Source organism: Pelodiscus sinensis, chromosome 1, assembly GCF_049634645.1.
Source record: "Pelodiscus sinensis isolate JC-2024 chromosome 1, ASM4963464v1, whole genome shotgun sequence".
Classification (NCBI taxonomy): Eukaryota; Metazoa; Chordata; order Testudines; family Trionychidae; genus Pelodiscus; species Pelodiscus sinensis.
Genome location: NC_134711.1, coordinates 269,389,189 through 269,461,277, shown reverse-complemented (window position 1 = coordinate 269,461,277; position 72,089 = coordinate 269,389,189). Strand labels below are relative to the sequence as shown.

General features: G+C 40.8%; 1 long non-coding RNA gene across 2 annotated transcripts; it reads left to right on the top strand.

The window, feature by feature from the left end:
* The first annotated feature begins 45,876 nt into the window (after nucleotides 1-45,876).
* On the top strand, nucleotides 45,877-70,188 carry LOC142827096 (uncharacterized). 2 transcript variants are annotated; one of them, XR_012901513.1, is made up of 4 exons: nucleotides 45,877-46,033; nucleotides 50,312-50,443; nucleotides 51,108-51,197; nucleotides 69,797-70,188. It is a non-coding gene; the product is annotated as an uncharacterized LOC142827096 (long non-coding RNA). The 2 variants fall into 2 exon arrangements; XR_012901511.1 differs by lacking the exon at nucleotides 69,797-70,188 and adding an exon at nucleotides 55,804-57,123.
* The last annotated feature ends 1,901 nt before the right edge of the window (nucleotides 70,189-72,089 follow it).

Below are 72,089 nucleotides of genomic sequence, written 5' to 3'. Positions count from 1 at the left end.
TGAAGGTAAAAAAATCCAGACTTTTGAAGAAATGAAAAACTTGTACATTTCAGGTATCCAAAATAGAGTTCTCACCACACTGGGACATCATAGATTGTAAGCACCTTGGAGCAGGGATTGTTGTTTAGCAGTAAAATGAAAAGCTGGGACTGTGCAGGTAAAACCTTAATATAAATCTTTTAAAATACAGATGTATATGTAGGAAGTAATGAATGCAGAATAAACGTATGTAAAATGCATGAGTACAGAAAAAATAAAGAGAGCATAAATGCTTTGGGAGAGACATGCATAGTTAATGCATTTACAGAGTAGTTTCAGGAACCCAAGGGAGCGAAGGAGTCACACTTCCACACCATTGAGCTGCCTCACATTTTTTTGCTGCCATATGAGCTATTCATTGCACCATTTGCACTAGTCAATGTTTTACTCATTTCAGTGATTATTGCTATCCCTTAAAGAGTGCACTTTTGATACTACAATGGGTGCAATAGAATGACACCCAGAATAACAACAGAGATTTAATTCATAACAGTAGCCAATGAACACAATTATCCAGGTGGGGGAAGCCTATGGAGAATCTCCTTCATCACTTCAGCCATACATTATTCTTCTGCAGAAGAAGAGATTCTGTATCCTTTATGGAATGAGAATGCTCCAAACTGACCTTTATGATGTCAACAGCTTTGAGGCTTGGCCAATTCTTCCATGGACCACAGGACCACAAAGCCCTTTGAGTTCAGCTCATGTGTGTTATAGGAATTGGATCTTGCAGAGCCCCAGGGATACACAGAAACATCAGACTTGGCAGGTTCCATTTATTTTTTTCAATTGTTTATTACTCAGGTAGCTATTTCCAACCTGGAATATGGATGCATTTGTTACATGCGAAGTTTCAAAGATCAACCACTATTTTTGGAGGGGAGGGAAATGTGGAGATAATTTTGGGTAGTGTGAAGAATCTATTTTTGTAAAGGCTTGCACAATTATAAAATGGTCATACGGATTCCCTCACACTTTCTACACCGCAGCACCTTTGCCTGAAATGGAGCACAGAACAAAAACTGTTGTTCCTGAAATGAAAATAGGGTAGGACCAAAACTGTTTTGCAGTTTTAACATGGTATTTCACCAAGCAAATGCTATAATTTCTTTGCCTTGTGTTCAGGCTTATTCTTTTATTTTTACTCACATTGAGTAGTACATTACTCTGCAAGAAATCCCATTCGTTCCAGAGGGACTCCTTGTGGAGAAAGAGTCGCAGAATTAGGGTCCTTCAGGAATAAAAAATCACCTTTTCTCATTTCCAGGTCATAAATATAGATGGAGTAAATTTTGTCTGTGCATATACATCATAAATAGAATTCTGAAGAACCAGTTCATCCGAAAGTATATGTAGCCCTCTGAGAGACATGAAATGCAGAAAAAACAAATGCATTCAAAAGACAGGCTGGATGCTGTGAAAAGCTATATGCTAAAATATACTGTTGAGATGGCTCTGCAAAACAGGGGACTTAGATTTCCATCTACAAAGCATGGCATTACAACTCCTTTCCCTTTCCCTTGGGCAGGTAAGGGGAAAGAGCCTTAACCAGGAAGTGACTGGACTCAGTTGGGCAGGAGTGATAGAAGAGAAACCAGGAGTTTAGTGTCACTGAAGCAGCAGCCACATAGAAGCAAGGAGCTACAGAGAAACTGGAGTCAGGAAGGAATGCAGAGCAGTGTGTGGAACAGACTGGGCTATGCCTAGACTACAGGGTTTTTCCAGAATACCAGAGGTACCCTGCTGCATCCAGGGAACGCCTCTGCTCTTCCGCTTTTTTTGGTGGAAGAGCAGACGCGCTCTTTTGGAAGCCCCTTCTTCCTACTCCTATGAGTAAGAAGGGCTCTTCCGAAAGAGGATTTTTTTCCAAACATTTGGCCCAGTGTAGACGGGCCAAATTTCAGAAAAGCCTCTTCCAAAAAGCTATCGGAAAAAGGTATGTGAATGGCAAAGCACAATTTGCATACCTTTTTCCAATAAAGCCCCATAGTGTAGATATAGTCTGAGATTGCTAGTTATTATGGCCAGATGGAGCTCTGTGTGGGACTTATGAGGAAGCAGTAGGAGTTGTGTAGGGAACCAGTATAGAGGATCCCCAATGAGACACTAGCCCAGAGGCTGAGCAAGCCTGCAGGCATGCTGTGGTGAACAAAAGACCCATCCTCCTGCCACTGAGGCTATGTCTAGACTGCACGCTTTTTTCAACAGAGGCTTTGTTGACAGCTACTGTCGACAGAGCCTCTGTAGAAAAAGAGCATCTAGACTACGATCAGTATTGTCGACAAAGCAAGCCACTTTTTTGAAAGAGAGTCTAGATGCTCTCTTTCTAAAAAGCACAGTTTGCATGCATCAGCACCTTTTTTCAAAAGAGTACTTTTGAAAAAAGGCGTTATTCCTCATAAAATTAGGTCTACCGCTATCGACAAAACTGCTGCGTTCTGTCGACTTACTGTTGACAGAATGCAGCGGCAGTGTAGACGCAGGTTTAGTTTTGTCGACAAAACCCTTTAGTCTAGACACACCCTGGGACTGCACTGGCCACCAAGCACTCCGGTTGTGACACCTTCCAGCATGCCCAGAGCTGGGGTTGGGGGCACTCTGGCCATGCTGCCCACATATTACGGGGGTCTCTCTGGCCATACTACCTGCCCACTGAGCACTGAGGTTGGGGATCTGCTACGGGGGGGAGGGGGGGGGAGGCAGCCATGGGAGCGCTCCAAGCTCCAGTGGAGAAAGGGGCACAGCCTCAGAAGGAGGGAGAGGGGTCAGGGATCACTTCCCCCAAAGGTACTTTCACCCATCACCCATGCACTAGGCCTGAAGACCCATGACTTTCAGTTTGTCTGCCCCATGGACCCAAATGTTGAACTGTAAGGATATGTCTACACAGCAGGGCAATAGTCAAATTATGCTATGCAACTTGAGCTATGTCAATTGCATAGCTTAAGTCGAAATAGCTTAATTCAGCTTTTGGCACTGTCGACACAGCAAGAAGTCAAAGGAAGAACATCTCTTCCTTCGACTTCCCTTGCTCCTCCTAAAATTAGGATTACAGGAGTCGGAGTAAGAAGTCCTCCAGCTCGATATTATTTCAAAATAATGGCTTGCAGTGTAGACACACTTGTTGTTATTTTTGAATAATGTAAGTTATTCCAAAACAACACAGCTGTGTAGACATAGCCTAACTGTTTCAGACTATGTATCTAGATTATTTGCAAACTTTCACTTTCCTGCTAGCCCTACTTTCCCTTAATGAAGTGTCTGAGTAGTTTTGTCTCCTCCTCTCCCTCGCCTCCTTTCTCCCCCCCTCTCCCTCCGGGCTAATGCCTACTATGCTTAACTGCTGCAGCACCTATAGTGCTTGCCTCTAAGTCATGATGCAGTTGCCACACTTCTGGCACCCTTAAGGGTTTGGTGTGCTCCATTACTGAGCAGCAACAATAATTACATTGCACACAAGAGAGCTGCAGAGAGCTGTTTGTGATCAGAGCATTTATAATCTTTGCTCCTTTAACTACCTCTTTATACTGAATCCCATCCCTTCACTATTTCTGGGGCTAGACATCCAACCCAAAGGAAATATCCTAGCGCCTCTGTGGCTCAGTCAGGTGAGGAGAAAGATTAGATCCAGCATGTCCTAAGTGGAGAGAGGAGGGAAGGTCTCATTTCTCTAGCTGTTTATTTATTTTAATGGACGCTGTTTGAAATTGCTCCGAGAGTTGGAATATTAGTTGTAGTCCCAGAAGATATGGCAGAATACAAGCGAGCTCAGCAAAAGCTGCATGATACATTTAATTTATCACATAGGCCCGCAATTTATCACATGTCTAGCCCCCCTAGATGTGGTGCTTACACACAGAGAGAATATGTGTCCATTTTTCTTTTTCCACAACAAGCACTTGATAGCTGTTCTCCAGAGACCCATACCCTTGTATGCAAAATGTATGCTTTCATAATACTAATCTTCCTCTTTGTTCAATGAGATTCTTCACAGGCTGATGCAGTGGGCCTGAAGAGGGTATATTAACACAGCTGTCCAGATGAAGAACTTGAGATCTTTAACAACAGTGATAAATATTTAGGCTCAATTATGCACTTTCCCCTTGTACTTAGAAAGCAATCCTCCCCATCCCAATTCATTCTATTTTCAGACATATATAACCTAGTCTATGTAAAAGTCACTACAGATGCAACCCAATCTCTGGGGAACTAGATTGCTTCTTTTCCTCATCAGGACTAGTTCGTCCTCCAAGTAAAAATTGAAATGTCAATTTTTAGTTCGATTTCATGGAGTAGCATCATAAAAATGGTAACCAATCCAATTGCAAATCACTTGATGAATCTTCTTTGAAGACTTGCCAATAATGCTAATCGTCAAATGGCTGAATCCAGCTCTGTAGAGATGCATTTGTGAAGAATGGCAATCTCTGTGACTTTGACAAAGGAACTGCTGACTTGCATCACTGTTTGTCTTTTGATGTGAAAGAGCAAATCGATTTATAGAGCTTTTGCTTGCAGATGTAGGATATGATTAGTATGCAGAAAGACCTTTCTTCAGTGTCATTTGTTTATTTAGCTGTCTCTGCACTCAGCCCTGATTGTGTATACTTAATTAATGTATACAAAGCTAAAAGAAATAAAATCCACGAACCATGATCGTAGTGTACTGTACTGCATGTCATTTGTCACCATGAAAATGCTATTTATATATTACTGGCTACATGCAAGTGAAATGAATACATTTAATGAAAAAGCTAAATATTCAATATGTTTGCCAGAAATTGTCATTTATAGCTAAAATAAGAATGCATCAATGAAAGCTGCTCAATGTGAATGGATTATTTTTCTTTTTTTCCCCGTGTTTAAATTTTTATTCAGAGCAGTTATTGAATCCTTATAAGAAGTACTTCTGATGTCTTCCTGAGGTCAAAGTACTTTGTAAAACATCCTATGAGACCTGAATCATCCCATTCTTCAAGGCCTTACTATTCTGTTGCTTGGAAATTTTAGCTGAGAAAGAGTTTAAAGAGAAAAGAAAAGACGCTAGAGACCTTCATGTCAATAATGAATGATCAATAGAAGTCACACACTAGAAAATTGACATTCAGTCAGCAATTCTGTGTTATTCACGCACATTTTACATTGTCTGTTCAGGTTATGTTGAGATGTGTGTGGGGGGGGTGAGGTTAGTAGAAAAACAAAAGCAGTAGAAATCATCAGAATAGCAAATAATGGAATACAGAGTGACATCTAGTGACTCCCTGAATTACAAGCATTCATATTATGTTACTTAAACATATCTATATTTACCAGTAATATAACGTAGCCTTTCCAGAAATGGTAACTAAATATTAAGTGCATGTTAACCTTTCTTATTGTACTTTCAGTAGTCACCTGAAAGTTTTCAAAATATAAGCTATGTACATTGTTGCCTCTCTATTACAAATACCACCAAACCAAGAAGCCTTCTACAAAATGTATTACTGACAGTTTAAGACTGAAGCTATCCTTAACTTGTCAGCAGACATTCAACTGTAGCAAAATAACTGTTTCATGTCTACATTCCTAGTGAACAATATTCAGACTTCTAGTACCATGAGTATTGCATCAGAATCACTAGTTAGGGAAGCCCAGTCTAGTCTATTCAGTTTCTTAGACCACATTATCACTGTGGTATTGTAGTCCGAAATCAACAGGATTGTTTGCATGAGGAAGATAAGCATTATTTGATTTCCTGTCTTCATTTGTGCCATTGAACTTCTGGAGGAATTCAAGCCACATAAGTCCAGGAACGAAGAGAGTTATTATTAAAGAGCTGAAACCCAGGACGTGTCATTTAGTTTTTGTGGAGTGGGTAGGTGAGACGGAGTTTCACAGGAAGAAAATGGAAACTGATCTATAGAGTAAGAGCTGCTTAAAAATACAGTTTTAAATAATCTTCCAAATATGATCCTTAAGTATGTACAGTACCTCAAAATTTATTTCAAGAGCATTTAGAAATGCTTTTAAAGTTTAAATTTGATTAACTTGACAAGCAGGAAAAGTTAATATAATCAAAAGCAATTATTTTGTGTTGAAGGAGATGAAGGTAGGAATTAATTTAGTTATCGCTCATGGCATTTGGATAACATTTGGCCCAGATTCATACTCTTTCAACACTGGTCTTTCAGAATTTTCTTTACATGTCATTGCAACTTTATGAGAATTTACCCCAAAAAAGTCTTCATATATCGCTCTCAAGTTGCCTTAATAAAGCTGGCTAATTATCATTAGCTGCATTTTACAGTGAGGAAACTGAGGTATAAAGAAGGAAAGTGACTCTCTTGGGGTATGTCTACACTACAGCACTAATTCGAACTAACTTATTTCGAATTAACTAATTCGAACTAAGCTAATTCAAATTAGCGCATCTAGACTTAAAAACTAGTTCGAATTAGCGCTTTGCTAATTCGAACTAGCATGTCCACACTGAGTGGACCCTGAACCGAGGTTAAGGATGGCCGGAAGCAGTGCCGGCAGGGCATCAGATTAGGACTTAGAGCGTGGAGCTGCTGTCTCAGGCTAGCCAAGGGCTGTGCTTAAAGGGACCCAACCCCCACCCCGGACAGACAGTTCTCAGGGGTTCCCCGCTTGTAAAGCAGTCCTGGCCTGGAGTGCCCTGAATGCCCACACTCAGCACATCACAGCACTCGGCCATCAGCCTGGCTGCACTTGCCGCAGGCTGCCAACCGAAGGGGGGGTCAATCAAGGGGCTTCAGGAGAGCTTCCACCCCGAGGAGCCCGCAGAGCCAGACCAGTCCTCCCCATCAGGGGCTCGTACCCCATTCCTCCCTCACCTCCTTCCACTTACCTCTCCCTAGCCCCCCTTCCTGATGTACAAAATAAAGGACACGTGTGTTAAAAAATAGAAACTCTTTATTGAACAAAACTCGGGGAGACTGGGAAAAGGAGGTGGGAGAGGGGAAGAGAGAGGGTGGGAGAGGAGAGGGCAACTAAAATGATCAGGGGTTTGGAACAGGTCCCATATGAAGAGAGGCTAAAGAGACTGGGACTTTTCAGCTTAGAAAAGAGGAGACTGAGGGGGGATATGATAGAGGTCTCTAAAAGCATCTAAAAGAGGTCTGTTAGTTCGAATTAACTTTGTAGTGTAAACATACCCTTGGTTCCCAGTCTAGTGTTCCAGTCACTAGAAGTATGCTATAATCTAATTAAAAGTTATATGGGAATTAATTTGAATCTAACAGAAAACTAAGTATTGAAAGAAAAAAAAAGAAGGGTACTATAGGTCCAAATTTGCCACTTTCTTAAGTTGGTGCAACTCCATTCATTTTAATACATTTACATCTGCTCTGAATTTGGCTCCTAGACCTTCAGAAGGTAAGAACTCCCCAATGTCAGATTTGTGTTATTCTACTCAGTACAAATATGTCTCAATATTTGTCAGTACAAATATTTCTCAATCACCAGACTGATCAACATGAAACAAAATGTGAGAAATCAAAAACTATTCAGAGAATAGTCGAGTTTGTGAGTATATATCAGTAAATTGAGGTAAATTATATTGCAGAAATGTGACAATTACCATACAATAACCATATGAATAGGATTAACACATTTCAGTGTATGTGCTCCCAGAATAGAAGAACTCATTTCTAAAGACAATAGATTTTTGTTTGTTTTTCATTGTGTCACAGGGGACAGTTAAAGCAATTTCTTTATCTAACCATAACACATTTGATTTGGTGATAATTACAGCATTCTTGCAATGTGTTTTACTCTTAATTACCAATATGTGTTCTTAACCTTAACTCGATTTTATGATTTTCATATATGGACACCAAACAAGAAGCTCAATAAAATATTTCTAATACAAACTACCATTCTTCATTTTTTAATTTAACTTTTATGGCTAAATTCACTGGTACACTGAGGCTGCTTTATGTCTCTCAGGAGCAGGAAAAAAGCACATCAGTCTGGTCAGATAATCTGGGATTGCATCTTTTTCCTTTCACAGGGGCAGCAGAAAGCTGAAAGTACATGACTGCTTTCCACATTTCCCCTTCCTTCTGTTCTGCAGTGTCCTCTGATTCTTGTATCTCTCCCCACTCCCAGCATACCCATACCAAATGACCTCCCCTATTAACCCTGCCATTTCCCTGTACACAGCAATCCCCATTTCTATCAACTTCTGCACTCCTTATATTCCTGAATGTGCACTTACACACATCCTAGTTTCCTACCCTCCCGCTCTATTGGGCAGAACCACTGCAATGAGGAGCTTCTGAAAAGGAGTGTTTAGGATTGGTGACCATTTTGGGGATTATTTTTTATAACTGAAAATGTATCTACCAGCAGAGATTGGTGTTCGATTCACAGACAAATATAGTTATGGTGATACTCAGTATGGCCATATCTAATTTTTAGGCTCCCTATACAACAAATGAGAAGAGACAGGCAACTTAGCATGAGATTCACAAAAGCCAGAATGTCACCATGCTGTTCATTTCACATAGCCAATGGGAGACACTAAGCCCCATCACTGTCAGAGATAATCACCTAAATCCAGGTGGAAGGAGGCACTTCTCCTCCACTTGAGATTCCTAGCTGCAAATACTCTCTTGGTATTAGATGCCAACCATATTTTTGCAGAAACAAGTGCAGGAGAAAGACCTCCCTCATAACATTTAGCCCAGTAGCTATAATTTTACCTAAGTGGGAGAGATCCCTGGTTCAGGCTTCTCCACCATCTGAAGAGGAGAAAGGTCAGAGTAGATCTCTGTTCAAACCCTCTGAGGTGAGTGCCCTAACCACCTTGATGTAGAATATTGTGATATTGGAACCCACCTCAGTTTCTCCTTTTGAAGCTGTTCCACTGTGAATAAATAATTAAAAAATAATTTGAACAAAAGGAGTAGATCCTGAATTTTCTACATCCAAGGTGAGTACCCTAACCATTGAGTTAAAAGTTGTGAGGTAGGGTCTCCTTCCACAGCTGTTTTGTGTAAGCTTGTCTATAGGGGTTCAATCTAGTAAGAAAAGTTTGAGCACATTTACTGAATGGGGCTCCTAGGTAAACCAGATGAAAGGACATTATCTCCTCCTGCTCTGTACATTGCACTGAGACTTAAGTCTCTAGACACCAACTGTGAGGATGCAGTGAGCAACAAACCTCTATGGCAAAAATTTAGGTGGCAAGCAATGTTAGATGGCAGCTGGATTTTGGGCCAGTTGAGCAGGGGTTTGGAAAGTTCTGTATGATTTTGGATGTAAGCACCTAAAGTGGTAGTTAGGACCCCAAATTCTTTGTAAATCTTACCTTAGGTGTTAGAATTATCTTCTTCAGAGAAGCTCATGAAGAATTGCTTTCTCTCAAAATGGCCACCCCGTCCCAGTGTTCTCAATGGAATTGAAGTCAATTTCCATCCCTTTTACAAAAATTTTTGCCACCTTCCATTCTTTCCTGTCAGATTGAAGCCTGGGAAGATGGTGGCTCATTATACAATCAGGAAATAGAAAGGAACATAAAATCCCATTGAGAAAATTTTAAAAAGTTGCACTTCTCAAAAATTAATCCACAAATCTACATGTAAATTCTCAGTAAATTCATTCTATATTCAATGTAAGTGCTGTGTTTTTGAGAGGATACACTGTATTTGTCTTACCTTGATACTGAATCCCAGCTTTAAATGCAAAACAATACAACTTTAACCACAAAGCCACAACTGGCACCTTCCAATGGATAAAAAGTTGCCCTGGGTTTTCCATGTTGGTTGGATGTATATCTGTATTTGTGAAAGAAGTTATTGAATTTTCATTTATTAATGACCTAAAAGGTTTTGAATGCTATATCTCAAAGACACTAGTTAGTTACCAACCTGTATTTAAAATAAGAAGTATATTTCTGCTTTATTTCTCATCCCTTAGTACTAAAGACAATTGTTGCATTTTTCTTTCTTCCACTCCTTGCTTTTCTTTTCTTTCCCATGTTTAGTTTCCCCTCTTCTCTCCTTCACTACTCACCTTAATATTAGCTCTTCAATCTCCCTTGCTTTTTTTTTCATTTCTTAGTGGGAGTTCTGGCAGTATTAGTCCCATATAGCTGATCTTTCTCTTGCTCTGATCAGAGCACAGACAAAGAAGTAGAATTTCTAGTGAGAGGAAAGTACTCCAACCAGAAAACAGAGTTCTAGAAAACAGCAGCAAACTTAGGTGAAAGCTGAATTGTCCCATGAAATCCAAGAGATTTGAAAGGGCTAACAGTGTCCCTTTAAGTAAAGTTCATTCAAATGTCATAGCTTGCATATTCTCCAAACCTGCTGGTGCATTATTTTCTCAAGAATGATGACCTAATTAAATAGATTTTGGCAGAGACTCAGAAAATCTCCCACTTTTTTTAGTCACTCAGAAAAGGCCTACATAAATCTTTTGTCACTGTGGGAGAAAAATTATTTTTCAATATCTCTTCAATGCACAGTGAACAATAAAACAGGAAAAGCCAACTTCAGTGGACCTGTATTATTTTTAAGTGTTTGACACACATAAACCAGAGCTATGATTTTGAATAGGAGTTAGGTGTTTAATTGCTTTAGGCTGCTTTAAAAAAATTCAACCTAGAAAGAAACATTCTCATCAGATTTGCATAACCAAATGAGATACATACAATACTTTAATCCAATTTATTGGACTTGCAAGAGATCATCTACCTATTCTTGAACTGATTTCCAGTTTGTGTGTTTTTATTATTTAGGTCTTACTCTTCAATTCTGCCCTAACTCTGAACATCATTCACTAGGGTTGTGCAATTAGAATTTTTAGATGATGTTTCCCCCCAATGCTACATATCCAAAACACCACAGGAGCAAATTATCCCATCAAATGTTCTGGAAATAGGAATGGGGAGGGGATTTGGATTCTTGAGTTCTCGTCCTGGTTGTCTTAGTGTATAGCCTTTGGCAAGTCACTTCACCTGTTCGTTTCCCATCCATAAAAAAGGTCCCTCCCAATCCTATATCATTGTTGCAAGGCTAAGGGAACAGTGAGACAATGCTTTAAACATTCTGAACTCTGTTTAAATGGTAAGTATTATTATTGCCAGGATCTGCAACCTGACAGGCAAGGACACTAACCACTAGCCTATGAGCCATTGAAACACTTTCTGTGAACCAATAAATATTTAGTTATTCAGTTATTTAACTGAAGTGTAAGAGCTTCAGTTGGAGAGATTTGGGGATCCTCCTCTCCTGCACATCCACCTTCATCAGAATGGTCTATGGGTTAGGGATTAGGCTACTCACCAGAGAGGAGGTAGATCCCTATTCAAATCCTCTCCCCCCATCAAAGGGGGTGGGGACAGAGATATGTAAACTGAGGGTCTCCCTCTAAGCTAAAAGTAATAAGGGAGAATACCTCTGGCTTTGTTTTGGGCCCTGCCCATGACTTAGGTCAGTGGATCATCTATTTTCCATTGTTTTAGGTCACTAGCAGAGCTCAGAACCTCCCTATAGCCAAGATATAGATGGCAAGATGCTTAGCAATGTTCCCCATTGGCTGGCTTAGACAGCTCCGACACTATTCTGCTGACTTTGCGGCTTGCATTCTAAGGTGCCTATCTTTCCCTATTCGTTGTATAGAAACTACAAGCCTAACTGAGGTTTTTGGGATCAGAGCGTTTCAGTGCTTTTTCTAGATACAGGCAGTCCCCGGGTTACGTACAAGATAGGGACTGTAGGTTTGTTCTTAAGTTGAATTTGTATGTAAGTCGGAACTGGTACATATTGTAGGGAAAACTCTAGCCAAACATTTCTCCAGAGCTTAGTTTTATTCTCCCACACCTCACTTCCCTCAGTCCTTTATTCTCCCTGGTCTGCTGGGGGGGGGGGGGGTGCTAGCTTCGCATCTCCCTGGTCTGCTGGGGAGGGGGTGGCGCTAGCTTCGCGTCTCCCTAGTCTGCTGGGGGGAAGCAGCTAGTGCGGGGTTGCCTCACCCCGTTTGTAAGTAGGGATCCAATGTAAGTCGGATCCATGTAACCCGGGAACTGCCTGTATAATGACACTGCATGCTTAAGTCTCTTTTGAAGATCCCACTCTCAGATACGGAAAGCAACAAAAGACAACAGCTTACTCCTACGTAAACTTTTAGAATATTGTCTTTGCATACCCCTTCTTTTCAAATGTTGGTGTAGAAATAAGATTAGGATTTTTATATCTATTCATGCATTTATCTTCTAGCTATTCTTGTGTGTCATAATCTTAGATTTTAACTCCCATCAAAACAAACAAAGATGTCATGTCAAATTAAAAAGAGAAATGCACATGATAAAAAACCCTTTGAAACAAACAAGGTTCATTCCATATCTGTACAACACAAATGGCATGACTCTTTACGCTGAATCTCTCTCCATACTTTTTCCTCTGTTATGTTGAAAATTGAGTAAGAGCCTCAGCTAGACCCTTTTTTCCTATTATATTTCTAAAGCACCAGGTACCCCCACAACATGGTACTTCAGAAATAATGATTAACATGAACTATAGTAATAATCTATACCTCAGGAGCTAAGGCTGGATTACTGGCCTCCCCCCCACAAGAATAGTCAGATTGATTGGTAGATTAGAGAAGCCATTATCAGAATCCCTGCAAGGAAACGATTATAGACTACTGTATTATAAATGTGAAAAATGTCAGACATCTTTAAGAACAGGGTAGGGAAACACCACCTTCACCCGCCAAGAAATGGAGGAACATAAAATTGACACAGCATGTTGTGTGATTATTCTGGGGGGGGGGGTGAATAAATGACTACTTAGATCTGGTGGATTTCTTTTGACAATTGAATTTAGTAATTGAATGGAACAACTGGTTACCTACCTTAGTGTACTAATCAGTGAGAATTCTAGTACTTAATACAGGGGTGGGCAAATACCAGCCCATGGACCAGATTTGGTCTGCCAGGATTAGTCCCTGGTGGGTCCCCACACTAACATGTTTACCTGTGCCTCCACAAGTACAGGTGATTGCAGCTCCTGTTGGACGCAGATAGCTATTCCTGACCAATGGGAGCTGCGATCACTCATATCTGCGGAGGGGCAGATAAATATAGTAGCCCTCTAGCAGCTGACCCTGGTGAACAGCTGGCATTATAGTGTCCTCTTCTAACTTAATGCACTATCTAATGATCCATTTTCATATAGTTGTTTTATTGGCACACAAGATCAAATAAATAAAATTAACTGCTTATAAGTTGTGCTATCTCCAAGAGACAAAAAGCATTCAACATCCAAAAGCAGAACCATCAAACATAGAGAATGCTGATGGGTGCGATACATTAGAAGAAAATTAATTTTTTGGAAATATTTTTTTTTTAAGATGAGTAGGTTAAATTCAAGTGAGAATAAAACTAAAGAATGTTCATTAGTGAAATACACACTTTTTTCTGCCCTATTCAATATGAATATTCCATTAAAAAAAGATCCCCCATTCTAGAGAATTAATTTCAAATTAGAGATTTTACAAAATATTTCTGTAAATATTTATGAGATAAAATTTGTTCCCACGTACTGAGGATATTCCAATCCTAATAAGAGAAACAATTATTATAACTTTAAAGAAAATATCCTACAGTATTATGGCGACTTCCCTTCTTAGCCTATATTAATTTGTTTCTCTCTGTAATCATATATAATTATATTTTAAGATATCTCTTAGTAGATGTTTTGTGTAATTTCTATGATCCTACACAGAAAACCAAAATAACACATCTAAATAAGACAGCCTTCTTTAGAATTTAAGCCAATAGCTATCTACATAGAAGGCTGAAAAATAGATTTTGTAGTCTCTTCTTTCATTAATATAACTATACTTTCAAATATGCTTTGTTGTTTTGTTTTAATTCACTAAAATTAATCTTATAGATGTAGATGCCAGATTTGCATTAATTAAAACTCCACTGTAGAAGCCAAGCTTAATTGCAATCAAATTTGCTTAATTATGCATGGCGAGAGATTCCCAAATGAGAAAGGTTTTAGTAAGGATTTTTGTTTTTTATATTGACAAAATAAATTGAAATTGTCATTTTTTGTGTTTTATGTAACACTTGTAAATAATTTGTGGAGCACCTTAAGTCTTCTATGTAAAGCAATGTTATTGCTTAAGTAATTATAACAATCTGCATTTTTCATTGTTAATTGTGGGTGTCAGACTCATTAATTTTAATTTACAGTCTGTAATGAAATTAAGAAAATTTTGTGCTGATCTGCTGAAACTTATCTACAGGAAGTTACTTAATAAAACTAAAGTTTAAAAAAAAGTCAGGAATTATATGTGTATGTTGCTGAAAAGTAAAATAAATCAGTTTTCTAAAAAAAATTGCTTTAATTTTAATGTACGTTCAATAATGTAATTTGTGTCAACAATTTCTCTCTCTCGCCTTCCAACAAAAAGTCATTTGAAAAACTTAATTTGCAAGTTCACAACTGAAAAGAATGGTTACCTATTAAAAAACTGGTCATAAGAAACAGGTTTTATGCCAACATATAGTTTCTCACTGAATTCAAACCACAATACTGAGTAACTCCTTACCAACCTGTATGCATTGTTCAATTAGTCTAGAAGGTTTAAATCTGTATGAATATTTAAAAGGCAGATTTAAAAAGTCTTTTTTTAAAGTTAAGGCTACTATAAGTTAGGTGCAAAACAGGATGGATAACTGTTCTTAGAGACAAACTTAAAAAACAACAAATAGTCTAGTAGCACTTTAAAGATTAACAAAACACGTAGATGGTATCATGAACTTTCGTGGGCAGACCCATTTCTTCAGATGACCCGAGTTTTTCCTGTTACAGACTAAGTCAGCTACCCCTCTGAAGCTTTTTTTCTTATAGAGTAGTTATCAATGGTTCATAGTCATGCTGGAAGGAATTCTGCAGAGGTCAGTTTTGGGACTAATTCTGTTCAATATCTTCAAGGATTTAAACAATCGTATACAGAGTACAGTTATATCTTGGATGCATTAACTGGAGTGTTGTGAACAAGACACAAGAAGTAATTCTTCATTCTGTTCCGCACTGATTAGGCCTCAATGGGAGTATTATGTTCAGTTCTGGGCACCATATTTTGAGAAAGATGTGAAGAAATTGGAGAAGGTCCAGAGAAGAGCAAAAAGAATGCTTAAAGGTCTAGAGAACATGACTTATGAGGGAAGACTGAGGGAACTGGGTTTGCAAAAGACAAGACTGAGAGGGGACATGATAGCAGCTTTCAAGTGTCTAAAAGGGTGTTGTTACAAGGAAGAGGGAGAAAAATAATTCTCCTTCAACTCTGATGATAAAACAAGAAACAATAGGCTTACAGTTGAGCAAGGGAGGTGTAATTGAACATTAAGAAAAACTTCCTAATTGTTAGGTTGGTTAAACACTGGAATAAATTGTCTATAGAGGTTGTGGAATCTCCATCATTGGAGATATTTAAGAGAGGGTTAGACAAACATTTGTTAGGGATGGTCTATGGTGCTTAGTCCTGCCATGAGGCTAGAGGACTGAATTTGATGACCTCTCAAGTTCCCATCCAATTCTAATATTCTAGGATTCTATGATTATATCATTATAGAATTGTACATCTTCTATACAGTTCAATACACATAAGGAAGGACTAAGTATTGTCTAGACTACCAGTTCTCAAACTTTAGCAACCTTAGCAATCAAACCTCCCACTTTGATTTAAAAATTCTCATGGACCTCCAGGCCTACTGATATTTGTTTAGGTTTGAAGAAAAATAATTCTATGTTTATGAAAAACTCTTATATTTTGATTTTTAAGCTACTGTGCCACCTAACACTAATATTTATTTCATTATTATTTATTATTAAACAAAGATACCTCAGAAAGTTGAGTGTTAAAAACTATTGTTTATTTTTATTATCATTACCTCTAAACAGTGAGAATATATCTTAAAAACAAGTGTACAAAACATTAATATGAAGGATGATGTTGTTTTGCTGAAACACTATCACAAATGTTTGTCTCCCTGGTGGAAAGTTGTATTCTTAGAATTGGTTCTACATTCAGTGGGTTTCTGTATGTTCATTTAACATACAAAAGTTCAGGGAATGTCTGTTCACATAAATATGCTGTGGGAAACAGTATTAAATACTTCAGTGCTTTGGTTGACAGTTCAGTATAGTCAAGTCTCACACATAACCAACAGTCTGCCAGACTGTATTGACTGAAAATCAATTCCACAGAGATGTCACACAAAATATCCACAAGGCTGTTTTCTTTAGATGAAGATAAATTTTTGGTGGGGTTGACATCTACATTGACTGGATTCCTGATTCAATTGTTAACAGAATCAGGAGGAGGAAAATAACCCCTGAAGTTTTTCATCAAAACCTGCAAATATTCCATGAGAATATTTCATTGGACATTTTAAGAAAATCTTTCAGCATTGGAAATGATTCATAGATACAGATCTGAAGAAGCTTGAGCATAAATCCAATTTTTTATCCACACTTTTACTTTGTCTTCAACTTTAAATAAAGTTACAGTCATCCCTTGTAAGCTCAAATTTAGTCCATTCAAATATTTGAAAATATCGGCCAACTATAATACTATAGCTAACCACAAAAAAATTGAAGCACTTGCTCAATTGAAATGTATCTATGAAAAATATTTACATTTCATCATATGACTGAAAAAAAAACCAGTTGAGTTCTTTCCTATGAGACAACCCTAAATGTAAAAGAAACTGGTTCTTATTACTACCCATGTGACTGCAAAGAGCATTAAATATGTGGAAATTTAGTGGACAAACTTTAACAAAGTTGGCACTTTCACAACCTCATCTAGCGTGACTTTAGTTTTCCTCCCAATTTTTTGGCAGCTAATTATTCTCAGCATATACAACAAGGATTCCATTTAACTATAGTTATGAGATTCTTGTCACGTGTGATGACTCCACTGTACTTTCCTGACATCATGAGCCCCACCAGGTCTGATTCTGACACATTTTGACCACTCAATTTCATTTGTTATTATTAAATCATTCATTCTATTAAACATAGCTTCAGTGTTACTGTGTGTTGGTAATGCATGGCAAAATAGAAAATCTGTGTTAATTTTACTGTTGAATATGTATTGAATAAATGCCAGCAAATTAGTGATGCCAGACACATCTGTACTTTCATCCACTTGCAATGAATAACACTGGCTTTTGCATATCTTTGTAATTAGCCGTTCTTGTATTATTATTCAGTTCTATAGGTAACAATGTCATTGGATAGTGAGATTAAATTTAAATCTTTTGCAACTGTATCCCCCAGCATTGCACTGGTCATTGCTTTTGCAGCACATACAATTGCACAGGAACTAATTCTAAGAGGTTTCTCTGACTTAGCTATAAGTAGGGATTCTTGATAAGAAGCAAACACAGCCTTTTTAATATTGCAGCCAGTTGCAGGGTTGTTTTTTTTTATCTATTTCTGGCTTGCACATAATCCTCACTATTTGTTTTGGAAAAATTCTACTGATTTGTTCACGTATTGCATATCTTTTTCTGACTCTTCTTTACAGTGTAGACCTAGTCTCTGGCTCATCAGTCAGGGCCACATCAGTGAGGGATGGTGGGGTTTTTTGCTTCTGACTTGTGTGTGACTCCCAACTAATTTTTCTGTGGGTCAGTGGCCCTCAACCACAAAAAGGTTCTCCTGACTTAAATCACTGCTCTGTGGTGGGGCTGTGGATGATGGGTTCACTGTGCAGGTTGCCCCAGGAAGAGAGGACTACCCCAGCCTTCTCCCATTGCAGCAGCTTGGGGCCATGTGAGAAACACCACTCCATGGCTGCTGCAGAGGTCCCAGGGAGGGATGCATGTTTGTCTGCTCCCTGTGCTCCCCGCCAGAGTGAAGAATGCAGCAAACTGTGAACTTTCCCCTGGGGGAACAGTCAGCAATGTTCCTGTACAAATCTGAGAGGGGAAATTTCAGTCCCTTCCATCCTCCCTAAAGTGTGCCTGGGGGGAATGAGGCAGTTCCAGTCAGGGGAAGGAAGACTCACCCCCAGCCAGCCCCTTTCATCAGCCTAGTGATTCCATCTGTTTCCTGTATGATTTTGTAACATGCAATCCCATTTCAAGCACCTCCCATTTTTCTGGCATAACCAAACTCTTACCTTGCTTTAAGTTATGATAAGAGGAAGCTGCATACCAAACTTAGTAGTTCTAGCTCTGTCCATTTAGGAGGAATTCTTAGACTAACAGACACTCAACCACATGCAGACAAATTCTCTTAAACACATTGCAGATTTAATTTTCTTTCCTCTATTTTTCTCCCCTTCTGCTTATCCTTCCCATCTTATTATTACTCACTCCAGTCCCCTAATCTTAAAACATCAAATCTAGTCTAGTGGGTCTAGATGAGTGCAGGAGTCCCTTGTATGGCCTCACATGTTTGAGACACCACAAAAATGCAGTTGCAAGATAAATCCATAAAGTAATGGTACCAGTGTTGATATGTGTCAAAGAAAACATTGGAAGCATTTGGGGCTATACTTTTCTGGTATTCAGATGCTATTCATAACTATTTTTAAAAAAAAGCTGTTCCATTAACTTCTAGCAATGCTAGAGTAATAATAAAGGAAGAATGTGTCCTCTCCTTTGAAACCATTCCCTACTGAGGAACAGAATGTGCATGCTACAATATATGTAGCAGAAATGTTAAGTGATTTGCCAAAGATTGCACATCATGTCTGTTGTAGGTTCCCAATCCTGTGCTTTAACTATAAGACCTGATTATAATGCTGGTTATAATAGATGATGCTTTGTTCAGAGAGCAATAAAACTAAGTGTGTGATTAATTTGATGTGGTAACAATTTCTAAAAGAAAAATTGGGCAGAAAACATCTGGGCCTCTGTTATCGAGAAGATAAGTAGCATTTCCTTTTTTTAAAGGGAATAACTGATACTGATAATCCTCTCAGGTCTACACAATTTTGATGCTGCTTTTGAGCAACATGTAGAAAACAAAGATAGGAGAAGAAAGGCCATTAGGAGGTGAACTCTAACTTATTTTCAGCAAGCAAAGTGTTTTGCAAGACTACCTGTGATCATATGTTTACTGTAGCATCACTTCTGCTGAAAGCAGGAAAAACAAATGCACAAAATAATATGCATTCTTTAGAGAGCTAGATAGTTTCTATATTCTGTGTTTATAATTAATCATATCTGCAGATCTGATATTTGATGTACAAATGCATTCCTGTGTTATGCCAGCAAAGTGTATTTTCTAATTGTCAAAATATAGAAGCTCCTTGTGGCAGAAGCTGGGAATGAATGGCAGGGAATGGATCACTTGATGATTACTTTTTCTGTTCATTATCTCTAGAGCACATGGCACTGTTGTAAGACAGGACTGACTAGATGGACCTGTTGTCTGATCCAATATGGCCTTTCTTATGTTGGAAGAATGTAGCTGTTTCTAAACTGTAAATAATTTAAACCAAAAGATGTTTTAGTTCTTGTTTGTTACTATGGATACCAAAATACTAAATTTCAATTTTTTTAAAAAAAATTACCTATTTGTTCTCCTTAGTGAGACCTGTGTTTGGCATGAAATCATTATACACTACATACCCTTAAAACAACCACTATCAGAGCCTGGTGTAACATAGCTCTTAGCTACTTGTAATGCCAAGACCTACCTTCCAAGATGGTGGATAACCTTTGATTGTGTTAGTCTACAATAAAATGAGGCTATGTTTGTGCATGAGTTCTGGTAAATACTGTAAAGTTGTATTATGAAAAATGCTGAATTATGAGTTTCTATAACTATGTGACTCCACTACAAGTGCTGTAGCATACACACACCAGACAGCACCACAATGGGGTAGTGCTTAGGACCCAATAACCCTATTCTAGTGCAAACACCTGAACACAAACTAAAACTGTATCTTTAGAAAACCAGCTTTAATTTAACTCCCCAAAAGGAAGGTGCAGAGTAGAAGCCCTGGAAAATTACTCAAAAGACAGAACAAAGGAAGCTAGGAGTGGGGCTGAGCAATCAGGAGGATGTAAAACTACAACCAAACAAGAATAAAGGGAACTGAAAGAAAGAAGCAGGTTGTGCAGGAGAGAACAAAGTCACACAAGCAGGCGTGAGGGATTCCATAAGGGAGAGGTCACTCAGTACAATGCAGTCTCTATGGCTGTGTCTAGACTACATGCCTCTGTCGGCAGAGGCATGTAGATTAGACAGATCAGCAAAGGCAAATGAAGCCGCGATTTAAATGATCGCAGCTTCATTTACATTTACATGGCTGCTGCGCTGAGCCGACAAACAGCTAATCAGCTGTTTGTCGGCTCACGCGCTAGTCTGGACGTTCCCCCTGTCAACATCAAAGCCCTTTGTCGGCAGCCCCGTTATTCCTCGTGGAATGAGGTTTACCGGGGCTGCCGACAAAGGGCTTTGATGTCGACAGGGGGAACGTCCAGACTAGCGCGAGAGCCGACAAACAGCTGATTAGCTGTTTGTCGGCTCAGCGCGGCAGCCATGTAAATGTAAATGAAGCCGCGATCATTTAAATCGCGGCTTCATTTGCCTTTGCTGAACAAACAAATCTACATGCCTCTGCCGACAGAGGCATGTAGTTTAGACGTACCCTATGAGAGAGAGAAAACCTTGTCTTCCTGTGGTCTCCAAGGACCCAAAAGGAAGGGTGAGCTAGAAATTGGTGTGGGGGAGGCATTACTATTTAAAATGTTCTGTGTAATCTGTACTCTTCTGTGCTGTACACGATTAAGTATAAAAGAGTATAAATGTGCTAGACTGTGCAAAAACCATTATAAACTTCACAGCTGCTGCATGCCCCAGAAAGCATTAAACCATAAGCAGAAACTTCAAACCTTTGGCAGACTTCTGGGAAAGAGCTTTTGTAACATGGTCAACAGCATCCTGAGCTCCCTCCCCGCCTTCATGGCCGGGTCATTCTGTAGTACCCTGCTTCCAATTTCTCCTTTATTCAAGGCCTCTTAGCTCACAGTCAATGAGTAATGAAAATATTCCCTTCTTGAAGTCCCATTTATTGAGTCCTTTCATACAGATCCTGCAGGCCCCAACACTAGTTAGGCACTCTCACGCCTGATGAAAGGGTCCTTAGCCGTTCTTCCCAGAGCTAGGTCATAGTTCAAAGTCTTTAAAGCTTTACCTGACTGAGCTCAGTTTCCTTCAGCCCTCTGGATTCCAGGCCTTCAATCCTTCTCCCAACCAGGACCTAGACTCAGAACTTCCAGGCTCTATGTGGCTGATGTTCAGACTTCCATTTCTGGATTCCAGGCCCAAACCTTACTCTCACCAGGATCTTTAGCAGGACCTTCCTGATCACTACAGCACCTTCATATCATATCTTCCCTGGTATCAGGGTGTTCCCTAAAACATCTTTCATGACATCTGCAGGCTTTTCCATTCCCTGATCTCTCCAGGTGTGGCTCATTTTGTAATCAGGACTGTCTAGCCTCAGGCCTTAAGAGACAGACCACATTGAGACTGATCTTTTAAAATAACTGGGCCAAGAAGAATCATAGAAGGGATCTTGAGAGGTCATTGAATCCAATCCCTTGCCCTCAGGGCAGGACCAAGCACTGTCTAGATCATCCATGACAGGTGTCTGTCTAACCTGCTCTTAAATATCTCCAGTGATGGAGCTTCCACACTTGGCAATTTATTCAGTGTTTAGCCATCCTAACAGTTAGGAAGTTTTTCCTAATGTCCAACCTAAACCTCCCTTGCTGCAATTTCCCCATTACTTCTTTTCCTATCCTTAGAGGCCAAGGAGAACAATTTTTCTTCCTCCTCCTTGTAACACTCTTTTAGGTACTTTTATATGACTTCTTTTTGATTTTTAGATCACATAAGATCTCCCAGTTGATCCAAGTGGGTCTGATCCTGCCATACTTTCTATCTTTCCTACATAGTGGAATAATTTGCTTTTGGGCCCTGTTGCAGGGCACCTGCTCCTTCCCCCATCCCGGGTCTATGGACCACCCCTCATGCTCCCTCTAGGCTATAGCCTGACCTCTACCCTAGAGGCTAACCAGCCACTAAACCAGAGCTAGTTATATAGAATCGCTTTCTGGCCCTTTAAACCCAGGCCTGGTAGCCCACAAGTCCCTAAAGGTAAATATCTGGCCCTTGAAGGCAGGGTCCATGGACCTGTGACAGCAAGTCACGAATAGGGGTTACATCCCTGTTAGGGGAATCCAGACCCACCCTGCTACACCGGGTCCCAGCCCAGGACCCTGTGAGTGGCAGAAGGACTCATTACTCCCTCAGTGGGGAATCTGGCTGAAACACACTGAGGATCCCAGGGTGGGAGAGGCTGCATCTGCCCCCTCCCTGGGCCACTTCCTACCTGATTCCACGTATATCATCCCACGTTCCCTCAGGGTCCTCTACTTCCCTGGGGGCTGCTTCTCCCTCGTAGACTGCAGGGGAGACGTCCCAACTGGCACTCGAGTCTCTGCTGTCTTCCCTCTGGGCGGCTGGCTGGTGCTGGTCAGGAGCTCTTCTCTGAGATCCTTCCCCTCTGGCAGTCAGCCCAGACTGAGTTTCCCTCTAGGCTTTTATACCTGGGCTGCAGTCTGAGCATGCCGAGCAGAGTCAAGGGGGCAGGGCTTCTTCTGCCAGGTGAGCCTGATTAGGCTCAGCCTTCACAGGGCGGGGCTGGTACACTTCGTCAGAGGCCCTTAATACTGTCGCTTTAAAAAAACTGCCAACTCTCTTCAGTTGTTTTTCCTCTTAGTCTTGCTTCCCGTGAGACCTTACCTACCAGCTCTCTGACATTATTCCAAAATAACAAAGAGTGTGTCTATACTACAAGCTTTCATTTCGAAATAATGTCGAGCAGGAAGACTTCTTACTCTGACTCCAGTAACCCTCATTTTATGAGGAGTAAGGGAAGTCAAAGGAAGAGCATTCTTCCTTCGACTTTCCGCTGTATAGACAGTGCCAAAAGCTGAAATAAGCTATTTCGACATAAGCTATGCAATTGACATAGCTGAAGTTGCATACCTTATTCCAACTTTAGCCCTACTATGTAGACTTACCCTTAGAAACTAAAAAAACAGAGAGAGAGTATCATGAGCTTTTGTGGGCAAAACCCACTTCATCAGTTGTTGAGCTGGAGAGGAATAACAGAAACCAAAAGTAACAGAGAGGTAACCATGTTAGTCTGATCTTGGTAAAACTAAAACAGCAGTCATATAGCAGTTAAAGACTAACAAGATGATTTATTAGGTGATGAGCTTTTGTGGGGAAGTGGATCTGCCCCACAAAAGCTCATCACCTAATAAACTGTCTTGTTAGTCTTTAAAGTGCTACATGACTGCTTTTTGTGCTTTAAAAGAAACCAAGATATTTATAACAGAAAAAAAGTACCTGTCAATTATACGACCAGTGCTAATGATGCTAATTAAGAGGCCTGGAAGTGTCCCATACTTCTCTTTTGATGTAACAATGAGTGTTATCTGATGAAGTGGTTTTTACCCATGTGTGATGGGGCCCCAAGACCCCACACTGGACCCCGGGGGGTGGGCGCCCTATTGGCGCTGCTGGGGAGCCCTTACCGGCCATGCGCTGGATGCTCCCGGGCGGCGGCGCATCTGCGGGGAGTGCCACCATGGGTGCGGAGGAGGGGAAGAGTCGACCACACATCATGATAACGTGGGGTCAGAGCAGTGCCAGTGATGTTGGAGGATGTCCAGCCTGACGTCCAGGGTGGTGGGAGATTCAAAAGCTGCCCAGACAGGAAGGTAAGGGGCGAAGGGGAAAGGAAGCAACCCGAGCAGGGGTGGGAAGGCCCCCGGGAAAAGCGCCGCAGGAGATGTTGATACGCCGGTAGGACTTATCCAGTCGGGGGGGGGGGGGTGCTGTGAGCACCCGCATGGAGACAAGGAGGAGAGAGGAAGTAGCCCAGGGCAGGGTGGTGAGCCAAGCCCATGGGCTGACGAGTTTAGGGAACCAACCCTGTCAGATGGACTGGGACCACAGCGTGGTCCGAGTTCTTAGGGCCCTGGGATGGGGCCCGTAAGTGGGGGCGGGCCCAGGCCCCCCTTTCCCCTCCATCTCGGGTTAGACTACAAACCACAGTTAGACTCCTGGCAAACCAAGGAATGCCACCAGCCAAGGAGAGACTGGTCGGCCTGACTTAAAAGGGCAGGACGCCCGGGACCATGCAGGGCCCAAGACTTGGGACAGCGGGTCCACCCTAGAGACATGGTCACACCATGCAAGTTTATTCCCGAATAAATTTGATAGCCTTTAAGATGTCACAAAACCCCTCTTTGCTATAAACCACAACAGCTAAATACTGGAAAGTTGCGCAGATGAAAAGTAGCTAAGGGACATCCTGGAAATTACAGATTGGTTAGCCTTACAATGGTACTGGTAAAACTGACTGAGAATCACATTAAAAGAAGAACAGTTAGATAAGTCCAACATAAATGCCAAGGGAAAAAGCAACAAGGCTTGGTAAGGGAGAATTGTGCCTCTCTAACACGTTACAGGTTCTGAAAATATTAATAAGACAGTAGATGAAGGTGACCCGGTAGATATAATTTACTTGGATTTTCAAAAAGCTTTCAAAAAGGTCCCTCATAAAAGAATATTAAAGATAATAAATAACAATGAAGTAAGGGGCAAAGGCTTGTCATGGATTAAAAAATGATTAAATGATCGGAAACGAGTAGTTATAACCTCAAAGTAGAGATATATTAATCATGGTGTGTTTCAGGGGTCATTATTGGGGTTAGAGTTATTTAATATATTTATTAATAATTTGGAGGAAGTGAATTGCAAGATGGCGTAGTTTGCTGATGACACTATATTGCTAATTCAATCTTAACTTTAACCTAGGGCTCACATGCCCTATGGATACACACACTACCAAACCTAGTTTAGGGACATCAGAATTCTGCTTTAGATTGGATGTAAATAGCAAAGCCACAGTCCTTTCTGGATGATGTCCATTCAATGGACACTTTCTGTGAAATTTTTCTTTTTTTTATTCTACAGTTGAAAATGTGGCTGGAACCACACAAAACTGTCCCAACAGAGTCCACCAGCCATTGTTAGTCAGACATGAAAAGACTGGGGCATCATTCTTGAGCTAATCAAAAATGGCTGATTATGTGTTAGCCACAATAACATAAGAAACCCTAAACAAAATAACAAATGGTCTGGTAGCACTTTATAGACTAACAAAACACATAGACGGTATCATGAGCTTTTGTGGGCACAGCTCACTTCTTCAGATGACCGGAGTTATGAGTTTGGGATGTGTACATCCGAAAAAAATAGGAGAGGGGAAGGTAAGGGGGGAGGGAAGAAAATGAGAGGAGGTGGGAGACAGAGCATCAGTAAGTATCTGAAGACTGGATACTTAAACCAAAGCAGATAAAAATCAAAGTCAATAAATAGACTCCCATGTCAGGAAGGATACAACACAGAGAACTGTTTGTACCGTCAATGGTTGTTAAATTGGTAGTGTCCCAACCAGCTTTCATTGCGATTGAGCCCATTAGAATGAGAACTGAGTTTGCGGATGAACTCTAATTCCAATGCTTCCCAATGTGGATCTGGCTTGTAGAACTGGTTTGTGACAAGACAGCTACTTGGAGATCTTTCAAAGTGTGATTTGGAAGGTTAAAGTGCTCTCCAATAGGTTTCTGTGTTTCCTTTGCATATATCCGATTTGTGTCCATTGAATTCTTTCCCATAGACACTGTCCAGTTTGTCCAATATATATAGCAGTGGAACACTGCTGGCATTTGATGTTGTTGATGATGTTGGCCAACAACATTAGCCAACAAATCAAAAGGTCATTTGACTGCACATCCAGTAATTTTATCTATGCCATCAAATGTCATCTAAGCAGTATGTCAAGGAGGATGGCATAAAAGGTATGTACCAATGTTACTGAGAGGGAAAAGCCACCTCCCTGTATTATCTTCAAATAGGAAGGAATAAAAATAACTCAATGAAAACACCTGTAACAAAAACCTAGCCAACCACACACAAAGCCCTGTGTATACCCTTTGAATACCCAACTTACTCCACCTTCAATCCCAGAAATAAAAATAAATCTTTCTCAATTCTACTTCACATTCACAATCTGTCAGAAAAAAAAACAATGGGTAATTTGATTAAATTAATTGCAGAGAAATTTAGAATTAATAAGAGGAACTATTTCTTCTTACAACATGTAAGCAAGCTGTGGAGTTCACTGCTGCAGGACTATAGAGAATTAAATGCAATCAATAGATTTTTTTGAAAGAGCAAGAGAGTTTTTTCACTAATCTCATCACTTCTACTTTATACTCGGTGAGAGTGTGGTAATTAAGCTACCTGCTTTAGGACATAAAATGATTACTGCAAAAGTCAAGACGGAATTTTTTCCACATGTTCAGACATAGCAATAATGGGTGAGTTTATTATGGGGAATATTTGCCAGCCTCTGAAGCATCGGATATTGGCTTCTGATGGGTTTGCCTAATCCAACATGGGAAATGCTACACTCCGAAATATTATGGCCAATTTCAGCTTCTGTGACTTAATTGAGAGTTGTTTCCTCTTACACCAGAGTTGAACTTAGCCTTTGCATCGTTTATATACAGATACAAAGTGAAAATGTCTGTTAATGTTAAATGAAAAAAAAAGAGAGAGAAGTCCTGTGGCACTTTAAAGACTAACAAATTTATTTGGGCATAAGCTTTCATGGGCTGGAACCCACTTGTCAGTGAAAACTTTGGCAAGGATCTATCTATCTATCTATCTATCTATCTATCTATACACACATGCAAAGATAGGAATGTTACATTACTATGAAGAGGTCTGGTGCTACTGAGGCCAATTCAATCAGGGTGGTCAACAGTTGATAAGAAGGTGAAAATATCAGAAGGGAGGAAGTTACTAGTCACTCCCAGTCTCTATCAGCTTCAGTTTGATAGTGTCATGTTTACATATGAATTCTAGCTCTGCAGTTTCACCCTGCAGTCTATTTTTGTATTTTTCCCCAAGTATGGCAACATTCAAGTATGTTACTGAATGTCCAGGGAGATGGAAGTGTTCTCCTACTGGTTTTTGAATGTTGCTATTCTCGATGTCTGATTTGTGTCCGTTTATTCTTTTACGTAGAGACAGGCTTGGCGAATGTACATGGCAGAGGAGCATTGTTGGCACATGATGGCACATATCACGTTAATGGATGTGCTGATGAATGAGTCCCTAGTGGTGTGGCTGATGTGATTAGATCCTATGGTAGTGTCGTGAAGGTAGATATGTGGACAGAGTTGGCAACAGGGTTTGTTGCAGGGATTGGTTCTTAGGTTAGTGTTTCTGTAGTGGGATGTGTAGTTCCTGGCGATTATTTGTTTCAGATGGCGAGGGGGCAGTCTATAAGCAAGGACGCATCTGCCTTCCAAGGTGTGAGAGCGAGGGATCATAATCTAGGATAAGTTGTAGATCATTGATGATGTGCTAGAGAGGTTTTAATTGGGGCTGTAGGTAATGGCTGGTGTTATTCTGTTACTTTCTTTGTTGAATCTGTCCCAGAGTAGGTGACTTCTGGGTCCCTGATTGGCTCTGACCATCTGTTTCTTCACTTCCACAGCTGGGTATTGTAGTTTTAAACAATTGATTCCTGAATATGCAAAAAAATGTAAAGGTTCTTTATATCATGTCTTCTTTTATTTAGCTTGGTTTAATAAGACATTAGATAGAAATTCTGGTTCATTGTCAGCTGGCTGAGAATTACAATATGTTGCAGCATAATCACAAACAAATATTATAATTATAAATACCCAGGGAAAATTAGGCTATAAGGCGAAATGAAAAAAAAATACTCTAACTGTGGAAAATTAAATTAATAAAACATTAAACATAAAAAAGAAATCTTCTGCCTATTATGACTAAATTGTTTGCATAGCTAAAATAAAGAAACACAGTCAATATCTGCATTTATGAATACATGGCAAACAGTATAGTTAAGATATGATTTAAGAGTCACATGGGCTACAGGTTTCAGAGGGGTAGCCGTGTTAGTCTGTTTCAGCAAAAACAATGAGGAGTTTGATGTCATTTTAAAGAGGCTGCAGTTATTAACACATTTCAAAAGACCTTTTCAATTAATTCAGTCTTAATATTTAATACATGAGCTGCAGCGCTCCCCAGCTGCAGCACTAGTAGAATGGCTTGGGTGTAATTATGTAATTAGCGGTGAGTTTCCTTTAGCAATGGGTAGTCCGCGGAAAGGTTTGGAGTGGGTGGGGCCTCAAGAAAGGGGTGGGGAAGGAGTGGGGTAGATCCTGGCTTGCCCTGACATTTAAAAAATGATCTTGGCTGTACAAAGGTTGGAGATCACTGATCTAGCTAAATTGAGCTCATGTTGTGCCTTCACTTTTCTAATTTTGCCCCTACTTGTGTTATTTGTTTATGTCCATCCTTTGTACTTTGACCTAGTTTCCACTTTTTTAGAGGACTACTTTTTGATTTTTAAATCATTCAAGATTTCTAGGTTAACCCAAGGTGGTCTCTTGCCATACTTCCTAACTTTTCTATTCAGTGGAATGCTCTTCTGTTGCCCTTAATAGTGTCCTTTTGAAAAACTACCAACTGTCTTCAATTGTTTTTCCTCTTAGTCTTGCTTCCCATTGGGATCTTACCTACATGCTCCCTAAGTTTACTAAAGTCTGTCTTCTTGAAATCCATTATCTTTATTTTGCTGTTCTCCCTTCTACCATTCCTTATAATCATGAACTGTATCATTTCATAATCACTTTCACTCAAGCTGCCTTCCACTTACAAATTCTCAACCAGATCTTCCCTATTTGTTAAAATAAAATCTGGGACAGCTTCCCTCCAGTAGCTTTCTCCACCTTCTAAAATAAAACAATTGTCTCCAAGTAGTTAAGGATACAGAGTTTATTAGTAATTGGGATGAAATATAGCATGGATTTACAAAAGGTAGACCATGACAGACCCATCCCATCTCCTTCTTTAAAAGATAACTCAGTGGAGTGGGTTTTTTTTTGTTTTTGTTCTTGTTTTTTGACAAAGAAAATGCAGTCGATTCTGTTTGGATTTCAGTAAGGCATTTGATATAGTTCCACATGGGAAATTATTAGTTAAATTGGAGAAGATGGAGATTAATATAAGACTTGAAAGGTGTATAAACTCGTTAAATGGAAGACTAAAAGAAGTCATGCTGAAAGGTGAACTCTCAGGGTGGAGGGATGTTACTAGTACAGTTTCACAGTCTTTAGACTAATTTTTGTAACACTTTTATTACTGACTCTGACACAAAAAGTGGGTGTGTGCTAACAAAATTTGCAGATAATACAGAACTGGGAAGTACTGCCAATATAAAGGAGGACAAGAATATCATACAAGATGATTTTGGGTGATCTGGTAAACTGTCGTGATTTTAATAACACAAAATGCAAGTCATGCACTTTAGGACTAACAACAAGATTTTTTTCTATAAATTGGGGATATACAATTTGAACGTCATAATGAAAGAGAAAGACCAGGGTGTATTACTTAATCACAGAATGACTATGAGCTGTCAATATGATCTGGCCATGAAAAAGGTCATTGCGGTTTTAGGATGCATCAGGAAAGGCATTTCCAATAGAGATAGGGCATTGTTAGCACTATTAGGATGTATCTACATAGCACCCTTACTTCAAAATAAGCTACACAATTTGCACTACACAAGTTGTGTGGCTCATTTCAATCTTATTTTGAAATAGCTTATTTTGAAATTTGAGGCTATCTACACAGTGCCAAATTTCAAAATAAGGCGCTATTGGAACAGAAGAACCTAAGAAAAAAACAACAAATAGTCTAGTAGCACCTTAAAAACTAAATAGTTACAAGAGAGTGATAAGAACCATTAGTTTGCACTTGGAAAGGAAGATGATCAACACCAGATTCTACACAGACATCATTGTCAACTATCACCTTCATTATGTGGTTTGTTGATGTGTGAGCCATCTGATGTCCCGATTCATACCATTTGCTTAGGAATTAAACTTGTGAATGAAGTTAAGTTCCAACCCTTCTCTGTGTATTTGGCTTATGGAATTGATCTGAAACAAAACAGTGACTTGGAGATCCATTAATAAGTATACAGGAAGATTAAAGTGTTCTCCAACAGGTTTTTTTGTTGTCTTTTCGGATATCTGATTTGTGTTCATTAATTATTTTTCATAGAGTCTGTCCAGTTTGGCCAATGTACATTGCAGTGGTGCATTGCTGGTATTTGGGGGCATAGATCACATTAGTGGATGTGCAGTTAAATGAGCCTGTGATTTGGCAGCTGATGTGGTTGGGTCCAGTGATGAAATCACTTGTGTAGATGGGCGAGCAGAGTTGGCACTGGGTGCAGGGGTGGGTTTCTGGATGATTATGATGGAAGTGTGTTGCATGGTTACTGGAAAGAATTTATTGTATATTGGTCAAACTGGACAGTCTCTACAGGGAAGAACCTCCAAAACCTCCTCTAATGACACCTCAATCTGGGACAATTCCTCAGATTTGTCACCTAAAAAAAATGGCTCAGGTTTGGAAATCTCCCTAACATCCTCAGCCATGAAGACTGAAGCAAAGAATTAATTTAGCTTTTCTGCAATGACTTTATCATTTCTGAGTGCTCCATTATCATCTTGATCATCCAAGGGCCCCACCTGGATTCCAAAACATCTTGAATTCCGAAACATCTCTTAACCCTCGTGCAAAAAGAATCTCTAGTTCAAACTACCTACTCCGTGCCACGTGTAGCCGCGGGCACGGAGTTCGAACTAAGGGGGATTGAAAAATGGCAGCACCCGGGAACATGCAAATGAAGCCCGGGATAGTTAAATCCCGATTGCCCTCATTTGCCTACCAAGCTCGAACTAACGAGCTAGTGTAGACATACTCATAGAAGTAGCAGCATGGGGGAGTGGGAAGTGGCACCGCAGAAACGGTGCTGGTGGAAACCGTCTTTTAAGCCAGCTCCCCTCAGCACTGGCTCCTGCTTCCCCCCTTGTTGTCTTTGATATAGCGGCAGCAAGGGGGGGGAATGTGAGTAGTTGACTCATCTAATCAATAAACCTAGGCTTATCAGTTAGTTGACTAGTCGACTATTCACTAAGCCAGCCACCAATGAATTATATTGCAAGCAATAGCCACAAAGTGCTAGTCCCAGATCTTCCCCCACCAATGTATGTCTTGTTCTGCCCAAGCCCTTCTGGACAATATAAGCTCTTATAAAGCCCATCATTTCATGAATAGAAAGTGATATGTACACAGCTTATTATTTGAAACAGAATTTCCTAAACACTTCAATCTAAACACACACTGGTTTAAGTAAAACAATAAGATACGTTTATTAACTACAGAAAGATAGAGTGGTGATTACAAGTAAAGAAAAGGCAAATTGTAGCTAATATCTAATTTACAGGCTAAGTGAATTCAAAGTAAAATCCCTCTCTCACCACATGCTTTTACAGTCTTAGGGTATGTCTACACTTGCACCCTAGTTCGAACTAGGGATGCAAATGTAGGCATTTGAAATAGTCAATGAAGCAGAGATTTAAATATCCTGCACTTCATTAGCATGATCTTGCCAGCGCATTACTCTGAATGCTGTTTCAAAAGTGAAAGTGAGCTCTGTGACACGTTAGTTCGAACCAAACCCCTTGGTTCGAACTAACTTTACTCCTCATTTTTTCAGGAGTAACGTTAGTTCGAAGCAAGGGGTTTGGTTTGAACTAACCTGTCCCGGCGCGCACTTTCACTTTCGAAATAGCTGTTGATCGGAGTAACGTACCGGCGAGATCATGCTAATGAAACATGGGATATTTAAATTCCCACTTCACTGACTATTTCGAATGCCTACGTTTGCATCTGTAGTTCAAACTAGGGCTCAAGTGTAGACATACCTTACTGAATGGATTCCTTTCTATCAGGACCCCTTCCTCAGTTGAATGCTCCTTTCTGTGTTCTTCAGGCATTGTTGATATCATGAACAGGGAGGAGAAAAGCAGGAGAGATTATTTGTGTCCTCCATTTGCATTTTGTATAGTTATTTTCCTCTTTCAAAATCATCTCTACCCGAGGTTCAAAAGACAGAAAGTATGTTTGCCCAGTAGTCCTTTGTTGAGATGTAAATTTCTTGCTCACACCCTTCCTCCTGCAAAAGAACGGCTGCTTAACCAGACAAGAATCCATTTGATTATGTGGATACCTGGCCAAGGCATCAGTTTGCCTTTTGTCTCTGAGGACCTGATTTGAGTCTGCTTTTCTAAACTTGGAACATGTCTTAGCAATGCCATATAGGAGTGTCTTATAACTACATATGCCATGTTGCTATACATATTTTATTGGGACCGTAAGTATTGATCAGCAAATTATGAGTTCTCAGATAATACCTCACAAGTTATACTGTGTATGAAATTTATCATAATCCCATATAAAAATGGTAAACATAAAGTTATGGACCGTCACATCCATCTTTCTGCTGAGCCCTGTAACTACTGCTCTGCCAGACTACAAAACAAAGGCTGAAGGCTGACTAATCTTTTCTCCCAAGAAGGTAGATAAAATCAAACTGATTTCACTGGGGTCAAAACTCCTCCAACACTAAAAAACGCATTGGCCACCTACTGACCTTCTCCATTTCCTTTTTTAAATTTGTTCACTGATTTAAAATACAAAGCAAGGTCCATCTTCATTTCAGTCTCAACAGATTTTATTTTTCTTGTATTGCAAAAATCAGTTGAGTAAAAGGTACACATGTGCTAACTTTAAAGTAAATAATACTGATTTAAAATAATACTCAGGCAAACACACACTGCACCAAGGGCATTTCTCTTCCTGTATATTTTGAAGACCACCTACAACAGCCAAGACAGCTGTACTAATCGAAAAAGCAAACGAGGCCACAAAGGACTGATCTTTGACCATCTAATCAATTTTCCACTCAATGCCTTGTTCATTCGTGGAGACTTTAATGCTAGAATTGATCTGAGCAGCCATCTCAGAAATACTTAAGTCAAAGGGCTTGCAACCTTTCTTCTAGCATGACCAACAAAAAAGTGTATAGTTATGTGAATAAATCAATGAGTCTGATTCCCATTATTTATTTAAAAGTTTTTGTGAATCACAACATATATGTGTTCTAGTTATCTAATGGAGCAACTAGGATACATATTATGAAATAGCAAGATGATCAGCTCTGATGCTGATTGATCTGGACTCTGATCATAAAATCAACTTTAAAACTTTCAAGTATACTACCTAAGCCCAGTTAAAGAACAGCGTGTAGTCAGTTTTAAAGAAACAAGGTGTTGGGACATCATAGGTATTCAATGATACAAACAGTCAGAAGAAGCCTGAAGAATGGGGAAATAATCAATATTAACATAGTCTGTGTTTTCAAGATGATTTCAAGGCTAATAATTGGAGATGTGTTCATTAAAATAAAAATACCAAGTTTAAAAAACAAGATGTATTCTATAATTTCATAAAAATATAATGGCCAGACTGGGTCAGGTCAATGGTCCATCTAGTCCCATAGTATATCTTCTAATAGTGGCTAGTGCCAGATTCTTCACAGGGAATGAACAGAACAGGTGACACATCCTCTGTCATCCAGAGGAATCTTATGATGCCCCTGGAATCATAGATTTAGGGATACCTGGAGCGTTCGGTTGCATCCCTGATCATCTTGGCTAATAGACATTGATGATGGACCTATCATCCCTTAATTTATCTAATTCTTTATTACCTCTTTATACTTTTGGCCTGAACAACATCCCCTGGCAATGAGTTCCACAGATAAAGTTACACTTTTGTCAGCAGCAAGGAAAAGTACTGTAGTTTTAGATGTTTCTCTTTCATTACTGGTTTCTCACCTTAGCTAGTAGTTATTTGTATCACTATAGCATCTGTGGATGCTAGTCTCAATCTGAACCCCCTCGTCCTAGGCACTGTCAAACATACACGAAAAATAGTCCTAACAATGTACACACTATTCCTAAATTTATATTTTAAACCAGATTAGGTGGACATGTACAGATGATGTGAAGAAAGAAAGAAAGAAAGAAAGAAAGAAAGAAAGAAAGAAAGAAAGAAAGAAAGAAAGAAAGAAAGAAAGAAAGAAAGAAAGAAAGAAAGAAAGAAAGAAAGAAAGAAAGAAAGAAAGAAAGAAAGAAAGAAAGAAAGTCTCAGAATGAATTGCATTGAAAATAATACTCACTTTGTTCTTCCCCTCCCACTTCTGGGTATTTAGATCCCTGGCAGTAGCAGAAGTGGAACCATTCCACCAAACGAAGCTGGGGAAGAATTTCATGGAGAGTCTGCATTTTCTACATTCCAAGCTTTTGTGCTCTAGAGGATTACTATATTCTGAAACTGAAGGAGTTCTGTGCAGATCCTCATAATCCACTAGTCATTCTCTTCTCTAAATAAAGATGTGAAACTGCAGCAGTGGCCATGAAGCACTACTGGTGAGGAAAGATTTCCCTCTGTATCATTCAGAGATTCCCAGTATACAGCCTTTTATTTTCTTTGGGTATGTCTACACAGCAGCATTATTTTGGAATAACTCACGTTATTCCAAAATAACATAATGCATGTCCACACTATTAGCCTTTATTCCGAAATAATGTTGAGCTGGAGGACTTCTTACTTCGACTGATGGTAACCCTCATTTCATGAGAATAAAGGGAAGTCAAAGAAAGAGCGTTCTTTCTTTGACTTCCTGCTGTGTAGATAGCACCAAAAGCTGAGTTTTGCTACTTCAACTTAAGCTACCCAAATGACGTAGCTGAAGTTGCATATCTTAATTCAACTTAAACCTTTCTGTGTAGATTTTTTGTGTACTGAGATTATCAGAATTTGGCCCTAAATGAAACAGATTTACAATGGGACCGTTTACATACATGCATGAAATATTATGATGACAAGATTCCAACACGATGATTCTTTGATTGTCCAAATGATTCCCTTCCATAGATGAGCCTTACATGATTAGATTGATAAGTATCAGTTTTTCAGAAATTGTGCCTTCAAGCAAATACTATAATGCAATTTCATAGGAACTGTTGAATATATTGACCTAATTCTCAAAAATCAAGCTGAGTTCAAAGATGAGCTGAGCTGCACAAGACCAAATCACATAATTGAAAGATTACTTGATGCAGCTCATGATTAAAACTTCCCTATTTTATTGAGATACACTGACTTACAAAAGACCTTTGACACTCCGCTATGTAGTATATCAGTGATTTAAGATTTTTCATCATTATGGTGAATGCATGAAATTTTTTAGGCTGTCAGCTGTTTGTCATGGACCCATAATATTGCTGTAGCATAAAAGGGCATCCATCAGAAACGTTCATCATTATGTCTGTTCTTTAAAGAGATTTCCCATATCTGTGATATGTTGCACTATTGACACAAACATGACATCCAATTTAGCAATCAGCATTTATCTAGAGTTCTGCATGCACCATAAAGCAGACCTTTAGTTTTGTTTTTGTTTTCAACCTGGAAAACAAGAAGGGTGGAGAAAAGATGATTCTTCTCCTCATCCATATTCAATGAAATTGTTTACCATTATCCGCTAATCTAAAAAAGAGACGCTCAAAATTTTTAATCTAATTTTTATTAGTAAAGACCAAAATTAGATTGAATCCCATTGTGCTGGCTCTGTAATATAGATATTAAATGATAGCCTTTGCCCCATAGTGCTTACATATTTTGAAATCAATGGGAGTTAGGCATCTGCCAGAAGCAGTGTCCTGATCCATACTGCTTCCTGGAACTCCCATTGGCCAGGAACAGTGATCAACAGTCAACAGGAGCTTCAAGCAGCTGTACCTGCAGTTGATTAGGTAAACAAAGCCTCTCACAGCCCATCAGGAGCTAACCCTGGCAAACTGCCTCCAGCTCATTGCCCACTCCTGCAAAATACCTCATGTAGCAGATCAATTTAATATTACTAACTGCTGAATATGTATATTATTTTTGTCCATGTATCATTCTTGTTTTGAAGTTAGAAATATGAAGTGTGGATCTGTTTATAGTTCTAAATGTGCTAATGAGGGCCATTACTGATGCTCTGGATCTTAATGACTCAGTACTCAAACTAATGACCTGTGAATGATCGTGTTTGTCCTTTAAGCCCAAACTGTGGTTGGTCCTAGAAAGACATGTGACTGTGTCACTTGGTATCCTGGAATCCATTTTTATCTGGTATTTTTCCATCTGGATGGGGGTGCCGAACAAAAGGGTACCACCTTGGAGGAAAGTCTATTTAAGCAATTTTCTTCCACATATTGATCTGAGGAAGTGGGTCTGGCCCACGAAAGCTCATCATCTAATAAACCATCTTGTTAGTCTTTAAAGTGCTACATAGTTCTGTCTTTTGTTTCAGCTACACCAGACTAACACGACTGCATCTCTATCACTATTTAAGCAATGGGAAGCCATCAGTCCTTTGTCTTCAGCTGGCCTTTGAAACTTCCTCACCCACCCTAAGTGGATACCTGATGACACAGGATTATGAAGAAGCTGTAGCCCCGGCCAGAGTAAAGATCAATTCTGTCTTGAAGCTTTTTGCCTGAGATAAGAACAGCTGTATAGGGCAAGAATTTGCATGCAACAAGTTGCTTAGTGGATTAGAACTTCCTGGAATTTTTTGTTTGTTTTAATTTAGTAATTTATTTTGATCTAACTGTTTTCACTTACAACCACTTAAATCCTATTTTTATACGTAATAATAAAACTTTTGTTTATTATCTAGCCCAGTGTAAATAATTGTTACTGGTGGTAGGACAGGAACAACCACTGTGCATCTCTCTTTTTTTTGATCATGAGGGTGGATTTATAAGCTTGCTCTGCGTAAGACTTTTACATGCAGTAAGATGGATTTTTTTGGGAGTTTTCTCCCTTTTGGCAGTTGATTTCCTGAGTGCTGAACCCCTAGTGCTAAGTACTCCTGGAGCTGAACTGGTTCAGTGCCTGTGTTGCCCTCCAGAGGGGAGTGGTAATCTTAACTCTATGTCTTGACTAGGAGAGACCAGAGCTTCTGGCCCAGTAGGTGTTGGTGGTGGGAAACCCCAGAGAGCAATTAGGTGGGTGTCAGTGATATGATCAGCACATTGGGGGACAATCCCAAGGGGATTTCTGTGATATAACCCATCACACAAATATACTAGCATGTGCACTTATCTTGTTTTAAATTCCTTGCAGGCAACTATGTTATTAAATTCCGGCTGACAAAAGTTTTGGGTTAAGTTTCCCGCTGCAACTTTAAATGTCCCCTTTCAGTGCATGCATGACAATAGGATCTTTAGATGAACATACAATTCTAGGTAATGTGACTTCGCTAATTTGTAAATACTATTTAATAATATACAAAAGAACTGCAGCATATTTTATCAACACAGATGTACATTCATGTTTTATATTATTGTATAGTTCCTGGAGCCAAATGTAATATCATATTCTAATAAGAAGGAATGTGCCAGAGAATAATATTAAAAATATTATATTGTATGTAATGTATGTAAATCTGTAATTTGTAATATATGTGCAGACTCATTTGGATTATTACTGATCACCCCATCTCAAAACTACAAAAAATACTGCAAGGTTAGAGAGGGTTCAAGGAAAGGTGTTGAGAATGAACACCATCTTCAATGAAGAGACATTGAAAATATTGAAGTTAGCAATCTCAAAAGGAGAGAACTAAGTGAACAGTAAATAATCCATTAATTACCTAAAAATGAAGTAAGCTTTCCATCTTCCCCTTATGAGAATGTTTTAGAATGAGGAAGACTTTGTCTGAGGATCAGATGACCAGTAAGCAACATTTGATGAATGTACCTACTGATTGACATGTGATTATACACCAGCTCTTCTTACAGGAGACGTGGCTTTTCGACACAGGAAATTGTCTGTTTTGCCTCAGAAATGCTCTGTCAGATCAACCTAGAATTAAATCAAGCAGATGTTTGCTTACCTTTTGCACCTGGGCTACATAGCACAAATGAGGACTTACATGGACAGAAAATATTTCTTCTGCTTAGAGTATGCCTTGAGAGCTCCTCCTACCTATAGAATGTACAAGTGCACCATCTCTCAATTCAACATCTTGGTACAGATTGAGTTTATTTAAGAATGAATGCTATGTCTGTTATGAGCATTCCCTTGCCAACATAAAAGATACACTATAGTTTTAACTTTACAGATCTAGAGTACAGAGGTTGTAGTTATTCAGAAGACTAGTTTAATACATAAGAATAATTCCTGATGGTATTGAATTGCATTAGTATTTTTAGGTCAAAGATGAGGTCACACCTGCTGATGGTGAAATTTGGGTTGTGGCCCAAAAGAAGCTCTTAATATGAGAAATTTGGAAAACCTACTTTTTCAACACAATGATATGCAATAATGGTAATTTACTGAGTAGCAGTAAAATAAATCAATTCTGTTTGTTGACGTCATTCTTTTTTTTTCCCCTCTGGAGACACAATGAGCAAAATTATCCAGGAGAATACTGGAATGGGTTCCCCCTAATTTCAATAGCTTTATTAATACTACCATTACCCTGGGAAAGATAGAATGGCAATCCTAAAAGCTGCTACCCATATGCAAAGTGAGGGAAAATCTGTGTATGTGAATCAAGCTGGAGGGAACTTCAGTGGAGGAGGCATTCCCCTTTTGCCAGTGACTGAGACCTCAGTATTGCTCCCAAACTGCCTGATGTAATCCATCATAAAAGACTTGTGGACCTCAACATCAGAAAGAATACCATTCAACTGCATTAATGCAGATTGATTAAGCATGCTTGACAAGCATCATTCATTTTGTTTTAATAGACTGTGACAGGGTGTACCAACCCTGCACTGGCCATGGAGGGGTTAACCAGGCTTACTGGGCTGAGAAGGCCCCTCCCCCGCTGCCCTGCTGGGATGCTCCAACTTCAGAGACAGTATAAAGGCTGCAAGAGCAGCTCAGCGGGGATTGACCAGGGAAGGGGAAGGAGCTGCTGCCAGAGCAGAGGAGCAACTACCCTTCCTGAGCCAGCCAGAGCCACGTCCAGAGCCACAGCTGCAGCCACAGCTGCCGCACCAGCCCGAGCCTCCACAGACACTGCACCCGCCACAGCCACTGATGCCGCAGCATTCGCCGACCCAAGTGGGATAATGTCAGCCAGCAGACAGGGGTAGAAAGTAGCCCAGGGAGGGGAGCAGGAGGCACTCAGACAGGATCTGCATGCTTTGGGGGAGACTCCCCGCTGAGCCAGTGATGGGAACCGCCTGCTGCTGATAGGGCCCTGGGCTGGGCCCCAGTGGAGAGGGAGGGCCTGAATCCCCCTACTCCTCCCTGGCCATAGTTACCCCAGGCAGGGTGCAGTAGCGACTCGGCCACAGGGCCATAGTTACCCCAAACAGGGGACATTAGACACTCTTCTGCTGGGCCATATTTACCCCGGACAGGGAGCATCAGAGACTCAGCTGCTGGGCCATAGTTATCCTGGGCAGGGGACGCTATAACTCACGGGGTGGGGAAGCTGATCCTATAGGAGGCACAGGCTGTGCACCCCATGACATAGGCTGACACAGGAGACAGCACTTTGGGGGGGGGGGGGGGGTTGGATAGTGAATAGAGAAGTCGGTGGCAAATGTTTTCAGGCCTGACCAAAAATAATGCTGCCTTTTATACGATATGGCAGTTGCTGATCTGAGAAGCCTCTTGTCGGAAGTTCCTGCCACCTGAAATAGCTTTGGGCAAGTCTACACAATAGGCCAAAGCCAAAATAAGCTACATAACTTAAGCTATGTCAATTGCGTAGCTTAAGTCAAAATAGCTTAACTCGGCTTTTGGGGCTGTCCACAGCAGAAAGTCCAAGGAAGAGCACTCTTCCTCCAACTTACCTTACTCCTCATGAAATGAGAGTTACAGGAGTTAGAGTAAGAAGTCCTCCAGCTGAACATTATTTTGACATTATGTCAAAATAACTGCTTGTAGTGTAAACGTGGACTATGTTATTTCAGAATAAAATCAGTTATTTGAAATAACAGTGTAGTGTAGATGTATCCTCGCATGCTAATTTCTATCTCTGGAATTCATCATCTTTTTTCAAAAGCTGGGCTATATAATACCTAATACAATGGGTCCCTGAACCGTAATCACAGACTATTGCAATAATAATAATAAATAATAATATTTTTTTCTTGCCTTGGCCTTTAAATTGCTTTATATCTCTGTTAAGATTTATTTTACTTTGTAACCATATTATTATAACTGTCCAAAGTGTGTTGGGACATAGTTTGTAAAAGATAAACTATATAAAACTAAGCAATATTATATATATATATATATATATTACATTACATCATTACTGTATCATTACATCATTACTGTATAAAGGACTTCACATGCCACTTAGACACAAAAATTGATTCCTATTCCACACAGATTTCATAATTATATACCTCTGATGATTTCACTCCTGATTTACACCAGAGAATCCGCAGCCGAATCAAGTGCAAGGTGCCTGCCCCAAGGAACTAACATCTAAACATACACACAAAGTGTCAATAACCACTTAGGATAAAACCACTTAGGATAAAATATAAGGGAAGGGTATACAACAATAAACAATGCTAAGAAAAAACTGCTCTTGGGGAATGTATTGTTTTCCTAAGGATAGCTGATCACATGGCTTTGTTTTTCATTTCTTTCTTTCTTTCTTTCTTTCTTTCTTTCTTTCTTTCTTTCTTTCTTTCTTTCTTTCTTTCTTTCTTTTGTGTTTTGCAGATAATCATTGCAAGACATCACAGAAGAAAGGTATTTACAGAGATCTGAATGAGAGAATGTTTAACTGTCACACAGGAAGAGGGAGCATATTTCAAATAATTTTTTTAAAGGCATCATGGAACTTGGCCCCAAGATAAGACTGTGAGGAGGACAGAGAAGGTAAAATTGGAAGGAAGGATTGGGTGGAGCAAACTGAGACAGAAAAGGGACAGGAAGCAATGAAAGTAAAAGTATATGCAGGAGCAGGAATGTGCAGAACCTTGAAAAAGTCCATTCAGATGCTAAGTATCAAAACGTGAAACATCCATATAAGAGAAAATAATCAGAATGGGGCTGAAATATGCATTTTATCTTAAAATGTCAGCGGGAATATTTTCTATCCTTTGAGCATGGCTTGTGCTTTATTAATAAGCTTTGCTAATTTACTTTAAAAACGCAGCTATTTGGATGATATACATGAATATTAAAATACAAAGAACATTTGTGAAAGTTCACTGCCCAAATGTCTGAACCCTCCTTTCTGAAGCAAAAGTATTCAACTGCTCTTTCAATTGCTTGGTTAATATGCTAAATTATTCCTGGTGCTTTGTAACAGATCAGCTAACATTACTTTTAGTTTTATTCAGACAGCATGTTCTAGTTCTTCTTTGCATACAAGGCACTGCCAACTTGACCTTCCTGTTGATTTCCTTATGAGACTATTATCATCAAAGTTCTGCAACAGACAGTTTTCAATTTTCAAATGTTAATGTTAAAAGACCTAGATTTCTGACTGATGTCAAGCTTTATTTACACATTTATAAACGCAAAAAGCTTATCACACTTTGAATGTGTCCTAGCTAAAGCTAGGAATACATTCAAAAATGTTTATCATCATGTTTTTAGTAGAAAAAGAGATCATCAGCGATATCTTGGAAAAGAGACCTTCTAAATATTCATTTGGAATCCATTATCTGAAGGCCAAATCCTAATGCCGGAGAATCTGATTTTTACTTCATTTACTGTACACGGATATTTCACTGATGCACTTCTGTTGGTTTGATGTGGAGTTACTGAGGTGTTAATGCCAGAGAAGAATCAGGTCCCTAACACAATTTTACAATTTTAATTGAGTAAATCTCCCATCTATTTTCTCTGAATGTTGCTCTAAGTCAGAGATGATTTAAAATTAAGTAATAACTTCAGGCTTTGGTCCTTAGGTAACAGACAATAGTAACAACAACAGAAAACAGTTTAAAATGAGCCCTGATTTGTTTACTCACATTAGTAATTTTTCAAATAAACCTAACAACAGGCTAGAATAAAAAAGAAACATCATTCAATGACAGCTGAACATCAGTTGTATTAATTATTATTATTATTATTATTATTATTATTATTACATGTGTTTTTTTCTGGTCTTAATTCCAGGCAGGAAGTATATGCTGCCAACTAGTGCTGAACAAAGCATTAATGAAAAATAATTTAGCAGGTGAATTAAAAAGTTTTCTGTTCTGGGAATATGCATGGCACATCATGATTTGCTCAGATGTATTCCTATAACAAATCATTGAATGACTTCCTCTTGCAAATTTGTTTAACTCCATGGATTCATCATAGACAGTTTTCTGTGAGTTTTGAATATTCCAGCTCTTAGTTTTGACTGATAAGATAAATCCTCTGGTTCTGTTTCTATCCCCTAGACGATAAATGTGTCAGAACACTTCTGGCTTAAAGTTCAGCTCTATGAAGGTAAAACTTAGTTTCCATTTATCCTTGATGCATACAGTTTTGCCATTCACTCCCAATGATATGGTCTTGCTTCAACTTATAATATAGGAACCCTTTTCCCCTGCCATATAGGCAGGAGCACCTACTGGAAACTTTTAGTAAGTCTATAGAATTTAACTTCTGTAGAGCTCTATAACAGAAATATGTATGTATATTTATACCCTATTAAAATAAGCTATTAACAACTATCTAGTGTAATAAACAATTTTGGCAATAGAATACTTTGTAAACTCAAGTACTTGGATGGAATATGTGCGGACCAGAGCAATATGGATTTATTTGTAGCTTAAACTAAAAACTGAAGTGATAGGTGCTGAATTTTAAAAAATTATACTCAATGCAAAACTAATAATGTGACCTTTGTTTACCAGGCCACATATTCAACTTTATTTTTTGTCTTTGTTCTTTATCCTTTTCTCTATAAGTAGCAGCCTTGCATGCAAAATAGTGAAATAATAGGCAGAAGGGCAGTGTTACTCAGTTTTTTGGCTGTTCTAAGTGATGAAACTATAATTCATTTGGTGATAAATAACAGAAGGTAATTTTATGGTACTAAGAATGAGTTTGCATTTCTTGGGTTAGTTACTATATAAATTTATAGATCTATTTTGTATGTGCGGCATTTTAAATTTTAGTGGCAGTACAAGGAATGGTATCAAAGTATCACAAGTGGTACAGTCATGAAGTACTATTTTAGAAGCATCTTGTAAAGGTGTACTGTAATTCAACATGAAATAGGTTCAGAATGTTCTCACAAACTTGTTATAAATCACGCTCCTTGGAAGGGAAAGTGTTATTAAGTTTGTTTTTTGATTTTCTCTTGCCCTTCCTCCATCATTTTATCTAGGGAAAGTACTGAAAGGTAAGAAAGGCAATTTTGTATAGGAGGCCCTTTTAAGTGTTGAATTACTGGGTGTCTTGTGCCATACATTCTGCTGAGCACTAAGTGCTCTTTCAAGATATAAAACTGTTTTGTAATTTTAACTGATAGGTCACCTTGCCCCTTGCTATCTGGACAGATCCTGACACCTACAGAGAAAAAAAAATGAGATTAAAAATTGGAGGAGCAGAGAGATACAGATTCTGGTCGCAACCTTCAGACAAACCTAAGCTAAGTCAGGCTATTATGGCACTGTCATATTATTGCAATACAACCCCAGATGGCATCTGGGCCCTTGGGACTCCATTTTGAATGTGACTTCCTCTTTGTTGTAGAACTGCCAGCCTTTGACATAGATGCGGTTGTTTGAAGAGACTTTAGAGTTTCAGCTCAAACTGAAATCAGAAAGAAACCCAGGCTGATACACTGATAACTGTCCCTGTTGGTGTTGGGAACCAAAGGATAGGTGATGGAGGTAGCAGTGGGCAAATTAAAATTAAAACAAAGAACTTATCAATTTAGACTCTTACAAGCAATTTAAGATTTTTATGTTTATGCCAGTTACCTATAATAAATTGAATTATGCAAAGGCAAATCTGATGTAGATTTTCCAAAAGACAGGAGTCACCATTAACAGTGTTCACTAACATAGATGATAGAGTACTATTTGAGAAAACATATTTCCTTATGTTTAGAATAGAAACAATTGTACCATCTGCTGTTACCAAATTTTGCCATTTTAATAGCTGTACCCAATAAAACTTCAGAGAAATATCTATAACAAGATACACTCCTAAGACTACCTGCTGTGTGACTGACTATACATTAGTAAAACAAGGTGGGTGAACTCTAGCTAAGTTTTTATTTTTCACCCACAACTGGCCCAATAAAAAACATTAACTTGCCTATCTTGGCACTCTAGTATCCTGGAACCAACATGTCTATAACAACAATACCTAAAAACATTAAAAAGGTGGAAGAGACTCATAATGGGGAAGGAAATATAACTAAAGTATAGGATGTACTAGTTTCAATTTAACTTTAAACTGGATTTAAATGAAATATGTAATTATCCCTTGTGTGACACACTATTTAAAATTTAATATTTACACCAATATTGTATCATAATCACAGTTAATTCAAAATATGAATTATGAGTGTAATTCAAATTGTGTGCATTTAACAAAGCTTTAACCATTCAGAATAATACACAAGCTGAGATTTTATCTTACAGTAAACTCATGTTTTACTACTAGTTTATATTAAAATAGAATCATTTTCTCTAATCTCATTATAGAGGGGGAGGAGGGAAATCCCATCTTTAAAGTACCACATACTTTTCATCCCAGTCTTGTTTTTAAATTTCTACCATTTGTTAGATGTCTAACTGCTTTCTTTTGCCAGGTACTAAAACATCCAAGTGAAAAATTCATGTCCAGACAGTACATACTAATAAGGCATTAGAGCATGTGCATCCTGCTGGCAAATGTTCCTGAGAAGGTGCTATAGTAGCACACTTGGCCAGATTGTCTTTTGATTCACTTTATTTTGAACTACCACATCAGAGACTTCACATTCTACATTTTGGAGTTAACCTTGGCATTGGGAGGAAACATGGGGAAAACTCAAGAGAGCTTGATATATTTATTTAACCTCTGATAAGTACTACTTCTTCGATGTTAGAAAGTAAAGGGGGAAAGTAATAATGGTTAAAAGCCAAGCAAAGTTGAACTTTGCAGAGGAAATTAAAACAAATACTAAAAGATTCTATAACCATATAAATAAAAAGAAAACAAGGAAAGAAGACCTGTGAGCAATTAACACCAAGGATGAGGTGAAGATTAAAGATAATCTAGACACAGCCCAATGCCTAAACAAAGACTATACCTTAGTTTTTAATAAAGCTAATGAGGAGATTAGGGATAGTGGCAAGGAAATGCAGATATGAAAGTAGCAATTACCACAGCTGAGATAGAAGTAAAACTTTAACACCTTAGTGGAAACAAACTGGGGGCCGCCAGATAATCTCCAAGAATATTAAAGGAACTGGCATGTGAGATTGCAAGCCCAATAGCAAAGGCTTTTTAATGAATCCATAAACTCATAAATTGTACTCTTTTACTGGAGAATTGCTAATAAAATGCCTATTTTTAAGACAGGAGGGGAAATTATCTGGGAAACTACAGGCCTGTTACTTTGATCTCAATTGTTTGAAAGACCTTGGAACAAATTTTGAAACAGAAAGTAGGACACAGAGATAAATAATAGCTGGGATAAAATATAACATGATTTTACAAAACAGTTCAAGATCTCTTTCTTTCAGAAGTTAACTGACTTTTTTAGAAGAAGGAAATGCAGTAGATCTAATCCATACGATTTCTGGAGGGCATTTGATACAGCTTCACATGGAGAGGATGGGAATTAATATGAGCACTGAAAGGTGGATAAGAAACTGGTAAAACGGGAGACAACGGGATCATGCTGAAAGGTGAGCTGTTAGGCTAGAGGGATGTTACTAGTGGAGTTTCTCAACAATTCGTCTTGGGACTAATCTCGTTTAATATTTTTATTACTGACTTGGAAAAAAAAGTGGAAATGTACAAATAAAGTTTGTGGATGACACAAAATTAGGAGGCATTGTTAATATGGAGGAGGGCCATAATATCATACAAGAAAATCTGGACAACCCAGTAAACTAGAGTAATAGAAAAGGGATGAAATTTAATAATGAAAAGAGCAAAATGCATTTAGGGATTAACAACAAGAATGTTTGTTATAAACTGGGAACTTATCAGTTGGAAGAGTCAGGGTAGTACAAATACCTGGCATATTGATTATATACAGGATGACAATGAGTCTCTGATATATGATGTGGCTATGAAAAAGGCTAATGCAATCCTAGGATGGATCAGGCAAGGTATTTTCAGTGGAGATAGGGAATTGCTAAGTACTAGTATGTAAAGCATTGATGGACTTCACCTGGAACACTGTGCAGTTCTGGCAGCTCATGTTTAAGAAAGATGAATTCAAATTGGAAGAGGTGCAGAAAAGGGCTACTAGGAACATCCAAGGAATACTAAAACAATTTCATTAGAGGAGAGAACTTGACTTGTTTAATCTAACCAAATGAAGGTTGGAGGAGTAAAGGGCTTCTCACTGTAAATACATCAAAGAGATCAATACCAATGAGAGAGACGAGTTATTTAAGTTAAGTGTCAATGTTAAGCCCAGAACAAATGGATATAAACTGGCCATCATTAAGTTTAGGCTTGAAATTAGATGAAGGTTTCTAACCATCAGAGGAGTGAAGTTCTGAAAGAGCCTTCTAAGAGGATCGGTGGGGGCAAAAAATCAAAAGGGTTTCAAGCCTGAGCTTGAGAACTTTTTGACTGGAATAGTATGATGGAACTGCTTGTGACCCATCTGCTACAGCTATTAGTAAATACTATATCCAAAATGGCCATAAGTGGGATATTGGATGGGGAAGGCTCTAAGATATTACAGAAAATTCTTTCCCATATGTCTGGCTGGTGGGTCATGCTGACATGCTCAAGACCCAACTAATCATCATATTTGGGTTTGGGGCAGAAATTCTCCCTTCCCCCAGGGTCAGATTGGCAGAGATCTTGCAAGTATTTTTGCCTTCTTAAGTAGCACAGAGAATTGGCCACATGCAGGTTTAAACAAGAGTTAATACTGACTACTCTGTAATTTGAAGCCTTTAAATCACACGGTAACTCAACCAGAGGTTATGAATCTATGGGCGAGGTTCTGTGGCCTGCAATGTGCTGAAGGTGAGACTAAAAGATCATCACGTGCGCTTCTGACCTTAAAAGTCTATGAGACTTTTATATGTAACAGTAATATTTAGAATTCTAATATAGAACTTTCTATTTAGAGATATGAAGGTGCTGTAGAAATATAAATGAATTAACTTTCACAGCACAACTTGGAAGTAAAATTGTAAAAGAGGAATAATAACTGAGATATGGAAAGATTGAAAGATTTGCCCCAAACCATGAGAGAATTCTGTGGCAGAATCAGGAACAGACCTCAGATACTCTGCCTCCAAAAAGCATCCAGCTTTGAGCAGGCACATATCTTGCAGATCATATTATGATGCCACTATTGTATTGTACACTTGAGTAGATAGGAAGTAAAAAGATATACAGTGATTTGCTGTCACTTGAACATTGATATAATGCAGAGTGAATACACAACTGCAAAGTCCTCTCAAAACATATCTACCACAAATATAGGCAGGGGAGAATCCCAAATGAAATCCACTGGTCTGCTAGTGCAAAGATCCACAAGTAATGGGAAGATCCAAGAGGGCAGCTCTTCCTGTAAGAACGATTTCACACTCTGCTGCACTTCAGCATTTAATCAACCACAAAAGCTGTTTATTGCTTCATATACTCCAATGCCAGGAACATTATCGCTTAATTAAATTGTTTCATCGTTTTGCTGTTTCAAGTGACATGTCGCTTTAACTCCCTGTTTTATTTAGTAGTGAGTTTGTTTTAACATAATCAGAATGGGATATTAAATTGAACTGGTGACTGTTTAAACTGACTTGCAAATCAATAATACAGGTATTTTTAGTGCTAAATTCGAACTTAATGCTTTTCATTTTGCTGCAGCATTTTGCATTTGAGTACCATTGATGGCCCCTTTTCCTGCATTCACATATGATTTATGGCTGTTCCTGTAGCTGGGATGCAGGCTTCATGGCCTTTTTTTAAAAAAAAATTAAGCTTTTTCTAATCAGTAGAGTTCACCTTTTCCTTTCTTCTTTTAGTCAAGCTGGTATAGCCAATTTAATTGTTGCGAAAAACAAAAACAAGATCGCAACAGATGATTTCATTTCATGTTTCCAAAGAAACAAATACTTTTAAATATGCTTGGCCTTCACAAAATGTATATTTTTAGTGCACATCCTGAAGCTTCTCTAACTACAGGATTTATTAGAAGCTCCACGAGTTAGCTTTCACAGCTTGTTCTTTATTAGTTTTAAGAGCTCCAAAAGAATAAGATTACAGTTCAAATGTTCAAATGCCCTCAAGGTTACTGAAAGCATTCCAAGATGTTTCAAGCTGCAAGGTTCTCATTCATGTAACCATAAATCATTAGCTATGTTACATTGCAGCCATTTTATTATTTAATTTGCATAATGAAAATTACTGTATAAATAACATTACTAAAAAGCTTCATATCACAGTATAATTAATTATTCACAATTTAAAGGGAACAGAAAGGGAACTTTGTCATCTGATATATCCTAAAAATTGTTTTAATTCTCTTGGGCATCATTGAAAGGGCTACACTATATAAGACAAGATGTCAGGTTGCATAGATAAAAGGAAAGAATCAAAAAGAGAAACATTGATTGCTTCTTAAAAAGGCTCGTTTCAGGAGAAAATTTTTAATTCAGGTCTTATGCTTCACAGTAGTGTATTCCTTGATATGGTACAACTTTCTTACCCTGCTCAGGGCCTCCGCAGTACATAAAGAGTATACATTCTCCTGCTCCCTGAAAGCCAGAAACTCGGAGAAGAGTTCTGTAGCAAGACCTGGTCCAGGTCTGCATGGTTGCCTGCTGCTCCATGTCTCACTAAATTCTCCTTCCCCTGTCAGAATGATGATTCACAATAATGCTGCTTTTCCTGTGTTAGGCCCAATCCTACAGTCCTTTCTAAAGCAAAACTCTACAACTACAAGCAGTTATTTTGACATAATGTCAAAATAATGTTGAGCTGGAGGACTTTTTACTCTGACTCCTGTAACCCTCATTTTATGAGGAGTAAGTGAAATCAGAGGAAGAGTGCTCTTACTCGGACCTCCTGTTGTATAGAAAGTGCCAAAAACAGAGTTAAACTATTTTGACTTAGCTATGCAATTGACATCGCTCAAATTGTGTAGCTTATTTCAGCTTTAGCCCTGCTGTGTAGACGTGCTCTTAGACATAGGAGCCAAATGCAAAATTTTCATGTGAGAATGCATATCAGCAGAGTTTGAGACAGATGGTTTTTAGTAAGTGCACTTTTCTACAAATAACATAAATGTGCAGAATAAGAATACAAAGAGTACAAACTAAAAAACAGTTTTGACTTATAAAGGAGTAATACATGATTGATAGATATTTTAAGAATTGTACAAACATGAACTCTGTGTTATAATTATAAGCCATTGTTATAAACAGCCTATTGATTTGTTGCATTCTATAACAATTAACCATTTTTTAAAACATCTACTAAAGTGTTTACCTTTTATAAACGATAAATGAATCTCAGTGTAAAGTGTGACTATGGTTTCTCTTGCTGAAAGGTAATGCAACAGTTTGATATGATATTAGAGACACTTTGCTAAAAAGCCATGATTAATTTCTGTGGTTTCTATAAAACACAGTTCTGACAAGGGAGTTAATCTTTACAATAACCAAATACCGATGTGAAAATCAGGCAAAAGCACACAACTGAGCTATGCACTGGATAGAGTTGGCCACACCTCTTTTGAAAAATCAGTAAAAAGATGTTTAAAAATACCTTCAATGAAAAGGTGTAGAATCATTGATTTACCCATGGGAAACATTCACAAGTCTCTATTTCCTTTTTTTTTAAACCTCTGTTTAAAAAGAAGGGAAATAACCTTTACTGTATTGTAGGAATAAAAGGAACTAGATGATTCATCTCTGTGAATCTGCTTGTTGAATTTGATGGATCATTCTTAAAAGCGACGTTGCTAATCTTCAGGTTTTCTTTTTTAGGTTATTCACAGATCAGTGGGTTTTCCGGCTAATACAGGTCCTGATGCTCTTCTGTCTTCACACATGGTATTCATCATATCTTGACAAGAAAAGACCTTCAGTCTACAAATAACCTTCACTGAAGTAAGACATGTAAGTGGGTTTCTTTATGAAAGATAGATTTTATGGCTGAATAAAAACAACTGTAGTTAAAAAGTGTCATTTCATGGCCTTATTTGAAAATTTCTTCTAAGGAATTTTAATATTTGTTGTTTAAAACAGTAAAAGACATAAGTATTAAATTACTTTATCATTAACTACAAATTCAACAGGAAAGGAAGATCAGTTGAGTATTTTATCATTCTGAACTGTGCAGCCTTTAAAATATTTAAGTATCCACATTAGTTCTTGTCAAACTTGCACAAAGGAGTCCATAATATGACCTACATGTAAGAGCAGAAGATAAGAGGCTACGAAAAGGGTGAAATTTTCACAATGTGATTGCTTTGTCAAACAATTAATAATTTTGTTTCCCAACACTATATAATTATTAAAATATTACTTCTGTTTTTTTTAAAAATGAGGCCCAAGATGGTGAAAATAGAGACTTTATCCTACTGTGTCTGTGTTGGGGATTTAAACACCAGTGTTGCTAAAACTTAAGCAATATAGTCATGACATGCTAAATAGATTATAGACACCAGTGTGGGAAATAAGGAGTAATGAAAAACTGATCAGATTTCATGGTTCCATATGATATGATCATTGTAGATTTATTTCTTAATGATGGGACAAATTCTCCTCTTTGTTATACCAGTGCACCCCCACCTCTTGATGCCAATGGGATGTGTTCTTTCAGTGCAGATTACAAGCAACTCTTGGTGAAGTGATCTGTCATAGTTTCAAGGTAAGTGTATTTGTATTTCTCTTCCATGGAAAGAGCATCCATTTAAGGTTTCTGGCTCCCACTTATCATGTGTCTTGGGTGGAGACATATATCCCTCTCCCTTTTCCTTTCCCTCTCCCCCTTTCTTTCTCTCTTTCTCCTGACAGGGGTTTTAAGGCTACACAACTCCCTGCCCGCTGCCTTACACTGTTATATCCAAGCAAGGCAGTCTGCGTAAAGGCCAGAACCTCTCCTTTGTTTCCTCTTTGAGGGCTACCAACAGTTGCAAGTTACCTAAAAGGCTCTTTTTAAGCAAGCACCGTTATTCTTCAGGTTAAAGCATCACAGAGAAAACATAATAAAAACAATAAACGGGTTTAAACACACACTAAACATACCAGGATCCACGAAAGTCTTTGCAACCTTTCCACAAGAGCTGGACAGAATTCTGGTCTATTTGCTGTGTCAGAAAGAACCCACAAGTCAGTTCAAGCTCATCCTTTTATACCAACTCCCCTTTCTTTGTTTCCTTGTCTCTGAAAAACTCATCCTTAGCCAGGTAAATTACTTATAGGTATTGTTCTGTTGCCCCTCAGGTGTGGGGGAGGAGCTAAGGGCAGGGGATAAGGGGTACAATATGACAGTACCTTCAAGAAATGTAAGTCTGAGGTGGAGTATAGGGGGTTCAAAACGGGGAGTTAGGGTGGATATGGGAGGCTTGGGACTAGGAGCTGGGGGTGTGAAGATGTGCAGGAGTTTGGATTGGGGGTGTGAGGAGGAACTCAGGGCAGAGAGTTGAGCAGTGGGTGATGCAGGAATCAGGGCAGGGCAATGAAGGCATGGGGCCTCAGAGCAAGGGGTTGAGGTATGGGGGAGAGTACAGGGTAAAGGGTGCAGCCCCCCAATTCCTACCCACAGCTTATTGCTTGCTTATCCCCTGCAGTCACTGTCAGAGAGTGAGAGGAATGCTCACAGCATGGGTCACTCACTCCTCTGCTCCTTCCCATCCCAGCCAGAAAGAAGAGAAATGCAGGGATGCTGTATGTACTCCCTCTTGCTTCCTGACAGTGACAGAAGGGTAGCAACAAGCAAAGTCGGGGGGGGGGGGGGACTTCAGCTGCCCCTGCCCTCCCTAAAGGGTGCCCTGCGGGTTTCAGGGGCTGGGGTAGTCCTAGATTAGGGGATGGCATGCCACCTGCCAGAACCTTTCACCTGCCTGCTATTTAGTGCAACAGCCTTCAGGAGAGTTTTGGGAGCCTGGCTGGAAGTGTAGCTCCTCCTCCCCTCCCCACCACCCTTCAGTGGAGTGCCCCAGTCAGCTCTTACCAGAAGAGTATACCACACAACCTGTGTCCTTAACCCAGAATAAGCAAACCACTCCCAAGGCTGGAAGTTCCCTGCAGTCGTTTACAGTGAGGAATTACCATGCCTACTCTTGTGAGTTCCTGTAAAAGCTGTGGTAGCCCTCACTTGTGGAGCACAATCATGCATAAAACCATTCAAAAATTTAATGCAGGTTGGACCTGCTTGGACTGGCACCCTCAGGACCTGACTTGTCCTGGATGAGGGATTTTGCTGGACCAGGGGAGATCGTTTCTGGCCCCCTGTTGCCAGCCCCAACCCCGGCCCTACCACTCCTCTGACTTCCCTGGTCCCCCAACAGCCAAGCTGGATTGTGAGCTGGGCTTCCTGCCACTCCCTCTGAGCCCTCTGAGCCCTGCTGCCCCCTTGCCACAGCCCAGCTGAGCAGTGCACTGAGCTCCCCAGCTCTCCAAACAGCTCAGTGGGGTCGAATGCTCCAGGCTTCCCACCCTCCAGCTGCCTGTAGCCCACCTGGGCCATGCACGAGTCTTCCCAGCTGCCTTTCTCCCTAGTCCAGCTGAGCCACATGCCGGTCTACCAAACTCCTGCCCATCTGAGCCACAGCCAAGCTGGGTCATGCACCGGGATCCAGGTCCCTACCTCCTGTAGTGCACTGGGCTTCCAGACCGCCACCCCTGCAGCCCACTAGGACTTTCTGATTCTGGAACATCTGTGGTCATGCCAGCCCACGGATGTTGCCAAATCAGAGAATTCTAGTTTATAGAGGTGCAACCCTACAATGTTTCCCAAAGACATTGCAGAGGTTTGCAATATTAGATCATTGGGATTACATCAGAGTAACTGAGGGAAGATTTAGGCCTTAATTTTAAAAAAAAATATTCTGAAATTTGAAACTAGACTTCATTTAAATGATCTTTCTGTGTAAGCAGTTATTCTGAAAATCTCATTAATTGATTGAATAAAAATACCTGATTTTTAAACAACTGAAACTTGACATCACTTGACATCACCACTGTAAACGTGTCTATAGGGCGCCCCATTGGCACCTCACCACCCCCCCAGTCCTGTGCTTCCTTCACCTTTTTTTGAGCGCTCTCCGGTGTCCGAGTCTGTCTTAACCAAGGTTCGTAGGCCCCCCCTAAGGTTGGGGCTCTGCTGGCTCCCGAGGTGGGGCCAGCCCTGTTCCGATCGTGGGGAGAGGGGGGTCCAGGCCCACCCCCTCTCACTTACCCCAGCCCAGGGCCCTAAGGACGTGAACACCTATGCCGTCCGGTCCAGCTGGTAGGGCGTCCACCGTAACTCACCAGCTCACAGGCTCCCTTTGCCCGCCCTGGGCTACTTCCTCTCTCCGCAGTCAACACTTCCCCTTGCAGCCGGGCTCACCTCCTCACTTTGGGTCCCATCCGTCGCTGCTCCTTGGTGTGGGGCTGCTCCCTCCGAACTCCCCCCTTCCCCGGCATCTCCCGGGATTTAAATCCCCGTGCCGGCTACCCGCCCGCTGGGCCCCGCCTCTTCTGGCGAGGCCACACTTCCAGGCCTGCGGCGGGGCCACGTGATGATGTAACCCCCCTCACGCCGGCGTCTGGACTCCCAGCCATACCCGGGTGTCCTACTGGGGCGGCCGCCTGCAAACACCCAGCGCACCACTGTTAGGCTGTCTCCGGCACCGCTCGGCCCCCGGGCTGCAGCGTGCCCGGCGTCACTACTCTGCCCCCTGCCACGAGAGCCACTAGGAGAGTGGCTGCCGGCAGGACCAGAGTGCGGGGCGCCTCTGCCCCATCACAACCACACTACACAAATAACCAGTTAATTCACACCATAGTATTAGAGAAAGACTACAAAACATGAATAGTTTATTTTATGATATTTTTCATTCTAATTAAATATTCGCCTTGAAATAAAAGTGATGCTGAAAATATGTCAAACTTGCACCTCTGAGATTTCTCTCTCCTGATTTTAATGAAAACAGAAAGGAAAATATAGTGTCTCCACTCTTTTGGTAAAGTTGATAACCAGAAGACAAATAGTAAGAATAAAACAGTTTTATGACAAATTTAGAACTATAATCATTTGGTCCTTCTTAGATGTTTACCTATAAAATTACCTTTGTTATAAATATCTAAAGAAGTGACACCTCGGGAAACACAACTCAGATACAGCATAGAAAACTGTCAGGAAAAAATGAAGTACTTGTAGGAGAAAATTTATTTATTGTGAATTTACTATAACCATCTTCCTAAATGTCCTAAACCAAAACTTTAGGGATTTGAATAGGATCACTGAACTGTTGGAGCCCTCATAAGTAAATGTTTAAATATGTTCAGCTAGAATTGTGTAGGCCAATAAACTTAATCCTTTTGGCTTGGGTATTTTAATATTCAATGTTTGACTTATTTTCAGTTGAAAATAATAGATGGCTACATCTTGATGTGGTATCATTTTTTGAATACTAAGACCAATGTTTTTTTCCAGATTTGTAGCTAAGTGAATTCTTGGGAGGACTTGTATGTATAACTGCCACCAGATGGATTTGAACCTGGGGGACCTCTGAAGCTTAGTATAGAAGCCTCTACTCTCTAAGCTAAAAGCCAGCTGCTTCTCAGCCCATGCCATAGAGACCTCTTGTTCTTATCTGTTAGGGTATGTCTACACTACCCCACTAGTTCGAACTAGCGGGGTAATGTATGCATACCGAACTTGCTAATGAAGCCCGGGATTTGAATTTCCCGGGCTTCATTAGCATAAAGCCGGCACCACCATTTTTAAAAGCCGGCTAGTGCGAACCCCGTGCCGCGCGGCTACACGCGGCACGGGCTAGATAGTTCGAACTACGTAGCCATTCCGATCTATCTGTACTCCACGTTCCACGAGGAGTACAGATAGTTCGGAATGGCTACGTAGTTCGAACTATCTAGCCCGTGCCGCGTGTAGCCGCGCGGCACGGGGTTCGCACTAGCCGGCTTTTAAAAATGGCGGCGCCGGCTTTATGCTAATGAAGCCCGGGAAATTCAAATCCCGGGCTTCATTAGCAAGTTCGGTATGCATACATTACCCCGCTAGTTCGAACTAGCGGGGTAGTGTAGACATACCCTTACTGTGGTCTAGGTGACACTGCATGGGACAGTGAACCACATTAGGTGTGTGGATTACATATGCAGGATCTCCTAACTTCTTTATCCAACATGAAAAACTCTTTTAAAATGGAAGGCTTCCTTATGGACACAATAACATTGAAAAAGTTCTATTCTGCTGAACAGAAAAATATTCATGTAAGTGATTATGGAATCATTCATTCTCTTGACAGGAGATGTGCTAGCTTCAGACTGAGTGACTGACAGCTTCAAAAGCCATTTTTTCACAGCTAAGGCCCGATCTTGCCAGCTGCTCTATATGTGCAGATTCCTGCAACCACATGGAATCCCCACCAATGTCTTCCTACATTGTCAGGTTCTTCATATGTGAAACAATTGTCAGCCTCAGGACCTAGCAAAACAAAAGAAAGAGAAAGAAGCCCAATCAGCACATTTACATTGCTACTTCACTTCTGTTGCAACATTTGTAAAAAAGAGAATCATCTCTTCTCATCTGAAATTCTGTACTTTATTTTTCAAACCAAAGCTTATTTTTACAATGCACCTCTGAAATTAAGGTGGTAGAAGCCAAACACAGTGCTTATTACCAGCAGTAATTCCATTCAAAGCTCACTAGTTTTGCATGGTCAGGGATTTAGAATGTTAACAATAGATCCTTCACTATGTTTTTAAACAAATTAAGTGTACAACAATAAATCGTTGCATTCATAAGATCCCAAGTTAAATTCAGTCACTGAATGCAGCAATTTTATTCAAAATTATTTCCTCATGAAATAAAAAAAAAACATTGATTGCAATGAGCACAAGCCTAGCAAATGCTATTACCGTAAAAGCCAGGCATTATTTCCATCTGGCTTTAAGCACACATGATGTTGTATACACTACCAGAAGAGCCCTATTTCATTATAATTAAAATTTAGTGTTACACTTAAGCGATAAGGCAACTACAGGAGATGTGATTATCATGAGATAATGACCTTTGGGTGTTACCAGGCATGCAAGTAACCAAATGCCTCTAAACCTCTAGGGGGTATGGTTATTTCAAACTAACCACACCCCCTGAGGTTATATATTAATATGAAAGACAAAGTCTGTATTGAGAATACAAATATGATTTTGTGGGGGGGGGGGGCTGGTTTAAGATAAAGATGGCAAGGCAGAATGCTGAACCAGCAGTTTCCGCAAGTTGTGTTGTTCATGTGATAATTCTAAAATGGCTTTAGAACTCTCTGGATGCATATAGAACTGTCAGTGATGTCATACTCGTATAAGTAATCCTCCATAAATGCACAGATCTAATCTTTTCCCCTATTTTGGTTTCATAATTTCCATTTCACAATAGCAATAAAACATGACAAGCAATGCATTTCTAGAAGATTATTCCACTTCTCAGGTGGTTGAAGTCACTCAACCTTTAGCCTCATACCTTTCAAGGCATCTGAGATGTACAATAATTCCCCAGAAATATACTGCCTGTCATGTCTTATTGCTTAATTACTTTGTACTTACCAAGTAGTTGCTCTTTAAATGAATGCAGAAGCACAGTATGTTTTACAATTATGGTATGTATTGGAGCAGCATAACACTGTTACAGCAAAACATAAAATGTGTAATTGTTGCAGCATAAGTATAAGCTAAGGCTACTGTACAAACTATATTCAGAACCAACTATGAGAGGTGCTGAACATCACATTTTTCTAATAATACATCTACACAGCAGAGTTATTTCAGAATAACAGCCATTATTCCAAAATAACTATGGGAGCATCTACACAGCAATTTCGTTATTTTGAAATAAATTTGAAATAACAGGTGGGCTTATTCCAGCTTCTGTAAACCTCATTCCGTGAGGAATAATGCCTATTCCAAAATAGCTATTTTGGAATAGCAGTATTGTGGATGTTCCACAGCTGCTATTTCAAAAAAGCTCCTCCCTAGGGCCATTCAAAGTAATTACTCCCCAGTGCCTCCTGGGACTCTAAATCAAGGTAGAATGTCCACATTAGGGAAGCCTGCCTCAGACTAATTTTGAGGTTTCCTGGTACTATAGGCGTGCTATTTCGAACTAAGCTATTTTGGAGTATTTCTTCCAAACTAGCTTATTTTGAAACAAGCATGCAGTGTAGACGTACTAAGTGTCTTTTAGGCAATTAAATAATAAGATGCTTTCAACTATAATAAAGGTTCAAAACTAGGTCCAGAAGAGTAGAGAATGGCTGGTAACACAAGAGCCAAATCTGTTTTAAAACATAAAGGTACACCTTAAAAAATTACAAAACATATCATAACAAGAGGGATACAAAATTTCTGAAGCCAGAGAGTAACCAACTGAAAAATGTAAGGGTTTTGTGGATGAATAAAGTGATCTTTAGGGAAACAGTGGAAGGGACCGCTTCTTACCATTTTACTATTAGCACAAAAAATGACACCAGAAAGAAGCAGGGAAAAGGCCTGACTCACAAAAAGGGTAACTCCTGAGAGGAAATCGTACCACGGTATAGTACCACAGTATCATAACATGGTGATGTATTGAGCAAGGTGACCTTCCATATACCCATCAAAAGAAAGTAGACTCTGTCCTCCATTGCTTTAAGCTGACAAAAAACTACTATCTGGGATAATACATACCAACTTCATGACAGGATTCTAATGCACATTGCGCAGCCTAAAGAAAATTTTAACAGCCTGAAAGGCTGAGAGACATGTGGTTATGCCAAATTGTTCTATTCTACTCTATATAGGTTGTTTTACTGTCTTCATCACCATAGTGATGAGCTACTGAACAACTTCCAGTAGTGTATTAAGCAATGTGACTAAATATTTCTCATGTTTTTTGATCTCATATTCTCTCCACAGAGAGAGAGAGAGACGTGTGCAGCGGAGTGTATTGATTGGGTAGAAGTTTTTCCAAGCTCCTTCATAATGCTTCACCAAGGAAAAAGTTTGTCCAAATTGAAATCTCACTTTACATCTATCAAATATTTTTACATAGTTTTCCTCAACTGGCTTGTTGGAGAAATTAGTGCCTGCTCCTCTTCCCATAGAAGTCAGTGGCAAAAAGCCCTTTGACATGCATGGATCCCAGTAATCAGACTCTGATGCTTGTATGTAAGCTCACTGCTTTCAGAGGAATTCTGCCTAAGTGTAAACAATCACTATTCAGGTTGGGACTGGCTCAATGAAGATAAAATAAAATCCTACAACTTCTTCATGACCATTATAGCATGGAGCTGCACCGAATTAATACATGAAAACCACAGTATGAATCTTTAACATTCAAATGTGGACTCACATATTGTTGCATTAGAAAACCAGACTTTAAAACATCCATTTAGACTCATAATCCTGCAATATCTTAGTTCAGTGATGGACACATCTGTTAAAGTTTTACTCCGTTTCTCCAGTCTCTGCATTCACACTGACATGATGAATTTAGCTATTAATATAGAACACTTGCAGGGAGAAATTTTAATACATTGCCATAGTACAAAAAATCTTCCCATGCCAGTAATCTTAATTTTCTCAACCAGAATTGGTTTCTTCTTACTTTAAAATGCTTTAAAATTGCATCTGCTTCTTCCCGACAGGGTGGTAATGTTTGTAATCCTTGAAGTTTTCTCAGCAGTTTTCAAATATTATAGTGATACAGAAAGGAAAAAGGAATGAGGAGGGAATTTCTTCTGATGTAATTATATTTAAGGGCTGATATTACTTCAGTTCTGTCAGCTGAACATAGCTTTTTGTGCCTCAGCTAAAGGTATGCCAGGGGTAGGATTACAGCTAGGCAAATTTTCTTAAGAGTAACTGTTACTGCAACCTTTAATTTAGAACAGCTAATTGGCACCATGGTAAATTACAGAGCTACTCAAAAATTTCACCTTCCACCCCTAACACTGTGGTCATGTCAAAATTTGAGAGAAGGACTAGCATTTGCTTCTCAGTTAGTATGATGTTATGTTGAACAAGAAGTAACACATGAAGAAGAATTTCAATGCCAATGAGCTGGCGCAGAACTTGTCAGTCACATCTCAGTTTCGGGGGTATTGCTCTTGGCAGGTTTTTTTTTAACTTGTCTCTTCTCTGCCTCTTGAAACAGCTTGAGAAAGGGGGTGTATTGAATTGACACCCTGCTGGACATGTGAGCCAGAACTGGTCACTTTTCACCTTAAATGTTTTAAAATTGCATTGCGTCTTTCAGAGAGGGTGGTAATGTTTGTAATCCTTGAAAATTTCTCAGCAGTTTTCAAATATTATAGTGATGCAGAAAGGAAAAAGGAATGAGGAGGGAATTTCTTCTGATGTAATTATATTTAAGGTTTCTTTTGTTCTGATATTACTTCAGTTCTGTCTAGCTGCACATGTGCCTCAGCTAAAGGTATGCAAGGGATAGGATTACAGCTAGGCAAATTTATGTAAAAAAGCAAATAATTTCTTCCATAATTGACACCAAGATTGTCATTTTCCTGTACTAGCTATGGCCTGGCTGCAGAGCTTGCTTATGCACACCAGATGTGTTCAGCATAAGATCTGAGAATACTCTGCCAGTCACAGATGAGGTTCATTTAAATAAGGTCTTTTTTACACAATGTCACCTGCTGGTTGAATAGGATATTACAGTCTCAGAAGAGTGGTCTGATTCAGGGGTTTGCAACCTTTCAGACGTGGCATGCCAACATTTAACTTATTCAGTTCTATTTATGGATCCGTGTGCCCCCAGACTGAGTCCCTGTGGTTGCAAAGCCCCAAGCACTCACTAGCGTCCTGTGTGTGTGTCCCCCAGGATAACCTCCTCCCACCACTGCCAGGCACGGAGCAACCTAACCTGCTACCAGGGAAGAAGGGGGGCACCAGCCGCTCATGCCCAACCAGGCCCCATGCAGCCCAATCTGCAGTTTGCCCCACAAGAGCAACTGAGGCAGATGCCCAGTGGCAGGTGGGACTTTTCCATGGAAGGGGGAGTGGCACTACTCCACATATAGCTCTGCAGCCTGCATGTGGGGGGGGGGGGGTGAGTTTGCTTTCTTCACTTTCCTGCCTGCCCCTCGGAAGGGGCAGTACTATAGCCTCACAGCTGTGCACTGGCTTCAAAGCTCCAGCAGCAGCATGGGCTCCCTGCATGCCATCAAAATCATCTTGCGTGCCACTTATGGCACTCATGCCATACGTTGTCAACCCCAGTCTGTACGTGCGAAAAACAACAAGGAGTCCTATGGCCTTATTAGTCTCTACGGGTATGTCTAGACTACATGGCTCTGTCGACAGAGCCATGTAAACTAGTTTACCCAACATAGTCAATGAAGCAGGGATTTAAATAATCTCCACTTCATTATAATAAAAATGGCCGCCGTGCTGTGCCAACAATCAGCTGATCCAGCACAGCGTGGGAGTCTAGACACGGAGCAGTCGACAAGGGAAGCCTTTGTCAACTGCTCCCTTATAGCCTCGTGAAACGAGGTTTACAGGAGTGGTCGAAAAAGGCTCCCTTGTCAACCGTGCTGTGTCTAGACTGCCGTGCTGTGCCGGATCATCTGATCGTTGGCACAGCACAGCGGCCATTTTTATTTTAATGAAGTGAGGATTATTTAAATCCCTGCTTCATTGACTATGTTGGGTAAACTAGTTTACATGGCTCTGTCAACAGAGCCATGCCGTCTAGACACACCCTAAGGTGCCATCGGACTCCAGGATAATACAAATTAGCATTCCATTGCATTGTCTGCTTTAATTTTACATTCTTACCATTTACAATATTTATATTATCGCATTGTCTTTGAGTTCATTATGGATCAGTCTACTATGCATGTCTAAATCATACTGGTTTTCTAATTACATAACCCCAATGAATAACTGCTTGGTCATCTAGTTATCCTTTAGTGGCAACGACTAAAGGTCTGTTTGGAATCCTTGAGTCTTTCTTGTTTGTGTTCTGCATCCGCCATGTGTAGAGTTTTTTCTGATGGTTGTTCTTTTTGAGTAACAAACAGCCATTTTTGCACAAAAACTGGTGGAGTGTCCACACCTGAAGCACATTTTTGCGCAAAAAAAAATACAGTAAATCAACAGGATAGAGGGCCTTTGCTGGTAGAATTATTCCTCTTCCCACCAGGAATAACTCCTTTTTGCGTTACAGCTCTTACACAAAAAGGTATGTGTGGACACTCCACAGTGGTTTCTTGCACAAAAAGAGCCTGTCAGAAAAAGCACAGACGCTCTGATGGACATTCTGTTAATGACAATCAGAGATTTCTTGCTCAAGAGCGTCCGTGCAGTGTGGACACTCTCTTCCACAAAAAGATCTCTTCCGCAAAAAGCTTCTTGAGCAAAAACCCTGCAGTGTAGAAAAAGCCTTTCTGTTTAATTCTCCACTGTTAGTCTTGATTGCATATGATCAGAGTTTTCTTTTTTTTTTTTTTTTACAACAGGAGGAGTTGCCCATCCTTTTTCTCTATCCAATTTGACATGAACATGGTCACTAGACTCTAGACCTGGCAGTATTCTGAGAGGCATCTGTTGTAAAAGTGTTCATAAGCTCTTTTAGCCTTTTTATCCAATTTGGCTACTCTCTTCATGGCTGGCCACTTTGGAGACAGATTTTTTCCAAAGGCAGAACAGTAGTTCTGAGTAGTCCTTATGGAATAACTGTTCCAGATGGACAGCATCCCTTACCTGATGGATGTTGATCTTTAAGTGAAAAAAGCAAAGAATGGATCTCTCTGTAGTAGGATTTTCTTGAGTGTCTGTACAGATCTCTCAGCATCTCCATTTGCTTGAAGGTAATGTGAGGTGCTAGTAATGTGATCAAAATTGTATTTCACTCTGAATGACTTAAATTCTTCTGCAATGAATTGTAGGCCACTGTCCATCACTAGTTGTTCTGGAATACCAAAAAGAGCTAAAGTGCACTTTCGTTCCTTGATAACATTGTGATATCTTATGCTTTTAAGTTCATTATTTCTTTAAACCTGGAAAAATAATCCACAACTATCAATTTATCATGTTCTGAACTTGCATATATATGAAGCTCATCTCTCCAAGCTCTCTCTGGTAAAGGTGTTTGTACATTGTATGTCTCAGTATTGTCTCTTAAGTTCACTTGTATAGGATCTTCTTTCAAAAGTCAAAAATCAGCAGCAAATCCACTGTTGAGTTTTTCCACCTTTCATTCTTCATGCTGACTCTATGTCATCACAAGTGATAGATCCCAAAAACAATGACTTTTCATTGCTTGTAATGAGTCAACTCCCTGACTGCTTTGGTTTGGCAAGCAGTGGTAGAATATCCATATTTCATGAATATATTAAACCATGTGCCTCTGGCAATCATCATCAGAAAAATCCTTTAACGCCATGCCAGATATGGCTAAGGTTCATTTCAATAAGGTATTTCATACACCATGCCCCATAGTGTCTGAACTATATAATACAGTTTGTCATTTCCTCACGATAATTGCCGAATTATCTGATTAATATTGTTCAATGTATAGTATTAGTTGACTAATATGAAAATTGGTCATTACTAGTGTTACCTCTAAGCTGAGTACTTGCCTGGCCACCTAGGAGAGATTGAAATGCTGCTCAGCTGATTAGCAGAGCACCCTCAGCTTCCTACAACTGGCAGCATGTGTTTTTATTGGTGATGCATCTCGACACATGCCTGGGTGCACCTAACAAAATTTATCCTGCACATGGATGGAAACAATTAGAGGGAATATTGGTCATTACCCAATTTAAGATAGAAAAATGCCAGTATCAATTAAATTGTTCAAGGACAGATTGTGTCTAGTCTTGGTACTAATGGAAGTAAAGGGGAAACACAAAGTCAACTCTTTGCAAGGACCAATTAGGGGTCAGACAGACTAGCAGTATTGTCTACTGACAATACTCTGGTAAGGATACAAAGGGGCCACCTAGTCTATTGACAGTGTCAAAGGAAGCATCATCTAGATACAAAAATGGGGAGCATAAGGGAACACAGGACCAATCTTCTGTCCTGAGGTCTGACCCAGAGCCATTCAAAACAAGGTGCCCTGACACAGGATTAAAATGCTTTCATTGAGTCGCTTCCTATTCTTGTCCAGTCCCTCCAGTGACATCTCCAAGATTGGATGTCGGGTCCCTCTCATGTCCCATATGCTTCTCTCTGGCACCTCCTCTTCTGGCAACAGCAAGCCATTCTTTTTGTTTCTTGCAGTGCAGCTAAGAGGTTTGACCCTGGCAGCTTGGAGTCCTGACTGCTTCCTGCCAGGAGGCTGTTGCACACAACCATTCTCTTCCTCAGTCACCCCACAGTGAGCGGAGATGCTCCCCTTCGAATACTTCCTCCACTAAGAGCATGCCCACAGGTGCAAGGGGGCATGACCTCATAGGCAAAAAACTGCTCTTTAACCCTTGCTTTGCCAGTGCAGGGTTGATAAACCTTGTCACATCAATGGACATGAGAGCACCCTAATGGGAACCCAAAGACAAAGGCTAGTCTACATAAGTACTCACAGAAGGCTTGTCTACACTACGGAGAAGATTGACTGGAGCATGCGATTTAGCAGGTCTACTGTGGACCATCAAATCTAATGCTGACGGCATCCTCCTAGCATCTTGTATTTTTCATTCTGTAAGGAGTAAGGGAAGCCAATGGGAGCATGTGCCCCTGTCGGCCTCCCATTTTGTGTAGTTGGATGGCATACTTTAAGTCAGGGCTACTCCAATTTAGAAGCCCTGGGGGCCACTATGATACTCACAGCACATGCTGAAGGCCGCAACTTAAGTGTGGTTGCATATACATGCAAATATATATGCAAATATATGCAAATACTTCCACAGTGACGGGCATGAATACAAAGATTGAGGCAAGACTACACAATATGCAGGCCCCTTTAAGTCAGTTCTGCTGATATTAATAAAATTCAATATTTACCCGATTTCATATGACAGCACTTTTAATGAGCAATGACAGTCCAGGAATTTAATGACTAAAATGCCTATTGACAGAATACCATTGACTCGCCATTGTGGAACATGTTCCCAGTAGGGCCATGTTCAAAGGATCCCACCCACGGGGAGGGTGCTGAGCCCCACGTAAACCCAAACAGCACCTTGGGCTGCAAACAAATGGGCCACATGTTGCATAGCTCTGCTTAAAGCCAGCGTGACTGGTCTAATGTAGACCAGGCCACAGAGAGGAACATACAGCACCATCCAAAATAGATGAAACTGTGTATGTGCTCCCCATGAACAATGGAGTTTTAAGAGGACTTCTGCATCCCATTATACAAACTGTCTCTTATTTCCCCTTACTGACAGTTGTGCTTCAGTGGTATAAATGAACCTTTAATAGCATTCAAGTATTTTTGCTGAGAGTTTAGATAGTATCAAAAGTAGACAAAAGTAGAGCAATGGTAACACATATTTCTAAACACAGAAAACCTTTTCTGATATCTTTTCCATCTGATTGGTGGAGGAAAGTATGTCTGAACAAATGCATAATTGAAAGATGAATCATACTCCTAAGTAGAAAATCATGAGAAAATCATCTCTAAGATGATAGAAGATTCAAGAAGGAAGCTAAATCATTAAAGTTAAATGTTAAAGCACTCATAGGAAACAAATAATTGAAAAGAAAAAATGGAAAACTTGATGCATTTTAAAAAATGCAACAATGTGGACATTGTCCAAAACATGAAAGGGAAATATCCTTCAGTCCACTCAAGATACACTGATGGTTTGCTAGTTGACTTATTTAGCAGCCAGGAATTGCCACACCAAAATCTCTTTCAGGCCCTTCCCTCTGGGAATAGTTTTAATTCAAACACGAAGCTATTCCCCAGAGCAAAACAGGCTACAGGGATCCACAGGCCTTTCCCTTGGTGCTTCCTTCTTCCTTCAAAGTCCCACAGAACCATGTGACAGATAGCCAGCCTGTCCCACATGGTCACACTGATCTGAATTTCAGAGGGAAGTTGTCAGCATTTCTAGCTACATTTTTATTTATTTGCCTGATAAACATGCTTGCAAAGTTGAATGAAAGCAGCTCAATTAGAATTAGAGAATTCTGTCCATGGTGCTGTTGAATTCCATAATTTAGGGCTTGTGTGGACAATAATTTTTGTTGGGGGGGTCACTCCAAGATTTTGGTAAGTAGTCAAGGGCTGCACTTTTCTGCGAAGAGGTGTAGGGTCTAGGATGGAGACTGGGTGCATAGGGTAAGGGGCTGGGGTGCAGGAGATGGTGTGGGGTTTGGGAGGGTGCTTGGGTGCAAGAGAGGATTCTGGCCTGGGAGAGGGGTATAGGAGGGGGTGCAGGTTCTGGGAGGAAGTTGTGACCGGGGGCAGGGGGCTGCAGAGGGATTGGATGGTGACCTGGGGGAGGGTGTTGGGGTGCAGGCAGGCTCCAGCTGGGAGGTGCTTACCTAAGCCAGCAGCCCTGCAGCACCCCCAACCAGGCTGGGCTTCCTGTCTGCTGCAGTGCCAGACTGCTTGAAAATGCAGGCTGCTCCCTCCACATGGCTCTCAGCTCTGAGTGGGGGAAGAGGCTTGCGAGGCCCCAGCTCCCACGCCACTCTCTCAGATCTGACTGGCTGCCTGTTTCTAGCCAATAGGAGTTTAGAGATTAGCTGAAGTCAGTTTTTATTGACCAGTTATTTCTGGCCAATAGGAGCTGAGGATTGCCTGGGGGTGGGGAGATCACACGAAGTTTTCCCCTTCCCTGCAGAGCAGAGAGACACAAGGACAGCACTTGAAACTGAGGCAGCTGTGTGCCTGGGGATCCCAGCAGAGTGGTCCATGGGCTGGATCCAGTGGATTGAATTAACGTCTCTTTGTTTTCTCTCTGAGAAACAGAAGTATATTTTGGAATTATATTCCGTTTTTAGGGGTGACAGCATAGTTATGTTCCTAATGTTTCCAGGTCAATGCAATTCATGCTTTATAAACAAAACATGTTAGGTCTTATTTCTCTATTGCTTCTCTACAAATGCCAGGTAAAAACCCAACGGATTTCCTACAGTACATCTTTTCTGACATGAGACAATTGACTGTTTTATTAGAAGGAAATCAAACCAGTTGTAACTATTCCTCATTACCTTCCACTAAGGTTGAAATGGCTCAGTCTTTGGAGTCCAGTATATATAGTAACATGGAGAAAATGCATTTTAGATTTCAGAGACCATAAGTCAGACAAAATCCCGAGTTAAATATTTTAGTATTTTTAAGGCTTGTAGACAGACAGTTTACCACAATTTACCTAATTTAAAATTCAGATCCAACCTTTCAAATTGTTCACTTACACTTGAAAATTGTACATTTTATTTGGGTGCTATCTGAACTTTATATAGAGAGTGGAGGAACAGTGTCTGGTCAGGTATATTACATGTACACTAGAACTTTAGAAGTCTGAAAACCAGAGCTACGAACTGACCAATCAACCACCTCAGTTGGAATCAGAAGGACACTTAGGGCTCATCTAGACTACGCAGAACAGTTGAAAGAGGATATGCAAATTCCTGTAGAATTTGCATATTTTCTTCCAATCACACTTTCAAAAGCCGCATAAACCTCATTTTTTGAGGAAGAGCATCTTTTCAACAAAGAGAGGATTTCGCCAAAAAAGCTGCGTCTAAATTACTCTCACTTTGGAAAGCTCTGCTTTCGAAAATGCGATCGGAAGAAGATATGCAAATTGCATATCCTCTTTCAACTGTTCCACATAGTCTAGATGAGCCCAATCATACAGCAACACACACACACACAAGCAAATATGATACAGTTCTGAGTTAAACATAAACTACCAAAAAAGGGAAAGTTTTTTAAAAAGATTTGACAAGGTAAGGAAACTATGCTTCTTTCAATTAAATTAAGATGGTTGAAACAGCATTTTTCTTCTATATAATAAAGTGTCAAAGTTATATTGTGTCACTCTTCAGTTGTAAGTGTCTGAAAGACCAACAGTAGTGTTTTGTTCAGAGTTACAAACATTTCAGAGTTTCGAGCAACCTCCATTCCCACGGTGTTTATAACTCTGAGGTTCTACTGTATCAGTTTTCCTACTTTCTGATAGGTCTCCAGAAGTGTCAAATGTGTTACTTTGTCTTCCCTGCTTTATTTTTAATTGAGGGCCTACATCAAGAAAGTAGATGTGAAAAATCAAGTGATGTTTTAAAGTAATGGTTGATTTACCAGGTACCAGCTGATGACACTTCGGATGATGTGAAAAGAAAACACAACAAACTTGAAATTAAACTAAAGCGCAAAGTTGGTTGTTCTTATATTTTTATGTTCTTGTATAAGTTCTAATTTTTATTAAATTACAGTAATAAATGGCAGTTACCTAGCAGGCAATGTTCCCTGCAGTATTAAGTTATCATAGAGCCTATGTATGTTGGACCCTAAAGATATGCAACCCCCAAACTGCAACTCCAAGTCCTCACAGTATTGGGGAGGAACAGATTCTCTCAGGGTACGTCTAAACTACATGCCTCCGTCGATGGAGGCATGTAGATTAGCCAGATCGGCAGAGAGAAATGAAGCCGCGATTAAAATAATCACGGCTTCATTTAAATTTAAATGGCTGCCCCGCTCTGCCGATCAGCTGTTTGTCGGCAGATCGGGGCAGTCTGGACGCGACGTGCCGACAAAGAAGCCTTTCTTGATCGGCACAGGTAAACCTGGTTTCACGAGGCATACCTGTGCCGATCAAGAAAGTCTTCTTTGTCGGCGCGTCGCATCCAGACTGCCCCGATCTGCCGACAAACAGTTGATCGGCAGAGCGGGGCAGCCATTTAAATTTAAATGAAGCCGCGATTATTTTAATTGCGGCTTCATTTCCCTCTGCCGATCTGGCTAATCTACATGCCTCCGTCGACGGAGGCATGTAGTCTAGACACACCCTCATAGTGGACCTTTTTCCTGTGTATGACACAGCTTGGCTCCACTGAAGTCAAACAGAGTTTTGTCTTTGACTTAAATAGGGACAAAATACTACATGTCTTTCTCCATCACTCACCCACGCTGTTCCCAAAGGAGTATAGGAGTTATACAAATGGAGGCCAGGATGGCAAATATTCAATGCAACGCATTTGACAGTAATTGATCAAGTAAATACGGGTATGTTTACACTACAAAGTTAATTTGAACTAACAGCTGTTAGAATTAACTTTAATAGGAGCTACACATGCAAACCGCTATTTCAAATTTAATTCGAACTAGGTAAACATCATTCTACGAGGACTAACGCCTAGTTCGAATTAAGTAGTTCTAATTAAGGGCTGTGTAGCCACTTAATTCGAACTAGTTGGAGGCTAGCCCTTCCCAGGTTGTTCTGGAGGCCACTCTGGGCACCACCAGGGAAACTCTTCTGCCTTCCTCCCAGCCCCGGAGCCCTTAAAGGGGCATGGTCAGCCCACGGTAGTTGCAAGCCTGCCAGCTTCCAGCCAGCAGATCTTGCACCTGGCATGGGATGAGCCACTGCCATCCAGCCCTCCAATTCTTCCCAGGACCAGGCTGGCTGTTCCCAGGAGCCTGCCTGGGGCCACAAAAGGCAGGTGCCCGCCTGGTCTAGTGCGGAGATCGTGGACCTTATCAAGTTTTGGGGGGAGGCCTCCAATGTCCATGATCTCCATACTAGGCACAGGAACATGCCTAGTCTACAGCTGCATGGCTGCCAGCCTGGCCACCAGAGGCCACATGCGGACCCTGGAGCAGATCTGCTGCAAGATTAAGGACCTGTGGCAGACCTACTCCAAAGCCTCCCAGCCAGGGGCTGACCCAGAGGCATGCCCTCATTACGGGGCCCTGGACTGCATATTGGGGGCTCACGCAGACCATGCCCCTGGGTGGTGATCGATCCCAGCGCAGAGGGCCCCGTCCCTGACAAAGAGGAGGAGGAGGAGGATGCTGAGAGCCAGGAGTCTGCAGGGAGCCTGCCCAGGACCCAGGACTCCCGAGGCATCCCACAGAGCACATCGGCTGTGTTGTCCAAGGCCGGGGAGGGCTCCACGAGTGCCATCATGATCCCCTTATGTGTATAGGGGGAGGGGAAGTGGAGAGGGAGCCCAGGGACCGTGCGCTTGGGCCTTGCCCATCATGGAGCAGCAGGTGGGTGTCATGCAGGGGCCATGGCCCGTTCCCCACACACCGACCTTGCCTTGCAGAGGGGGACTGGGTTTCACCCACTGTGTCCCCAGGGAGAACTGACCACTGCTCTTGTTTCACCACAGTTGCAGCACCTGAGACTGCAGTATGCACCACTCTGTCTGCAAGAGCTACCCACACCCGGGCCAGCAGGCACACCCGCAACCTAGACGACTATCATTGGCGGCACCTGCGGCTACTGGAGCACCAGCTCTGAACCCAGGACCACTGGGTCTGGGAGGACCTGTGGCTGCAGCAGCAGAGCTTGCAGGCACTGGAGGAGCAGGGCCATGCCCTCAGAGGTCACCTCCAGCTCTTGCTCCTCCTCCCACCCCTGCTCTCCCTGCCACTTTCTCCGCACCCCCCGTCCCACCCTCCACACACACACACCCGACACCCCCGCACCTGCAGTGCTGCAAGACGGGAGAGCCAGCAGGATCCCCAACCCTGAGCTTTCCCTTCCTTTCCTCTCCTTCCTCCCGCTTCCAGCTCCCTGCTCCCTGGTTTCCCCCTCCCCTCTCGCACCCTCATTCTTCCCTCCCTCCACCCCTTTTATGTACAATAAAGAGAGGGTTTTTTGGCAAAACAGGTGTTTTTATTTTACATTAGGAAGGGGGGTTAGGGAGGGGAAAGGAGAAGGAGGGGAGGGTTCAAGAAGGCCCCGGTGAGGCATGCAGGGAGAGTTCAGTCCTCCTACACCTGTAAGCTCTCTGACAGGGCTTCCCAGATCTGGACAGCCCCCTTCTGGGCCTCCCGGATGGTGGGGCTGCGCGTACTGGCCAGCCAAGTGTTCCACCTCAGCCATCCAGGCTGGCAGGAAAGCTTCCCCCTTCCGCTCACATACATTGATCAGCACACAACATGCTGCCACCACGGGAGGGAAATTGTGCTTGGCGAGGTCGAGGCAGGTGAGGAGCCATCTAAATCGGGCTTTCAGGCATCCGAAGGCCCCCTCGACCACAATGCAGGCCCTGGTGAGCCTGGCATTGAAGGCCTGCTGGGAGGGGTTGAGGTGCCCTGTGTACAGCTTCATCAGCCAGGGCTGTAGGGGGTAGGCCATATCCTCCATCAGGCAGACAGGCATGTCCATGTCCCCGACCCTGATGTAGTGGTCGGGGAAGAAGATCCCAGCGTGCAGCCTCTGGCACATGGAGGAGTTCCAGAACACCCTGGCATCGTGTGCGTTGCCGGACCAGCCCACATTAATGTCCGTGACCTGGCCCCGATGGTCACACACGGCCTGCAGGAGGATGGAGAAGTACCCCTTGCGGTTAATGTACTGGGAGGCCTGGTGTTCTGGGTCACGGATGGGGATGTGCATCCCATCGATGGCCTCCCCGCAGTTGGGGAAGCCGAGGGCGCTGAACCCCTGGATGACCGCATCTGGGTTGGTGAGGCGGACCACCCTGCGGAGCAGAACCCGGTTTATGGCCTTGACCACCTGCAGAGAGACGCACCAAACTGTGAATCACTGGGGCACCTGGGTGGCTGGGACTGTTCATTCCCTGGCACTTCCCCGCGCCTCACTCCCCAAAGCAACCCCCGCTGCAATCCTGGCTGCTGAGCAAAGCGTGTAGTACGGCCGGGACAGACCGAACCCTCCCGTCCGGGACACTTTCACCTCCTCCCCCTGCATTTTCCCTGGTGTGGCCCATCCCCTCCTTGCAGCCCTCTCACCCCCAGCCCAGTGGCCGGTGAGTGCCGTACCTGCATGAGCACTGCTCCGACGGTGGATTTCCCCACGCCAAACTGGTTCCCGATGGATTGGTAGCTGTCCGGCATGAAGAGCTTCCACAGTGCGATGGCCACACGCTTCTGGAGGGAGATGGCGGGCCTCGTGCGAGTGTCCTGTCACTGCAGAGCAGGGGCAAGCCACTCGCAGAGCTCCAGGAAGGTGTCCTTCTTCATCCTGAAGTTCTGAGTCCACTGTTGGTCTCCCCAGTGCTTCAGGACGATGCGGTCCCACCAGTCTCTCCTGGTGTCCAAATGCCAGATGCAGCGGGGCACACTGGCATCCGGGCACTGCTGCGGCCCCTCCATGGCCCCCAGGGAGGTCAGGGGGAGGAGCAGGGGGCTGATGTGCACCAGGTGGTGCAAGGCAATCTCCAGCCATTGCTGGCAGGCTTGCAGCAGCAAGTCCAAACACTGGAGCAGAATGCCCAGGGCGAACTCTGGCTCCATGGTGCCAACTGCGGTGGCGTCCCCAATGAGAACCACCGATACAGGCAGGCAGAGAGGAAAACGCTTTGCTGTCCCTCGGCAAGGTTGGCAAGCAAGCAAAAAAGCTGAGAACCGGCTGTCCAGGGGAGTCCTTTTAAGCACAAGCCTCAGACAGCAGCCACACAAAGCAACTACTGACCTGATGCTCTGCCGGAACCG